The 72,089-nt window shown below is 37.8% G+C and overlaps 4 protein-coding genes and 1 pseudogene across 4 annotated transcripts; 1 reads left to right on the top strand and 4 right to left on the bottom strand.

The window, feature by feature from the left end:
- Window positions 1-20,449: 20,449 nt before the first annotated feature.
- LOC100395509 (olfactory receptor 10D1B-like) lies at window positions 20,450-21,571 on the bottom strand (annotated as a pseudogene).
- An 11,256-nt stretch (window positions 21,572-32,827) lies between these two features.
- Window positions 32,828-33,976, bottom strand: LOC100395139 (putative olfactory receptor 10D4). The gene has a single exon (XM_002754605.8). The coding sequence runs from the start codon at window positions 33,939-33,941 to the stop codon at window positions 33,006-33,008; it is 936 nt and encodes a 311-aa protein (XP_002754651.2). The 5' UTR covers window positions 33,942-33,976; the 3' UTR covers window positions 32,828-33,005.
- Window positions 33,977-46,735: 12,759 nt separating this feature from the next.
- On the top strand, window positions 46,736-48,009 carry OR10G7 (olfactory receptor family 10 subfamily G member 7). The gene has a single exon (XM_002754537.6). The coding sequence runs from the start codon at window positions 46,751-46,753 to the stop codon at window positions 47,684-47,686; it is 936 nt and encodes a 311-aa protein (XP_002754583.4). The 5' UTR covers window positions 46,736-46,750; the 3' UTR covers window positions 47,687-48,009.
- A 14,048-nt stretch (window positions 48,010-62,057) lies between these two features.
- Window positions 62,058-64,679, bottom strand: LOC100394776 (olfactory receptor 10G9-like). The gene has a single exon (XM_002754604.5). It carries the CDS (start codon window positions 64,443-64,445, stop codon window positions 63,507-63,509), a length of 939 nt encoding a protein of 312 aa, XP_002754650.3. The 5' UTR covers window positions 64,446-64,679; the 3' UTR covers window positions 62,058-63,506.
- A 3,701-nt stretch (window positions 64,680-68,380) lies between these two features.
- On the bottom strand, window positions 68,381-71,465 carry OR10G4 (olfactory receptor, family 10, subfamily G, member 4). Its single transcript, XM_017977626.5, has one exon. It carries the CDS (start codon window positions 71,352-71,354, stop codon window positions 70,416-70,418), a length of 939 nt encoding a protein of 312 aa, XP_017833115.4. The 5' UTR covers window positions 71,355-71,465; the 3' UTR covers window positions 68,381-70,415.
- Window positions 71,466-72,089: the final 624 nt, after the last annotated feature.

Raw genomic sequence — 72,089 nt, 5'->3', positions numbered from 1 at the left:
GATTTCTTTCTCTAAACACAGAGAAATTATAGTGAAAATGGAATAAATACTAACTACAATTGAAAACAAGAAAAAAAGAATTCTCTATTGTCATAATTTTTTTTTGAGATGGAGTCCCGCTCTGTCATCCACGCTGGAGTGCAGTAGCATGAGCTCAGGTAACTGCAACCTCTGCCTTTCAGGCTCAAGTGATTCTCCTGCCTAAGCCTCCCAAGTAGCTGGGATCACAGGCATCCACCACCATGCCTGATTAATTTTTGTGTTTTTGGTAGAGACAGGGTTTCACCATGTTGGCCAGGCTGGTCTTGAACTCTTGACCTCTGGTAATCCACCCACCCTGGCCTCCCAAAGTGCTGAGATTATAAGCATGAGTTACTGCACCCAGCCTGTGATATCTTACATATTAAAAATATGTAAATTTTCATTCATGGTTCCTGGCTCATAACTCCCATAGCTCCAGTTATTGCCTTTTGTTATAATGTAGGGGCATTTAGACCTCGGAAAACAGAATCTCTCTGACCTTTTTTTGCATTTTTTCACCAGCCCAAGCGGGACTCTAATTTTCCCCTGCCTTTCTGATCTGGGGCCATAAAATTCTCATTCCAGAGAGGGTCCTGCCCTGTACCCAAGAGGATGAAATGCTGCACAGAGGCCAAAAAGAATCTGAACAGACAGGCCTTGCTAGGTTTCACCACTCAGTCTGTTAGTGTTAGATCACACTCTTGTTTTCCAGTCATAGTTCTATATGGTTGCCCATGCTTCGATCCTGCCTATACAATGAAGCCTCTATAAAAAGCTCCAGAAGACAGGGTTCAGAGAGCTTCTGGATAGCCGAGCATGTGGAGTTTACTGGAGGGTGGTGCATCTGGGAAGGGCAGGGAAGCTCCTCACCCCTTCCCTCATATCTCACCCTACAGATCTCTTCATCTGTATCCTTTGTAGAATCTTAGAATAAACTGGTAAATATAAAAAGTGTTTTTCTGAGTTCTATGAGCCACTAGCAAAATAATCGAGCCCAAAAAGGGGGTTGCAGGAACCCCAACCCTAAGCCAGAGTTTCCAAAGGCCCTGACTTGTGACTGGAGCCTAAGTAGCAGCGGCATTGGGAAAGCAATCTTTCTTGGGGATTGAGCCCTCAGCCTGTGGGATATGATGCTACCTCTAGGCTGACAATGCCAGAATTGAATTGGAGGACACTCAACTAGTGTCTGCAGCAGAATTGATTGGTTGCTTAGTGTGTGGGGAACCCTCTACCCACAACATTTGATCATAGAAGTCTTCTGTGTGGATTGTTGCTGTTGAGCAAGACAATAGGAAATAAGCACATTGAGTATGGTTTATGCCACTCTCAGACTGTGGAAAAAAAACCCCGGAAGATCCTGAATCAGGGCACCAACACCACCCATTTGAGGGTGAAGACCAAAGCTGCTCCAGCAAGAGTGGAGCCAGAAATCTGCCAGCCCAGCAGGCTGTTAGGCCAGTGCTACACCTCACCAGGGCCAGGGGTTAGTGCTGCTGAATAATCCAGGAGGGACTCGCAAATGAGAACTGTACCGGAGTTATTATCAGAAGATTTATGGCAACCAACACTCCTAAAACACACACAACAAACTAAAACCAGAACAGTTTATAGCTTAAGAGATAGAAATACTCTGGGAGGCCAGGTCAGGTGGATTGCCTGAGCCAGAAGTTTGAGACCAGATTGTACAACATGGCAAAAGCCCATCTCTACAAAAAATACAAAAATTAACTGTGTGGTTGAGATGCCTGTAGTCCCAGCTACTGGTGAGACTGAGGTGAGAGAATCACTTGATCCCAGGGAGGCTGAAGCTTCAGTGAGCTGTGATTGTGCCACCGTGCAGCCTGACAGCAGAGTGGGATTCTGTCTCAAAAAAGAAGAAAGAGAGAGAAAAAGAAAGAAAGAGAAAAAGAGAAAGAAATAAAGAAGGAAATTTGACTACAGCATCTAAAAGAATTTAAAATATAAGCGTTAAAGAGGTAATAAAAGGAAAAACAATATTTTGAAAGAAGAATAGATAATGCTGAAACAGGGAGAGAGATCCAAGATGGCCAATTACTAGCAGCTCAGGATTGTAGCTCCCAGTGAAAGCGCAGAGAAGGAGAGGACACCACACTTTCAGACAAACTTTTGTTGCTCATGAACCAGGAGATTCCCAGCGGAGGAGCCCCATGGGTTGCCAGTGTGACTCTTGTGGCCGGCATGCTGGTTCTCAATGCAGAGTAAACGGGACTGGGTCCCCTTTTGGTCAACGTTTGGAGCTCTGGGAAGGCAGAGTCGCCCATTCAGCTGATTGAAAAAGGGACTCAAGAAGGAAGCCAGACCGGAGATTCCTGGGCAGAAAAGCACCATGAATCTTAACACCGCTGTTTTAGCTGGCGCAGTGGGTTGCTCAGATTCTGGTACCGGGAATAAACAAGTTGGATGTCTACTCAGAGACCTAATTTGAAAGTCAGTAATTAAAAAGAAGACAGGTGGATAAATTTACAAGGATGGGGAGAAACCAGCGTAAAAAGGCTGAGAATACCCAAAATCAGAATGCCTCTCCCTCTACAGGGGATCACAGTTCCTCATCAATAAGGGAACAAGGCCTGATGGAGAATGAGTGCATTCCATTAACAGAATTAGGCTTCAGAAGGTGGATAATAAGAAACTTCTGTGAGTTAAAAGAACATGTTCTAGCCCAATATAAAGAAACTAAGAACGTTGAAAAAAGGTTTGACGAAATCCTAACGAGAATAGACACTCTAGAGAGGAATATAAGTAAATTAATGGAACTGAAGAATACAATACAAGAATTATGCAAAGTATGCACAGGTTTTAACACTCAAATTGATCAAGCAGAAGAAAGGGTATCAGAGGGCGAAGACCAACTTAATGAAATGAAATGAGAAGACAAGATTAGAGAAGAAAGAGTAAAAACGAATGAGCAAAGTCTCCAAGAAATATGGGACTATGTGAAAAGACCTAATTTACATTTGATAGGTGTACCTGAATGTCATAAAGAGAATAAATCCAAGCTGGAAAATATTCTTCAGGATATTATTCAGGAAAACTTTTGTAACCCAGCAAAGCAGGACAATACTCAACCCCAGGTAATACAGAGAACACCACGAAGATATTCCTCAAGTAGAGCAACCCCAAGACACATAATCGTTAGATTCACCAGGGTTGAAACAAAGGAGAAAATTCTAAGGGCAGCTAGAGAGAAAGGTCAGGTTACCCATAAAGGGAAGCCTATCAGACTTACAGCAGATCTCTTAGCAGAAACCCTACAAACTAGAAGAGAGTAGGGGTCAATATTCAATATCCTCAAAGAAAAGAATTTTCAATCCAGAATCTCATATCCAGCCAAACTAAGCTTCATAAATGAAGGAAAAATAAAATTTTTCATGAACAAGCAAGTACTCAGAGATTTCATCACCACCAGGCCTGCTTTACAAGAGCTTCTGAAAGAAGTGCTATACACAGAAAGGAACAATCAGTATCAGTCATCCCAAAAACTTACCAAAAGGTAAAGAGTATCTTCATAATGAAGAATCTATATCAACTAATGGGCAAAATAGCCAGCTAGCATTAAATGACAATATTAAACTCACAAATATCAATATTAATCCTAAATTTAAATGGATTAAATGCCCCAATCGAAGACACAGACAGGCAAATTGAATAAAAAGTCAAAACTCATCGGTACGCTGTATCCAGACCCATCTCATAAGCAAGGACACACAAAGACTTAAAACAAAGGGTTGGAGGAAGACTCACCAATCAAATGGAGAGAGAGAAAAAAAAAAAACAGGAGTTGTAACTTTTGTATCTGACAAAATAGACTTTAATAGTAACAAAGACTAAAAGAAACAAAGAAGGACATTACATAATGGTAAAAGGATCAATGCAACAACAGAAGTCAATGATCATAAATATATATGCACCCAATATAGGAATGCCCAGATACGTAAGACAAGTTCTTAATGACTTATAAAGAGATTTGGACCCCCACACAATAACAGCGGGAGACTTTGACACCACATTGTTAATATTTGACAGATCAACGACATAGAAAATTAACAGGGACATCTGTGATTAGAACTCAGATCTGGAACAAGTAAACTCAGTGAATATTTATAGAATTCTTCACCCCAGGTCCACAGAACATACATTTTTCTCAGTATCACATTACACCTATTTTGAAAGTGACCACGTAATTGGAAGTAAATCACTCTTCAGCATTTGCATAGCATTTCACAGACTTAAATGAAATATTGGTTGGCTGTTTGTTTGTTATTTTCTTCCCTTATTCCTTCCTGTCTCCACTGTTAAGCACAATTATTGGCATAAAAGAGGTTTCTAATACCTATTTTTAGATTGTATTCCAGCCTGGGCAGTAGAGCAAGACTCCTGTTCTCTCTCCCCCTTTCTGTTTGTTTCTTTCTTTCTTTCAAAAACAAAAAAAGAAAAGAAAATGCTGAAACAAGACAAGCAAAAGTTATGACAAGACACCCATAGAAATCTTATAAAAATAATACATTACAGTAAAAAATTTAACATCATAGCTGAATATCAGACTAACAAAAATAAATTGCTGAACCAGAAGATTTAGTTCTAAAAATCACCCAGAGGCAGCACACAAACATATTTTTAATAAAGAAAATTAAAAATTGATCATTTTCAGCATTTTCTCTAGGTATTATATCCTGGTTTTATGAAATTCAAGAACTAGGTGTGCTGTTGTTTCTCCATCCTCCAATTCCTATTTTATATCACCCCTTGGAAATCTTTTTGTTCTCTAATTTTTATTTTTGAGAGTATTTTGAGAGCTCATAGAGCTTCCATCTCTTTCATCTAGCTCCATCTAGTAAGTTCAGTAGTTTCCAATCACATTAGATGAGAATTATCAGAAAATTCATTCAAGAGGATTATTTTTATTTTTTAAAAACTGTCGGAGGTGACAGAACCAGAGAGACTCCATCCTGAATAGAGGCTGCGTAAAATGAGGAAGCTGCTGGGGCATTCCCAAGAGGTTAGGCATTCTAAGTCACAGGATAGTTACGGTTAAAGTGAACAGGTTAACAATGTTTGCCAAACAGACCGGGAAATAACAGACCTAGAAAATAACCGACCCAGGAAATGTCCTGGTGTCCCAATACCTTAAGAACAAAAGCATTCGTAGTTTAAGAATAAATTTCACTTTAAAAATAATAGTAGAGATTCTTGCGGCAAACAGTAGTTACACAAAGGTTAATAATCCTTTGTCATAATCCCTTGTAGTGATGGCAGCCACTGTCATCCTGCGGCTGCAGCAGGGAGGTGTGGGTGGCGGTGGCAGGGACCACTGTGGGAGGGACAGTGGGCAGTGGCAGTGGTGGGTGTCCTATGTCCTGCATCCCCAAGGCTGCCGACTGTGCCACCCCCATCCTGCCGCAGCCGGAAGAACCGGCTCCCAGGCACCAAGCCTCCATTGCTCTGGACCCTGGTCCCATACCCAATTATCTGCAGCAGCTTCTGGGAGGGTGCAGGGAGGAGGTGAAGCTGGGCCTGGGGCAGTGCCATCCTCCACGGAGCCAGTGGGAGCGAGGGACAAGGACAAACAGGAGCAAAGCCCACCACCCTGGGGGCCACAGCAATGGGGCTGGGCCAAGCCACTCTTCCGCACAATCGGACACTGAGGGGCAGGCAGAGAGGGACCTATCGAGGATCCTGATCCCCTGCCCCAAGCTGTGAGATGGTGTGGCCAGGGCTGCCTGCATGCTATAGGAGGCCACGGGAGCCCCAACTTCCCAGGCACAGGACCTGAGCATCTCTGCAGTCTGCACCCTCGGAGGCCTCAGAAGGCTCTCCCACAAAGGCTCAGGGTTGTCTGCTCCCACTGCCTAGCCTCTTCCCACTCCTGGCACTCACTCTAATCTCAAGCAGGGTTGGGGCTGAACTCTGGAGCTGTCACAGCCTGACTGGTTGTGGCCGGGTGTGTGTGTGCCAGGGGCAACGATGATAAAGCGGCCCCCTGCTGCCTTGGCCCCCTCCAGACTTGGAGCATCTGCGAGCACAAAGCCTGGGTGCAGGGGAAGCTGAGTGGTGGGATCTGAGGGCAGCTTGGTGCTGGCCTGCAGGTACTCCTTGGCGCTAGCAGCCTGCACACAATGGACAGTGGCAGAGGCAGATAGACTCCTGGGTGGAAGGAGGCAGGTTCCTGGTGAGACCCCACCTTCAGGCCAGGGAGGGCCTGAAGGCTGGGGGACAGACTGCTGGTGGAGTGGGGTCTTGTGATGCCTTTTCCAGGCCTGCCCATGGCCACCCATGGAACAATTAGCACACGCTTCCTCTTTTCTGAGGTCTACAAAAGCCCTGGGATCAAACAGAGCAGAGTAGAGCAGAGGATGGAAAGATGACAGGGTGACCAGCAACAGAGAGGAGCCATGCTCTTTGCTCAGAGCTGCAGATATGATGGGATGAACTGCCTGCAGAAAGGAGCCACCGACTCTAGGGCTTCCTCTCTGCTTAGAGCTGCAGACAGTGTGAAGACCAGAGAGAATCTACCCTCAACACTTGTTGAGATGACCTGTGTAGCAGAAAGAAACTACCCTCTGTGCTAGGAGCTGAACACTTGTCAGGATGCTCTGGGTGCAGAAAAAAGCTACTCCCTGCGGGTGCCCTCTAAGCTGTTCTATAGCTCAGTAAAGCTCTTCTTCCTCTTCCTCACCCTCCACTTGTCTGCATAACTCATTTTTCCTAGTCACAGGACAAGAACTCGGGACCCACCGAATGCCAAAGCTAAAAGAACTGTAACACAAACAGGACTAGAGACATACCTCTTGCTTGCTCACATTGCAGGCAAAGAGAAGGACAAAAGGGCTGTGGCCCTTTGGGAAGCCCAGACCTGGGAGCTCCCAGAAGCAGGGCTGAGACTCCCTCTTTGGGGCCCTGCCATTTCTGGAATCTCCAAGCTTCCAGGCACCACCATGTTCTCCAGTGCCAGCTGCAGAAGCTGCTTATGGTGCTCCTGGTCTGGCCACACCTCGTAGAGAGCTGGCACCCACGCTGGCACTTGGAGCTGCCCACCCCATTGAATAGCCAGCGTGTCTGACTGTGTGCAGTGGCCAGACTCCAGGCTCTCTCACATTCCCCCCTCACCGCTCCACACCTTACTTGCCCTTGGCAGGCACGGGATCAAGGCCAGTTGTGTGAGCCAAGCACAGCCTGCCAGGCTGAGTAGGCGGAATAAGCCCAGTGGGCCCCAGCAAATTTCAGGCAAAGGAGCCACTGGCCACAGATGTTTCTGATCAGAAAAACAACACCCGAAAGATTCCATAACAATAGACCTCCCCCATGATTTTTTACTTTTTCTTATATATAAACAAGCGTTGTACCTAAGGTGGGTGCATTCTTCCTTTTGCTTTTGGGAATGCCTTACTTTCCTAGTAAACTTGCTTTTGTTTTACTCTGTGGGTTTGCCCTGAATTCTTTCTTGCACAAGATCCAAGAACCCCCTCTTGGGGTCTGGATCGTGACTGTTTTCTGATAAAATAACTTAATGTTTTATACTGAAATGTGCTAATGTTGAATTTGTAAAGATACAATAAAGAAAAATACAAATAATTTATTTTGTCTACTGAAATCCGTCTAACCAGAAATAACCACTCACAATTCAGTGATCATCTTTCCATCAGACACATGTATATGCTACATACACGCATTTATGCAAGTAAATAATATTATAGCTATAATACTGTACTCTAATTTTCCAATTCTCTAAAGTTTTCTTCCACATCAGTAGCAGATAGCTGTCTGAACTTGAATGACTATAAAAATTCATTTTATGAATATGTCAACATATACTTAACCCATTGACAGAAATATAAGAGTTTACAATAATGAACAATCACTTCGAACTATCATCTCAACTAAGACACTTATTTCATATGCATAGTTCATTCATATGTGTATAATATTGGCTGTTTCCCTGCTTTATAATGGCAAAGAAATATGGTTATATTCATGTCTTTTCCCAGATTATTTTTGCATCACTGTGAAAGGAAAAGCTTTTTTTATTACTTGTGAAAAAAATTTCTGGTGGTCATAAGTTTGGGAGCAAACATTCAAAAATGCAGAGAAGAAAGGAGGCTCAAATTTGAAAATGAAGCAAATAAAATAGAGGTATTTGGAAGGCCAGCCTGAAATAAAGAAAATTACAGATATCCTTTCCCATAGGGGTACACATTTAATAAGACATGGGAGGAAGGCAGTGAATCTTTGCTTACGCAGTTACTCATATTCTTCCAAGAGCAAAAGGAGAAGGGAGTGTGGGGCTCAGGAGACATTATTATAACATGTGTTAAGGCAAAAGGGACAAAGACTTCCAAACCCTACATAGGCTGGTAGATTCATATTAACTTCATAATATGGGACTGGAGTTTATTATTGCTCAATCAGTCTGCCCAAAATTCAGAGACTAGAGTTTTTCAAGTATAGTTTGGCAGCCCAAGGAATCTCCTTCTTGGTGGGACCACAGGACTGGTCAGCAAGGGTAAGCGGGTCCAGGTGGGGCCATTGGTCACCAGATATGCAAAAAACATGAGAAAACATCTCAGCAGGCCAATCTTAGGTTCTACAATGGTGATGTTGTCTGTAGGAGTAATTGGGAAAATTGCATATCTCGTGACCTCTGGAATAATGGCATGTATTCACTTATGTGTACAACTTAGCAGAATTCAGTCTCCTCTCATCCTCCAAGCCTGGCGGTCTCTCATTAGCTTTACAAAGGTGGTTGAGTTTTGAAAAAGGGCTATTATCATATAAACCACAGATTAAATAACTTCCAAAATTAGCTTGGCCCAATCTCAGGAATAATTAGGGCACTTTGAAGGCTAAAGGGAAGACGAGAATGTTAGGTAGGAGGCAGGACTCAACTCTGGAGGCAGTGCCTTCTGCTGCTGCTGCTGCACACTGCTGCTTCCAGAAAAGTTGCTATCGAACACGATGGTTCAAACCCTTGAATTCTTTCCTAGACAAAGCCAAGAACCCTCCCAGACTAAGCCCCAGTTTTGGAGCTCTCCTGCCCTGCATCAGGTTGATTAGCTCAGATGATTTCACTGCCATAATTTTCTCACTGTTATAATCTTTGCAAAGGCAGTTTCGAGAAAAGGAAAATAATTCTGTCTAAAAGAATTCTTTGGAGTATTTATACTTTCAGAAAATTATAAATTTGTGTGTAAAAACTGAAACTAAGGTAACATATAATTAACTAAAGCAACCAGATAGCAAAACATATTTTAGAGATGAAGGATTACGTTTTAGAGGACATAGAACAATTTTTCCAATTAAGGTGAGTGCCCTAAAAGTTTACATGATTAAGGAAAGTTGTATGGGGATAATTTAAAAAATTATTTTAAGAAAGAAGTGCAAAACTGTACATTTTCTCAAGGCTCATAGTTTTGTGAATGTTTTCCTATGTCATTTTATCAAAAAGGGTCTCACAATTCTAAATGCTATTTCTTGCTATAGTTTTATGGGAAGGGAAAATCTTTTCTCTTTTATTTTTCTTAGATCCTGTTTACTAGCAATTGTTAATTTAAAAAGGCAAAACATTTTAAGACTAAGATCTGGAGATTAGTAAAGATATATGTCAGGAATCTTTTAGGAAAAGCAAAATGAAATGAAAATATATATGAGTTATGGGAAAATAGAAGAAAAACAAGAAGGCTGGGCACGGTGGCTCACGCCTGTAGTCCCAGCACTTTGGGAGTCTGAGGCAGGTGGATCATGAGGTCAGGAGATCAAGATCAGCCTGGCAAACATCGTGAAACCCCATCTCTACAAAAAATACACACACACACACACACACACACACACACACACACACAAGAAAATTAGCAGGGCGTAGTGGTGGACATCTGTAGTTTCAGCTACTTGGAGGCTAAGGCAGGAGAATTGTTTGAACCCAGGAGGTGGAGGTTGCAGTGAGTTGAGATCATGCCATTGCACCCCAGCTTGAGTAACAGAGCAAGACTCTATCTCAAAAAAAGAAAAAGAAAAGGAAAAGGTCTGAAAAAGGTAGAAGCAAGTCAGTTTATTCCTGTGGGACTAAATAAGATAAAAAGACAAGCATTTCTCTCTTTCCTTCTCTATCACAAATCTTTCTGTCAGATTTAGTGTAAATTTTATCAAACTTCAGGTCACGGAATAATCCTAATATTCCATAGCTGGGAAATTCCCTTTATTCTGTTTCCTTTTGTTGAAAGTAAAACTTGTATTATTAATGCACAATTTCCTGGGCTAAAATTAATTTTGGGGACTTCCTGCTAAAGGAATTCAAGCCCCTTTCTATGAATGGAAAAAAGAAAAGTCAAATTCCCTTTTCTGCTAGCTCAGAAGAGGAATTATGAGGGTATGTGCTGAAGCTGGTCACATGCTTAGCACCAGGTGGTTCTTGTGAAGTCTGTAAACACAGGCAGGGTCCCGTGACTTTTGCCAGCTGTATTTCCATCAAGACTTTCTCTATTCTTACCTGTAATACCTTGTGAACCTAATGGCTGCTTACACACGAAAAGCCATGCATCTACTGACACCAGCTTGTAAAAATGGTAGCAATTGACTGGTTATTTGACTGGCTCTCTAGAAAGAGTTTAGCACATGGTGGTGCCATCAGAAATCATAAGTATCACAGACCCCTCTCACACAGTTCTAATAATCGTTTCAAACATTCTTTATCCTATTGATTCAGCTCCAGGGTCTTTATTGCGAGCCACTCGTTAGTGAAGTGGTCTATTTGTCCGTGTCCCAATAGTGCCATCTGCCGGCCAATATTAGCTATTTCACCTTAATTCGGACCGTTTCAAGGGTGGGATTTCAAAATCAAGAATATTACTGGAAATGGAAATTATTGCCCTACCAAAATAAGATTAGAAGACCTCTGGATACTTTCCCCCCCAAAAGCCATGAGCATCTTCCTTTAAATGAGAATTCCTATAACAGCACACGATTTTTAGATGTAAAAGAACCCTCTAAAGTGATCTAGTACCTCTTCATTTTACAAATGTTAGAACTAAAGCCATAAAGACAAAATAATTTATTCAGGACCTCAAAGTCTATTATTAGTGGAACCACTGTTTGAACCCCGGTATTTTGCTGATTCCCAAATAAGTGCTTTTTAATATGCTAAACGTGGGAAAGAGATTTCTAGTCTTTCCCACTTCTTCATCTGAGGCCATTATTAATAGAACACATTACTATTACTTTCCTACATCTGCAGCATGGGAACAGTCTGTCTCTCTGTCTCTCTCTCTCTCTTTCACACACACACACACAAACACACAGAGAGAGAGAGACAGAGTCACAAAAGGGTGTTCTACTTACAACCAGAAATCCTCTTGAAACAAGAATATTCTAAAATGTGAAAACTTACAAAAATAAAATTACTAAAAATAATTATAGTCTTTTCTTAAAACTTCATTCTGACAAGAGCATTCTAAAACCTTCAGCAAACAGATATGTCAACAAATAAACTGTTTTAAAAATGGAACTAGACTAGGTGCAGTGGCTCACACCTGTAATCCAAGCACTTTGGGAGGCCAAGGAAGGAGGATCACTTGAGACCAGGAGTTTAAGAGCAGCCTGGGCAATATGGTGAAACGTTGTCTCTACAAAACTATAAAACTTAGCTGGGCATGCTGTCACATGCCTGCAGTTTCAGCTACTGGAAGGCTGAGGTGGGATGATTGATTGAGCCCAGGAGGTTGAGGCTGCAGTGAGCTAGGATTGTATCTGCATTCCAGCCCTCAAGACAGAGAAAAACCCTCAAAAAAAAAAGCAACAACTTTATTTTTGTATAATTAAACAAATTTTGTCAGGGCTCAGTTTTATTCCAAAACATGAAGTAGTGTGTGTGTGAATATGATAACTGTGGTACAAACTAGGCTGGTAGTCTAAGATTTCTGCTCTACAGAAGGTAGCTAAATAGACATCAGCGACCAAGCAGAGTGCATTCTTCACTGGGAGGAAACGTGAACTAGCTAACCTTACCTTTTCACTATAAGTTTTGCAATTGAATTTTTTGCATAGTACTGATATGGGAGGGGGGCAGGGAAATGCTGGGAGGAGGAGGAGTGCGGGTCCCTGGTGTGGGCTTCTTCCCTGGACCTGTGACCATGGAACTAGGTGAGAACAGGCCCTCCTGCCTTCAGGCCCAAATGTTGCATTTTCCAAGACCACCCTGGCCCACTACGCCCCCATCCTGTGCCTTTAAAAACCCCGAGACCCTAGCAGGCACAGACACCAGCTGCTAGACATGAAGACAAACCCATCAGCGGAGGAACACACAAGCGGCTGGACATCAAGAGGACCAGTTTGGCTGAAGAGCACACTGACGGCTACCCGGGTCTGCCAGCAGGCCACATCGACCAGGGGAACGACGTGGAATTTGGCTGGGGCGGTCAGAGGAGAGCCACGCCTCTGAGCGGAAGGACACCATGGGAAAACAACCTCGCCGCTGCCCTTCTGGTTCCCCATCCATCTGTTGAGAGCTACTTCTACCATTCAATAAAACTTTGCACTCATTCTCCAAGCCCGCATGTGATCTGATTCTTCTGGCACACCAAGGCAAGAACCCCGAGACACAGAAGAAATCCCTCTGTCCTTGCTATAAGGTAGAGGGTCTAATTGAGCTAACACAAGCTGCCAGCGAACAGCTAAACTGAAAGAGCACACTGCAATGCCCACTGGGGCTTCAGCTGTAAACATTCATCCTTAGAGGCTGCCATGATGTCGGAGCCCTACAACCTGCCCCTGACACTCCCCCTAGAGGTGTGGGCAGCAAGGCACTGAAGAAGGGAGCCACACCCCCATCGCACAGTTGTAAAGGGGGCTAAGGGAACTTTTCCCACTTCAACACATAATCTACTTTGGATAAAACTTAAATCAGTTCACTAAACAGGAAAGCAGGATCTGAGGAAAGAGTGTCATAGGAAGTTACAATAGATAGAATGAACTTGTTCCATAATGTTGTTATGCCTGGAAATAGTTGATATCATTTCTGTAAGATTTCTATCGGTACGTTCATCCATTTCTCCTTTCCTCTTATTCAGAGCCACAGTGTTATGCTATCCTGTCTCACTGTAGAAATATTCCTTTTCTATGGCTTAACAAAATTGATTCATCACTCAGCTTTCCACTCTTTCTGCCCACCTTTCATTTCATAAGTTTTCCTTATATTTAGTTAAGATTGGAAAGAATGAATCAGAAAGTTAGTTACCTAGAATGGGTTGCTTACACCTCCTTCAAGTCCTTTATCTTCGCCCTTACTGTATGCTAACCACTCATCTCTTTGTCCTCTATGCTAGAGATCCATAGCTCATTTCCTAGGCCATGATTCTTGGTCCACATGTTCCTTCTCTTCTGGAAAAACATCAGATGATTCCCTTCTTCTCTGCTCCCAAATCAAATTAGATAGTATGGCATGTAGCTAGCTCTTTTAGCAGGTAGCCCCACCACCACTCAGGATATCTGAGCCAGGGTCGAGGAACAGGGAAGAGCTCCTCAACATAGCCTCAGATGTTAATGATGACATAGAACTAAATGTGTTTGAGGGAACCTATGACTTCTAGCCCTGGAAATACAATGCTAGAATTGGGAGAATGTGGCTAAACAGGGTTTTGTTTGCTCCCACAATTGCAAGTAAGATCTAAGATCTAAGACCTTAGTCTGTGAAAGGAATGAATTGTGTGAATGTATGTGTTGTGTAAACTTGCTTACTAAGCAATTCAATTTATTAAGTATAACATTGACACTGATTATTGAACCTAAAAAATTTAACATGAAATGACAAAACCAAAGTGGATGGTTATGTACAGACACAATGAATTTCACTTAATTTCAGTCTCTCTCAGTCTCTCTATCTCTCTGTCTTTTTTTTAAGAAAAAAGGAGAGAAGGAGAGGAAGAAAGAGGAAGAAAAAGAGGGAGAGAGAACAGGAATATTGCTTTATTCTAAAAATGGTTATTAATAATGGCCGATCAATATTTTGTGTATTTCAAGTGGAGAATGTTTATTTTGTGTATTTAAAGTGGAGAGCTCTATAATTATTTATTAAGTTTACTTGTTCCGGATCTGAGTTCAAGTTCTGGATATCCTTATTAATTTTCTGTCTCGAATTTCACTTAATTTCAAAGTGTATTTGGCAACCTAGATTCCTGAAATGCAGAGCTAATAATGTAGATTTCTGTCCATCCACAGGAGTTCACAGTGTATGTGAATGTCAGCTGGGGAGGGTTACATGAGCAAATTCCAAATCACTGTTTTAAGCTTAACAATAATTATGTTCTAGACACAGTAACAGGAAACAAGAAGAAACCAGTGCAGTTAGGCTGAATTAGAGAGACTCCCAGAATAGAGGATAACTAAACTATGCTGGTAAGAATGGAATGATACAAAGTTGTCTTTTTCTGAGATCCTATCACAGAATTTATAGCAAGACACTTTGTGTAAATTATCTCATTTAATTCTTACAGCAACAAGAAGTCTCTGCATTGTCATAGATAATACAACTGAGATTCTGAGAGTGATGAGGTCCGAACAGGCACAGACTCTCATCTCCAAAACTCATATGATTGTCCCAACATTATCTCTTAATGAGAGGCTAGAAGAGGAAGTGAAGGATGCTTATGGAAAGATATAGAAACACAAATCATAAAATTGTTATTTTAGTATTTTAGTGTTATGAAATGACTGGAGTTTGACTGTGTGTGAAAGGAGTGATTGTGCACAAGAACAGATAAAAAGACAGGAGGCTGGTCTTTTGAGGGCTTTGAACATGTTGTCTTAGGTCAGAGTTTCCTTTGTGGTAAGTTTTGTGAATAGCCAGCATAGTGCATGCTCTAGAAAAATATAAGGCTGAGGACATGGAAGGGATGGGACTAGGCACTCCTAAACCTATGCTTAATAAATAGAAAGTAGAACCAAGGGTGTTACATATTCAAAGCTGAATAGGGAAGAAGGCAAAGCCAGGGGAAAACAGTGAAAAAATGAATGTGATTTTAATGAGGTCGAAGAGAAAGTCTGGTGAGAAAATGAAATGACAGACTTAGAAGTAAATGTTATATTCAGAGTGAGATACACATATTTGAATTTCCAGAAGTCGGCAGGTAAGGGTGAAGGCAGGATCTAAGGGATGATCCTGGATGGTGAACCTGAAATCAAATGAAGGTAAAGCACATGCATGAGGGCTTTAAGACTCGGGAGATTCACGTTCATCACCGAAGACTTTAAGCTCACCTGAGGTTATAGCAGGCTTGGGTTGCAGGAAGCATGTACTCTTTCTACCAAATATTTCAATGAATATTCATGCATGATTATAAGAATAGATAACTTAAAGGGACTAGGATAAGAGCTGCTTGGACTTCTTCAGGAGAGAAGGTTTTGAAGACTAGAAGTAATGAATCGAAGCTCAAACCTGGCCCTCTATGGGTGGGTTTTGAAAAATAGATTGACTGTTTTTATTAAGTTAATTTCAATATTTTTAAAGTGGTAAACTTTACATAAACATCTGCATTTCTGGATTATTTAAAAAGTTAGAGGCATTATCAACAATTAACTTGACAACTATATGTAATGTCATACCTAGTTTTTTGCTACATACAGAAATTTAAAATGAAACAAATACAAACTCTGAGGAAAGAAAGAAGCTTTATTTTTGGTTAAGTCAGAAAGTAAAAGGAACTTTCTAAAGGAAGGTTGAGTGAGTCTTTATTTACAACAGAATACAGGGAGACTTATATTAGTCAGTATAGAACAGACTGTGCCATGATAAGTGAACCCAAAGCTTCAGAGGATAAACACAACAAAGATTTATTTTTCAGTAATGAAAAGTTTTAGATTGAATGAGAGACTCCCTCCGTGGCCTCCAGAGTCCCCATGTCAGGGGGAGAGAAGACAAGAAGGCACTCGGCTGATTTTGTGAGATGTCCTCCAGAGAGATTTCTGTCACTTCAGTTTATATCCCTTTGGCCAGAACCCTGTAGCGTGATTCCAGAGAAACTATTAAAAAGTCAAAAATACCCTCTCTATTTGTGTCCAGGAAAATAAAATAAAACATAACTTGTTGTGCATATAGCATTGCCCTTGTCCAAGAGTTTTTGCAGAAGACAATAGGAAGAGCTGGGAAGCAGGTCGTGAGAGCATGGGAGAATTGTGGAAACAGCACAGAGCAGTTTGATTATGTGACTATGGAAGGTACAGAATAAGAAGGAGTTAGGGGAGGACTCGCATTCATGGTGATGATTGAGACTAACCAGGATAAGAGCGGTGGTAAAAGTAAATAAAATTAAGGCTTTATGCAGATGCAAACAGGTGATATTGGAGTCTTGGTAAGACTAGGAGAAGATAGCATGATTTGTGAAGTACTAAAATTAATAGAAGCTAAAACATCTGCACTATCTGATCTAGGTGATTCTGAAAGGTAGAAACTTTCTATTTCATGCATAAATACTACGAAGTTTTGAATACTATCAGCTTCAGAATACTTATGTGTTTTTATATCCAGCAACTGTTTTTGCTTATGATTATAAAAAAGGAAGAAAATAAGAAGAAACTTGCTGTACTACTGGTGAAGAGTGACAAACGGTGGAGGATGACACAGATAAAACTACACTTTTAATTTGTATTCTCTAACTCTTCACAGGCCCAAGGCAATTTAATATAACTAAAGTATGAAAATCACTGAGGTAGATAAAATGGACATATTCATTAGAAATGTATTAATCACAAGAATAACCCAAGGAAAATAATAAAATCTGAATAAAGTTCATGAAAAAATTTTTAAAACCTAAGGATATCCCTAAAGAAAAGAAACAGAAGACATAAAATTATCTATATTTGCAGATGACATAATTCTGCATACAGAAAATCCTAAGGAATCCACTCACATAAAAAATTAGAACTAATAAAGGATTTCAGCAAAACAGGATACAAGATCTATATACAAAATTCAATTGATTGAATTTCTATATATGGGCTATTTAAAAATCTTAAAAGGAAATTAAGAATACAATTCCATTTATAGTAGCACCAAAGGAATAAATACCTAGGAATATATTTAAAAAGGAAGTAAAGTACTTGCATCCTAAAAACTATTTAGAAGACTAAATATTGTTGAAATAACAATTCTCCCCAAATAATCTATGGGTTAAATGCAATCCCTATCAGAACCCAGCTGTCTTTTTTATAGTTGATGAGCTGATTCTGAAGTTCATATGGAATTGCAAAACTCATCAAAACAGAAGTAGAAAAAAGTAGAAAGTAGGAGTAATTACACTTTCCAATTTTAAAACTAACTAAAAACCATGGTAATCAAGACTGTGACACTGGCATATTAAACATATATATTAATGGAAAAGAACTAAGACTGTAGAACAAAATCAAACCATGTATCTGTGGTAAACTGATCTTCAACAAAGGAGCTGAGACCATCCAATGGGAAAGAATAGTCTTTCAACAAATGGTCCTGGTACAACTAGATATTCACTGGTAAGAGAACGAATTGGAACCCTTAACTCACACCATTTATAAAAACTAACTCAAAATGAATCATAAACCTAAATGTAAGAACTAAACTGTAAAACTCTTAAAAGAAAACATGGTATCATGACCTTAGATTTGGCAATTATTTCTTAGCTATGACACTAAAAGCACAAATAACAAAAGAAAACATAGAAAAACTTGACATCACTGAAACAAAAAGCTTTTATGCATGAAGGGTACTATCAAAAAGGTAAAAAGACCAGTCACAGCATGAGAGAAGAGATTTGCAAATTATATATTTGATAAGAGTCTGGCATCTAAGAATATATAAAGAGTTATTACAATTCAACAACACAAAGGCAAACAAACTAATCAGAAAATTGACAAATAACATGAATAGACATTTTATTTCCTGACGAGGACATACAAATGTCCGACAAACAAGTGAAACGATGCTCAATTTCATTCATCATCAGGAAAATTCAGATCAAAACCACAATGACATACTATATTACAGCCACTAGAATGGCTATATAAAATTTTTAAAAAGTGTTGGCCAGGATGTAGTAAAAATGGAACACTTCTACTTCTGTAGAAGTGCAACTTCTATAGAAAATAGTTTAGTGATTCCTCAAAAGAGCAAAGATAGGCCGGGTGCAGTGGCTCACGCCTATAATTCCAGCAATTTGGGAGGCCAAGGTGGGTGAATCACAAGGTCAAGAGATCAAGACCATCGTGGTCAACAAGGTGAAACCCTGTCTCTACTAAAAATACAAAAAATTAGCTGGGCATGGTGGTGCATGCCTGTAGTCCCAGCTACTTGGGAGGCTGAGGCAGAAGAATTGCTTGAACCGAGGAGGCGGACATTGTGGTGAGCCGAGATTGAGCTACCACACTCCAGCCTGAATAACAAGAGAAAAACTCTGTCTCAAAAAAAAAGGGAGCAAAGATAAAACTACCCTATGACCTAGCAATTCCACCACTAGGTATATATCCAAAATAATTAAAAACAGGTGTTCAAATAAAACGTGTACAAAAGTGTTAATAGTGAAATAACTCAAATGTTAACCGATGAACGGATAAACAAATTGTGGTGTACCCATACAGTGAAATATTATTTGGCATAAAAATGCTACAACATAGATTAATCTTGAAAATGTTATACTCATTTAAATAAGCCAGTCACAAAAGACTGATTTCGAAGGTTCATATAATGTGATTCAACTTTTATTCAATGTCCAGAATAAGCAAGTCTATCCATATAGAAAGTAGACTAGTATTTTCTGTAATCCCAGCACTTTGGGAGGCCGAGGCGGGTGGATCACGAGGTCAAGAGATCGAGACCATCCTGGTCAACATGGTGAAACCCCGTCTCTACTAAAAATACAAAAACTTAGCTGGGCACGGTGGCGCGTGTCTGTAATCCCAGCTACTTAGGAGGCTGAGGTGGGAAAATTGCCTGAACCCAGAAGGCGGAGGTTGCGGTGAGCTGAGATCGCGCCATTGCACTCCAGCCTGGGTAACAAGAGCCAAACTCCATCTCAAAAAAAAAAAAAAAAGAAAAAGAAAAGAAAAAAGAGAAAGAAAGTAGTGTTTTCTTACTGAGGGTGATGGGGGAATAGGGAGATAATAGTTAAAGGGTATAGGACATTTTCTGTGGTGATGAAAATGTTCTAAAATTGATTGTGGTAAAGGTGGTACATATGCAAATATACAAAGAAACCACTGAATTGTACACTTTAAATTGACAAATTATTTGATGTGTGACTTATATCTCAAAAAAGCTATTATAAAAATTATGGCAATTGAAAATACTTGATACACAATTAAAACAAGAAAATATATATATGACCTAATCATAACTATATACCTCTCCCTAACACACACACACACACACACACACACACACACACACGGAGAGAGTGAGAGACAATATAAATATAGACATAGGTGTAGATAACATAGATAGAAATGAAAAAATATTAAACAAGAAGTCAGAAGCCCTAGTTCCAGTTTAATCACTAATGAGAGAGGTAGGAAAAATGACAAAATGTTAACAGCAGTTATCTTTTGGTGTTAGGATCAGTGAGTAATTTCTACTCATTTTACTTGTTTGCAGTGTCCTAGTTTTCTTTGAAGCTATTTACACAAAGAAACAATGACTATTATTTTTGAAGGTCCATAAATTCTGGAATTCAAATTCAATCCCTGACTGAATGAAAGCAAACCTGTAATCCTCTAATACATCTTGGTGGATATATGGGTACTAAAACTGGCTTCTAAAGAGAATTTCCTTCCTTTTTTTTTTCCTTTTTTGACAGTGTCTCTTGTTCCTTCACCCAGGCTGGGGTGCAGTGATGTGATCTCGGCTCACTGCAACCTCTGCCTCCCAGGTTCAGGCGATTCTCCTGCCTCAGCCTCCTGAGTACCTGGGACTACAGGTGCCAACCATCACGACTGGCTAATTTTGTATTAGTAGAGTTTTGTGTTGTATTATTTTGAATTAGTGATACTAATTTTGTATTAGTTAGAGACCAGCCTGGTCAACATTACACCATGTTGATCGAGCTCAAATGACCTGCCCACCTCAGCCTCCCAAAGTGCTGGGATTAAAGGTGTGAGCCACCATGCCCAGCCAGAGAATTTCTTGATATCAGACTCAGACATATGTCATCCATCAAAATATAGACTCAAAAAAGGTACAGAAACCAATGGAGTAAATTTAATAAGCTCCATTGGTTTCTGTACCGTTTTGTTGGCAAATTGAAGAACATTCTGTGTAAACTGAAAAGAAGTTCCTAAGAGAAGTATTTATGTTGTCATTTAGACACTACAGAGGCAGCATTAGCCCAAGGTTAAGATCCTTTGTTTCACATTTTCACCCAGCAAGTTTCTAACTCCATGACACAGCAAAAAGATCTCAGCCTCTCAGTACCTTATTTTTTTCTCAGTAAATTGGGATAATAATATAATCTACTTCAATATGATTACTATAATCATTACATGTATCAGTATTTGTAAATAGTGCCTGGTACTTAATAATCATACAAAATATAGGAGCTAATAGGCCCCAGATAAATTCAAGACAAAGCTGTAAAGACAGACCATGATATAAAGCTTACCCTTCACAATTAGGTACTCCTTGAATGAGCACATTTCTCAGTGTCAGCTTTACATCTTTGTTTCTCAAAGTATATATCAAAGGATTCAGGGAAGGAGTAACAACGTTCTTAAACACCTGAAGCACAGAGTCCAACCAAGGGCTGGAGGCAGGTCGGAGATGAATGAGGATTATTGATACATAGAAGAGCAGGATGGACATCAGACGGGCACTGCAGGTTGAGAAGGCTCTGTGCCTGCCTTCTGAGGAACTGATTTTCAACATAGAGATGACAATGAGAGTATAAGAGGTGAGGATAAGAAGAAAACACACGAGTGCAACAACACCTACCTTGATGAAACTCACCGTCTGTGCTAGAGAAGTGTCTGCACAGGCCAGGGCCAGCACCACTGGAATATCACAGAAAAAACTGTCCACTTCATAGCGACCACAGAAGAGTAACTTAAAGATGAAGAGTGTGAGGACAGATGCATTCAGACAGCTACCCATACAGGTGCCTGGCATCATGAGGGCACACCCCCTGTGGTTCATGATGACTGTGTATCACAAAGGGTGTCAGATGGCTGCAAAGTGGTCATAGGCCATCACAGAGCACAGGAAACAGTCGGTGCAATCCAGGAAATGGTGAAAGAAGAGCTGGGAGGCACAACCCTGGTAAGAGGTGGTGCAGCTTTGCCCCATTAGGTAAAGCATCATTTTGAGGGATTCACTGAAGGGAAAAATATGTCAAACACAGACAGGTTTCCCAGGAAGAAATACACGGGAGTGTGAAGGTTGGAGGAAGTGAGGACAGCCAGAAGAATGAGTGGGTTCCCCAGCAAGGTGAAGAGGTAGAGGGCCAGAAATAAGACAAAAAGCACATTTGCCAGCCCCTTTGTGTGAGGAATTCCTCAGGAGGAACTCAGTTACTGGAGCATGATTCTTCATCTTCATGTTAAATTTGTCCTGGAACATCAAAGAATGGTCTCACTGAGATGAGATTTTCCTGCAAAAACGATCTTCATAGAACCTACTGCAAGCTGATAAAAACTACATGGAGTAAAGAACTTCTAAATAGGAGTAGCTCAGTTCTGTCATAATTAAGGAGTGACATTTGGGTAAGTTATTATTCTAGTTTTCATCTGTTTCCTCATAAGTAAAATGAAGAGACAACACTAGAGTTGATACAGAAGAGATGGTGTAGAATAAACTTGACAACTGGAAGTATCTGAGTTTAAATGCTACACATGCTGCCCACTCCGACTTCAGATGACTTCAAAAACAACTCTAAATCTTTTCTGTACACATATAAAAAGTAAAATAATATATTATGGTTCTTGTGAACATTAATGCATTGATGTCTGTAAAGTAACTATATAATTTTGGCTTCTACCCATCTTTGTCAAAAAATTTATTCATTCGGCTGGGTGCTCCAGTCTGTAATCCCAACACTCTGGGAGGCCGAAGTGGGCAGATCACTTGAGGTCGGGAGTTTGAGACCAGCCTGACCAACATGGAGAAATTCTGTCTCTACTAAAAATACAAAATTAGCCGGGTGTGGTGGCACTCGCCTGTAATTCCAGCTACTCGGGAGTCTGAAGCAGGAGAATTGCTTGAACCCAGGAGGCGAAGGTTGTGGTGAGCCGAGATCGTGCCATTTCACTCCAGCCTGGGCAACAATAGCGAAACTCCGACTCAAAAAAAAAAGATTTATTCATTCAATAAATTATTTAATGTGTGCCTTATTCCACAGCATTTCTCCACGGTGATTTGGAGCAGTTCTGAGATTACTCATTCACGTGACTGATCCAGGAGGCAGCTTTCTCCATCATTAGCTGGACCAACTGAAAACAGAATTGACTAGTGGGCTTAAAACAGAATGGAAGGCTGGGCATGATGGCTCACACCTGTAATCCCAGTACTTTGAGAGGCCAAGGTGAAAGGATCACTTGAGCCCAGGAATTTGAGGTCAGCCTAGGCAATACAGTGATACCTTGTCTCTCCAAAAATTAAAAAAAAAAAAAAAAAAACTAGCTGAAACTAGCTGAATGTGGTGGGTAGTGGTGTATGCCTGTAGTCCCAGCTACTTGGGAGGCTGAGGTGTGGAGATCCCTTAAGCTGAAAAGGTGTAGGTTGCAGTGAGCCAAAATCATGCCACTGCACACCAGCCTGGGTGACAGAGCATGATGCTGTCCCAAAAATGAATTAAATAAAAATTGACAAAATAGAAAAGATGATATATAGGTAGGAAAAAGCAATAGATAATTACTGATATTAAAAACAGCCATTTATTTTAATAGAGTCTAGTGTCCAACAGCAATTATATCTGTGACCTGGCTGCAAATACGCAATAATCATTTTTTCCTACAATTAGCTTTATAATTACCCATTATCACTTCCATAGCTGGCTGAATTTATATCTTATTCATTTCCTGAAAGTTTCTACGGTGAAGCTTCATTAATCAGGAAACAGTTCAAGAAAATACCATGGAGTCAACTAAGTCAGGTTTAGCCGAATCTCAAGTAGAGCCAGTTCCCACAATCTTTCCACCATCCTCTACTGCATATAACTCATCAGAAGATAAGAAGGGAGCACTCCAGAAAAAAAGGCACTAACAGACTGAAGGGAAATGTGGCTGACTTGGGCTGAAAACCAGGCCCAAAGTCCATACAGCCCTGTTTCCTTTGCCTTCAGATGCTGTAGATCGTCTGTGGCTCTGGAGCTAGAAAAGCTGCATTTCCTCTTTTACAGACTCAGCCACCCAGGCCAGAAAATCTCAGTGCCCCTGGCCCTTGAGTGAAACAGCCACAATCATGCCCTCAAGAATGAATAAATGTCTTCAGTGTCTTTGGGACCCTCTTCCCTGGTGGGCACTAGGGAATTGTGGAGCCAAAGGAGCAGTTAGACTGGAGGCTTTCCTCTCTTCCCACCTTCTTTCTCCCCACTGCCTCTACCTCATTAATTCTTTTTTAAATGCAATTATACAGTGGCATTTAGTTATGTTCAGGTTAAAGCTCTGAAATGAACAATTACAATTCTTGGGCTATTTTGCCTCTAGGAGAGAGCCATCCTTTCAGTTCAGATATTTGAGATTGTCCAGTGATCCTTTACCTGGAGAATCTGGGTTTGAAGAAAGAGCTGGAAATTAGGAAAGCAACCACTTAAAGAGGCATCAATCCCATCTGATGTTAAAACAAAACAGAGCTGCACCCGTTTTTCTATAATTTGCTTTATAATCCCCCATTATGGATTCCACAACTGATTGAATTCATTGTTTATTCATTTTCTTTTTTTTTTTCTCATTTTTTTATTGCATTTTAGGTTTTGGGGTACATATGCAGAGCATGCAATACAGTTGCATAGGTACACACATGGCAGTGTGTTCTGTTTGCTTTCACCCCTTCACCCACATTTGGCGTTTCTCCCCAGGCTATCCTTCCCCACCTCCCCCTCCCACTGGCCCTCCCCTTTTCCCCCCAATAGACCCCAGTGTTTAGTACTCCCCTTTCTGTGTCCATGTGTTCTCATTTTTCATCACCCGCCTATGAGTGAGAATATGCGGTGTTTCATTTTCTGTTCTTGTGTCAGTTTGCTGAGAATGATGCTCTCCAGATTCATCCATGTCCCTACAAACGACACGAACTCATCATTTCTGATTGCTGCATAATATTCCATGGTGTATATGTGCCTCATTTTCTTTTTAAAAATTTCTTCTTTTAAAAAAAAGAACAGGATACATGTACAGAACACGCAGGTTTGTTACATGGGTGTGTGCCATGGTGGTTTGCTGCACCTATTGACCCATACTCTAAGCTCCCTCCCTTCACCCCACACACCCCAAACAGGCCCTGGTGTGTGTCGTTCCCCTCTTTGTGTCCATGTGTTCTCAATGTTCAATTCCCGCTTATGAGTGAGAACATGCGCGTTTTCTCTTTATTTTCCTTTAAGACCACTACGGACATTAATTTTAGCATACTTTAATTACTGTAACTTGGTTCGATGTATATTTTAAGAAATCAGTCTGCTGACTGCTGTGCAGAGAATGGATCAGAGTGGACAAGGGTGAGCATGTTATTTTTTACTGGCTGTCTAACAAAAAAAAGGAAATGGGCTTATTAAAAATGTTATGACTAAAATCCCTTTGAGAAAATATAGAAGGCACAGAAATTACAACTATACTGTTATAAAGTAAGTTTATTGGCATTTTAATAATCATTGTGCTTCTTTATGCCAGAGAAAATACAGAAGAGATGCCCATCTCCATGTTTTAAAATAGTAATTGCCGCTTACTGAGAATCTTTCTTTTTCAGAAACCAGACAGTTCAAGGCCCCTTTGTTTTATTCTTACACTGGTCCCATTAGTTAAATTTTATTTTTTTAAAGACAAAAATAGGGCTCAAATAGTTAAACGAGTTGCCAAAGTTTACTCCAAAGGTCAATCATAGAGCTTGAATTTGAGTTTTAGTCTGACTGCATTTAAAATTGATGCTCAATTCTAAGAAAATAGAATAAACGGTTTGAATACTAATTTAAAAAGTAAATATGTTGAGTCCTCATTTCTACCCATTTTCCTGTTCTTTAGTTTTGTGTTAAATCTGATCAACATAAAATATTAAATTTTTATAACTAGTGATAATTTCTATGCCTTTAAAAGCTTTATTGAGGTTATGTACACACCATAAAAGCTCAGCCATTTTAAATGTACAATTCAGTAAATACATATTTACAAAGAATATATATTTATGGAGTTTTCATCTACCACCAAGCCTAATTTTAGAATTTTTCCCTCACACTAAAAAGAAGCCTCTTGACCATTATAATTATTCTCATTCCTACCCCCAACACTAGGTCACCATGAATCTACTTTCTTTCTTTATATATTTGCCATTTGGCGACATTTCTTTTAAGTGGAATTATATAATATGTGTTTATTTTGATCTTACATCTCTCAGTAAACATAATGTTTTTAAAAGGTGTCTGTTGTTGCATGTACCAACATTTTGTTCCTTTATAATGACAAATAGTTTTCTATTGTGTGGATATTTATATTTCTTCGACCATAGCCTAAGATTCTAAGTTTATTCCTAGTGCATATAAGCCCTTAAAAGAGTATTAGTTTAAACATAGAAACGCTTTGAAGATATCAAGATTATTATCATCATCTAGTCAAAGGTTAATTATTTTGGATTGTATCACATGTTATACAGCTCACCATGTGAATTGCAGAAAAAATAAATATGACTTTGATTATCTAGCTTTAGCTTGTCATTTCAATTTCTTCCTTCTGTATCACTATAAAAACATCATAGAATCGGTGAAAATCAGCCTAGTACTGAAATAATTTATAGTAACAAATGCTCGATCTTCCTTTTTTCGACTGCTTTTATTATGAGTATTTTATATTGCATCTAAGTAATTCCCAGAATTACTTCTTCAAATGACTGATACATCTCATAATTACTATCCCTATGACTCATTAAAACACAACACATGCACACATACACACACACACACAGAAAATATACAAGCAATAATGAGTCCCTAGAAATACCATCTCATTTCAGCTTCTCAGAACTGCTGTTCTTGGCAAAATCTCAAGGGTCATTAAAGTAACAAGTGACACAAAAGCTCAAAATTTTATTATTCTTTATATTTAAAGCATTGTTTCTAAACCTCACAACTTATTTATCCACATTGCAATATAAGAAAAGGAGGAATCTAAACTAAGATATTTGAGGGGCATCCCAGAGACTGGAAAGAAGAAAACCAAATGCATTCACTGGGGAAAAGATTCTAAAGCATATTCTTTGTTTCAACTTTTATTTTAAATTCAGGAGGTACACGAGCAAATTTGTTACCTAGGTATATTTGCATGATGCTGAGGTGAAGGGTATGAACAATCCCCTTACCCAGGTGCTGAGCATAGTACCCAATAGTTGTTCAGCCCTTGCCCTGTCTCTCCTCCAAGCAGTCCCCAGTTGCTATTGCTGCCATCTTTACGTCCATTTGTACTCAGTGTTTAGCTCCCATTTATAAGTGAGAATATGTGGTATTTGGCTTTTTGTTTCTGTGTTAATTCACTTAGGATAATGGCTTACAGCTGCATTTTGTTGTTACAAAGGACAAGATTTTTTTCTTTTTATGACGGCGTAGTATTCCATGGTGTATATATACCACATTTTCTTTATCCAGTCCAATGTTGATGGGCATCTAGGTTGATTCCATGTCTTTGCTACTATGAATAATGCTGCATTAAACATTCAAGTACATGTATCTCTTTGGTAGAAAGATTTGTTTTCTTTCAAATATATACCCAGCAATGGGAATGCTGGGTTGAATGGTAGTTCTAAGTTCTTTGAGAAATCTTCAAACTGCTTTCTGCAGTAGCTGAAACTGATGGACATTTTCACCAACAATGTATTTCCTTTTCTCCACAGCCTCACTACCATCTGTTGTTTTTTACTTTCTAATAACAGCCATTGTGACTGGTGTGAGATAGTATCTCACTGTGGCGTTGACTTGCACTTCTTTGATGATTAGCGATGTGGAGTATTTTTTATATGTTTGTTGGCTGCTTGTATGTCTTCTTTTGAGAGGTGTCTATTCCTCTCTTTTAACTATTTTTAGTGAGTTTATCTGTTTTCTGCTTAATTGTTACATTCCTTAAGATTCTGTATATGAGACATTTGTTGGATGCAGAGTTTGTAAATATTTTTTCCCATTCTGTAGTTTATTTACTCTATTGACAGTTTTTGTGTGTGTGTGCAAAAGCTCTTTAGTTTAATTAGGTACTAATTGTCAATTTTTGTTTTTGTTATTATTGCTTTTGAGGACTTACTCATAAATTCTTTGCCAAAGCCAATGTTCAGAATGTTGTTTCCTGGGTTTTCTTTTAGGATTCCTATAGTTTGAAGTCTTATGTTTAAATCTTTAGTCAATTTTGTTAATTTTTGTATATGGTAAAAATTAGGGGTTTAGTTTTATTATTTTGCATGTGGCTAGTCAGCTATCCCAGCCCCATTTATTGAATAGGGAGTCCTTTCCCCATTGCTTGTTTTTGTTGACATTGTTGATAATAGATGATTGTAGGTATATAGCTTTATTTCTGGGTTCTCTCTTCTGTTCCATTGGTCTGTGTGTCTGCTTTTGTACTAGCACCATACTGTTTTGGTTGCTATAGCCATGTAGTATAGTTTGAAGCTGGGGAATGCAGTACCGCAGCTTATTTTTAGTTGTTGTTCGTTTTTTGCTTAATAGTGCTTTGGCTAGTTGTTATTTTTTGGTTCCATATGATTTTTAGAATAGTTTTTTTTTCTAGCTCTGTTAAAAACAACATTGTTATTTTGATAGGAATCGCTTTGAATCTGTAGATTGCTTTGGATAGAATGGCCATTTTAATGATATTGACTCTTCCAGAACATATGAGCATGGAATGTTTTTCCACTTATTATCTATTTTTTAGTAGTGTTTTCAGTTTTGCTTGTAGATATATTTTACCCCCTTAGTTGGATGTATTCCTAGTTAGTGTGTGTTTGTGTGTGTGTGTGTCTATTATAAATGAGATTGCATTCTTTTTTTTTTTTTTTTGAGACAGAGTCTTGCTCTGTCACCCAGGCTGGAGTGCAGCAGCACAATCTCAGCTCACTGTAACTTCCACCTCCCAGATTCAAGCAATTCTCCTACCTCAGCCTCCTGAGCAGCTGGGATTACAGGCGCCTGCCACCATGCCTGGCTAATTGTTGTATTTTTTTGTAGAGACGGAATTTTACCATGTTGGCCAGGCTTGTCTGGAAGTCCTGACCTCAAGTAATGCACCCCTCTAGGCCTCCCAAAGTGCTGGGATTACAGGCATGAGCCACTGTACTCGGCCAGGGATTGCACTCTTAATTTGGTTTTCAGTTTAAATGTTATGTGATATATAGAAACGCTACTGATTTTTGTACATTAATTTTATAACCTAGAGCATCACTGAAGTCATTTTTCAGTTCCAGGAGACTTTTGGTTGAGTCTTTAAGTAAAGCACATTCTTTAAAGTAGTAATTATATAACTTAGTTATCAGTAATTAAGTTGCTATTTTAATGTAGTCTGACACTTTTATTTTTATCTCAGTTATTTCTGAGACAGAAATATAAGATTTTTGGTTTTTGGTCCTCTCAAACATCAAGTAGGAGATAACGTCACTCATTGGTAGTTACATAATAAACGAATGGAACTGCGTAAAGGTCAGGAAAATTTCAGTGAGAGCATAAAATGTGTTTGTGAATACTTGACAGTGTATTTATGTGAGTGAAAATATTATCAGTTGAGTTGACTTAATGCGTCTCAGAAGGAGTGACTGTGTTGGGCTGACATAAAAGATTATGATTGAGGTGATCAAAATTGAAGGGAGTCCGTAGTTCAACAGAGCAGCTATGACTTATTCATCCTTTCATAGGTTTGATAGAACAAAATTTTCCCAAGGATGAGAGAAATGCTTTTCTCAGTCCTGAACTAGAACAGTCATTGCTAGTTCTTCCACTAGTTTAAATAGAGATAAATGTTTTTAAAAAGGTTAGAGCAAGCTGGGGAAGTACCTACAATGGAAAAGAAACACTGTATGAGGTGCATTAGAGCAACGAAGAGATATTCTGCATAGCCCTTGACATTAGAAAGATTGCTTAGGAAAGGGTAAGCCATTCATTTAGTTGCTTGCTTTTTTTACTTTTTAAAACAATGAGTGCATTATAGTGAAAGTCTCTGTCAACAGAGAACGCGATTTTTCCTAAAAACAGGGACACTCAATATCTGGTCACCTTGCTATATTAAGCACTTTGAAGCATCTTAGAACAATATTTATCAAAATTAATGTCTTATGGTGCCATTCCATTCATTTCAAAAGTGCCATTTCATTCACTTCACAGTGCCAACTAGAAGTAAGTGCTCAAGTTAGTATAAGTGTTAAATTACAGGAGCAGCCATTGAATGATATTTTTAATGACACTTGTCTCTTGTCAAGCATTTTGGGTTTCCTCTTTTGCCTAGTGTTTTAATTTCCTTCCTTACTTGGACTTGGAACTTTTATGGGAACCTAAATTTCACAGCCCCCTTTTCTATTTTTATACAAAGCTTTCATGCCCATGATGTGTTGACCATTTGTTACATGTATGTCTTCTCCAAAATGCTTTATACTCCATAAGGCTGGAGGCCATGTTTACCTTATTCACTACTACATCATCTTTGGCTGGCACTATGTCTTATAACTGGCAAACTGCCAACAAATATTTAATGTTTTCTTAATGGCTGCCCCTATGATTTAATTATGCCATAGGCCAGCAATCAATTAAACCATTGAACAAAATTTATGAGTCACGTAGTAATCCAAAATGATTATATAAGAACTGCCACAGTGTACATTTCTTAGTGACAAAATAATTAAGCAACAAAATCTAACAGCTGGTAGAAGAAGGGGATCATGAAATCGTGGAATGATTTATTCAGAGAAACTGTTATGAAAATAGGAGAGGACAAATAAAGATCTAAAAGATGTGTGGTTCTCACAAAGGCAGGGAGGGCTCTAGACATTCTAAATTGAAAAAACAATGTGAAAAAAATGTTGTATAGGACATGTCTCTAACATATGAAATAATCCTAAATAAAAAGTTCCAATAAGGAAATATTTAAATAAGGTTGAAATATTTCTGTGGTGGTTGGAAATGTGTTGACAAATTTTTACACTCTCACTGAGAAAGGTAAGAGCTCCCACTGAGTGTGGGCTGGACTTAGTGAGTCACTTCTTACAAGAAAAAAATGAAAGCAAGAGGGATGGTATGTGGCTTTGGAAACTAGGTCATAAAGGGCCCTGCTGCTTCCTGCTTAGACTCTTTCCGGGATCCTTCACTCTTAGGTAAGTAGCTCCTGTGTTGTAAGGAATGGAGGTGGCAATAGGAAGAGGCCCATATAGCGAATATAGAACTGAGGCCTTCTGCAACAGCCACGTACTGAGTTTTCTTGCAACAGATCCTGCATCAGATGACCACAGCCCTGGCTGACGGCATGACTGTCACCTAAGAAAGACTAGCCAAGACTGCCCAGCTCAGCTACTCCAGATTCTTGCCCCTCAGAAACTGCATAAGACAATACTTGATTTTGTTTTCAGCTGCTAATGTTTTGGAGTAATTTGTTGCACTACAGTAAATAACTATGACAATACCATAAATTGTGCAGGGGAATCAATAACTTTCTTTCTTTTTCTTTTTTTTTTTTAATCAAAGGCTATATATTGAAATAGAATGTGCATAGAGGGATTTACATTACATTGCAGTGTAGCAGTGACTACTCTGCTCATATAAAGAATTGAAGGGGCAGGGGGAGCAAGAACATCAGGATAAATAGCTAATAAATAGCAGGAAGCATGGCTTAACTCTAAGATGATGGGTTGATAGGTGCAGCAAACCACCACCACACACATTTACCTATGTAACACACCTGTATGTCCTGCACCTGTATCCCGGAACTTAAAATAAAATTAAAGGACTTGCACCATCAGCATAGGAATTGAAAATGAAGCTGTAAGCAAATATTAACAGATAAAGCAGTAACAAATAATATAATTTAAAATAAATCTGAAATGATAGTAATATTTGTATAACCTCTTTTTAGTTGGGCAAAAGACTGAAAATGTTAAGTTTTAAATTTTTAGGTTCTTTTTCTTATTGTACTTTAGGTTCTGGGGTACATGTGCAGATTATGCAGGATTGTTGCATAGGTACATACATGGCAATGTGGTTTGCTGCTTCCATCCCCTCATCACCTATATCTAGTATTTCTCCCCATGTTATGCCTCCCCAACCCCCCACTGTACCTCCCCTAACCCCTCCCTAAGGACCCCAGTGTGTGATGCTCCCCTCCCTGTGTCCATGTGTTCTCACTGTTCAACACCTGCCTGTAAGTGAGAACATGCGGTGTTTGGTTTTCTGTTCTCGTGTCATTTTGCTGAGAATGATGATTCCAGATTCATCCATGTCTCTACAAAGGACACGGTTGCCCTTGAATGACAATATAGTATTATTAGCAACTGCAGAAATAAATCTGATGATTGAACATAAACGTGTGTTTTATATCACAGACAGGTAGATGATGCTCTGCCAAACATGTTTTCCCCTTTTACTCTTTGTATAGGTCATTTAGTGAACACTCTAGTCAGATCTGACACTAGTCAGATAAAGCGTTTTAAGTTAATCGGTTAAATGAATATATATTACTATAGAGTAGAAAAAAGTCAAAGTTATTATTTCCCCACCATCATTTATTTCTATGAATGTTACCCAGAGTGCTTTCCTAGTTGATATGGTTTGGATCTGTGTCCCCACCAAATCTGATGTTGAATTGTAATCCCCAGTGTTGGAGGTGGGGCCCAGTGGGAGATAATTTGGTCATGGGGGCAGAGTTCTCATGAGGGATTTAGCATCATCCCCTCTATGTGCTGTATATTGAGTGACTTCTCAGGAGATCTGGTTGTTTAAAAATGTGTGACAATTCCTCCCCTCCCTCTCTTCCTCCTTCTCCTGCCATGTGAAATGCTGGCTCCCCCTTGGCCTTCCTGGGGAGGCCTCTGGGAGCGTTTGCTCATGAAAGAAGGCCACTCATTCTCTACCATGTGACCATTAAGCCTCTCAAAAGATAAATCGTTCTACTATAAGGACACATGCACACGATTGTTCATTGCAGCACTGTTTACAATAGCAAAGACCTGGAACCAACCCAAATGCCCATTGATGATAGACTAGACAGGGAAAATGTGGCACATATACACCATGGAATATTATGCAGCCATAAAAAACGATGAGTTCATGTCCTTTGTAGGGACATGGATGAACCTGGAGACCATCATTCTCAGCAAACTGACACAAGAACAGAAAATGAAATACTGCATGTTCTCACTCATAGGTGGGTGTTGAACAATGAGAACACATGGACACAGGGAGGGGAGCACTACACACTGGGGTCTGTTGGGGGAATTAGGGGAGGGACAGCGGGGGGTAGGGAGTTAGGGAGAGATAGCATGGGGAGAAATGCAGGATATAGGTGAAGGGGAGGAAGGCAGAAAATCACACTGCCACATGTGTACCTTCACATGTACCCCAAAACCTAAAATGCAATAAAAAAAGAAAGCAGCAATCCCCCACCAAAGTGGAAAAGCACCATATTCTTTTTTATTGCAGTATTACAAACGTAATGATATCTCTAAACATGTAGAATAAAGTAAACTGATGCAAAACAAAAAACAAAAAAGATTCCCCATAGTAACTTTGCCCAGCTCATTATTTGGCAGTAATCTCGTTGTAAGGTTAGTGGATGTGAAGCATCTCCTCAAAGAATTTGAGAGCAATGGCTCCTAAGCCTTATGATACCCCAGAAGTGTGAAATGTTTGAGTTAGCACTTTCCTCAGGGCCAATTTCACATCCTTGTTTCTCAAGGTGTAAATCAAAGGATTAAGGGAAGGCGTGACGATATTATTTAACACCTGAATAACAGAATCCAACCAGCGACTGGAAGCAGGCCGAAGGTAGATGAGCATCACCGGCCCGTAGAACAAGAGGATCGAAAGAAAGTGGGCACTGCAAGTCGAAAAGGCCCGGCGCCTGCCCTCTGAGGAGCTGATTTTCAAAATGGAAAGGACGATATGACTGTAGGATGTCAGGATAAGGAAAAAGCATCCAAGAGTCACAACATCCACGTTAGTAAAACTCACAGTCTGTGCTAGAGAGGTGTCCGCACAGGCCAGAGGCAGCACCACTGGAATATCACAGAAAAAATTGTCCACTTCGTTGGGGCCACAGTAGGGTAACTTAAAGACAAGAAATGTGAGGATACTTCCATGGAGAGAGCCTCCCAGCCAAGTGCCCACTGTCAAGCCAGCACACACCCTGCGGTTCATGATGGCAGTGTATCGTAAAGGGTGACAAATTGCCACAAAGCGGTCATATGCCATCACAGTGTATAGGAAACACTCAGTGCCACCCAGGACATGGTAAAAAAAGAGCTGAGAGGCACAGCCCTCATAAGAGATGGTGTGGCTTTGCCTCATTAAGGAGAGCATAATTTTGGGGGTACTCACTGAAGGGAAAAATATGTCAAACACAGACAGGTTTCCCAGGAAGAAATACATGGGGGTGTGGAGGCTGGAGGAAGTGAGGATGGCCAGAAGAATGAGCAGGTTGCCCAGCAAGGTGAAGAGGTAGAAGGCCAGAAATAAGACAAATAGCACCTTCTCCAGCCCTTCAGTGTCAGGAATTCCCAACAGCATGAACTTTGTCACAAAGGTGTAGTTCCTCATGTTTATGCAGGCAGCCCTGAAAAAGCAAGGCAACAATCATGATGTAAGACCACAGGACACAGAGAATGCCCCCTGAACAAGGCAGTTTCTATCTAAGGCAGGGCTATAAGCAAAAGGCCTAAAGAAGGAAAAGATATCAGTAATAAATCTGATCCTGGTGCTACATAATATGTCATATTTGGCCTTAGTTTTCTCATATGTTAAGCGAAGTAGCAGAATCATTTATCTTTGTGGTGCAAAATTCTGCCAGTAATCAATTCTTATTACCAGTTTTATGTAGGTTCTTTGAATCTGGTTTATCTTCAAAGAAACTGGTGTATTTCAGAATCATCTGCCCCATGGAAAATTTGTCATCAAGTGGCAACCTCACTTTAATTTCAGTCAAGTTGCATTTTTTTGTAGAGATGGGGTTTCACCACGTTGGCCAGGCTGGTAACGACCTCTTGACCTCAAGTGATCCACCTGCCTCAGCCTCCCAGAAAGCTGGGATTACAGCTGTGAGCCACCATGCCCGACCCTAGGTTTTCTTTCTTTGCCACAGATCTTGCAAAAGCTAATTCCAATAGCATTAATATTCTTTGGCTTTATTAATTAGAATCAGTCCTAGATAAACCTGAATTGTATTTTCTGAAGCCCCAACTTCCCCTTATGTTTGCTAGCATCCTGTTTTGTGTTAGCTGTCCATACATTGCCATTAGATATAACTAATTTCCCTCTGCTATGATCAATATTTGTTCACAGGAAATGGTCTGATATTTATGCTACATCATATATTGTGGATTTATTATTTCCTGCATGATTATAATTTTTACAAAGATAAAAATGTCATGCATAAAAACCTTAATAATTAAAATTACTACCAAGAATGTGAAGTGAAGAAAGTAGGGGCTTTTCAGACCATTGTCATAATCAATCTGTATATCCAGGCCACATGTAAAGCTGATCCTGCTCAGAATATTCATATAGTTTGAGTTCCTAGCAAATATATAGACAGGAAGACAAAAAGACTCCCTTCCAGCCTAAACGATTTAAACATTGTCTTTGGGCCATGGCAACCAATTTAATCTCATGAAACATTCATTTTCTCTCTGCCCTCTAGAAATACAAAGACAAATAACACAAAGTACCATCCCTTGAAGAGCTCACTCTACAGTTACAAACTACTGGTTGCTTACACTGATTCGACTCTGCCATTTGCCAATTTTGGGCCCTTGAGTAGCTAACTTAACCTCTCTGTGCCTCATCTCTTTCAAAAGGAAAATGAGTAATAATATATCCTGCCTCATTGGATTGTTGTGAAGAGTAAGTGAGATAATGGATATAAAAGGCTTTGGCACATAGTGGTAAATGTTTAATGAAGTTGGTTTAACAACCAAGGCTTGAGCACGTATGACTAAATTAAGAGTGGTAATGTAGCAATAACAAAAGCATTGCACATATGATTAAGATATAATTAAACATGTACTCAGGAGGCTGAGTGGGGAGTATCCCTTGAGGCCAAGAGTTCAAGGCTACAGTGCACTGTGATTATGCCTGTGAATAGCCACTGTGCTCCTAAGCCTAGACAGCATAGCAATACTTCATCTCTTAAAACATAAAAAAAAAGAAAGATTGGGAGGCTGAGGCGGGTGGATCACGAGGTCAAGAGATCGAGACCATCCTGGTCAACATTGTGAAACCCCGTCTCTACTAAAAACACAAAAAAATTAGCTGAGCATGGTGGCGCGTGTCTGCAATCCCAGCTACTCAGGAGGCTGAGGCAGGAGAATTGCCTGAACCCAGGAGGCGGAGTTTGCAGTGAGCCAAGATCCTGCCGTTGCACTCCAGGTAAATATACTGGTAGAATTAAAACATCATTTTGCAGGCTGAAAATGCACAAACTCTTCCTTTAATCTGAACTATTCTGTTTCTAGCTCAGTAACTTAATTCACACTTCCAAATGGTATGGGTGTCTGGTCCAAACTTGTCCCGGGCAAAAGTGTAAATATTGTAAATAACCTTAGATACACTTTCAAAATCCTTCTCACTTCTCTGCAGTCAGTAGTCAGTGCTGTTAACTCCATCTAAACCCATTCTTAGAAAAGTATCGGACATCACAGTCGAGGTCAAAAAAGTCTAAGATCAGATAGATATCCACGAATCATAAACAGAGTCATTGAGAAAGTACTGATATTGACTACCGAAGATCTCCAACTTGAACATATAGGCTCATATCTCAGGGAAACAGAAAAAAAAAATCATTCTCCTGCAAAGGAAAGCAAACTAGATGTTTTCTTCCAACTTTAAATTTAAAAGTTTTGTGTTATTAGCTTCTTAAGGATTTTGAGTTTCACTATCACCATGCTTACAGATATTTGCAATTTTATCCCTTAGTCTTTAATAACAGAATAAAAATATGCGTGCTTGTTAAAGGAAGTTTTTATATTGATAAGAATAGATACTGAGAGTGGGGGTGATTTCTAATTTTTATATTAACTGCAAAATAAGATTCCTGAACAAAGACTCTCATCTTCATTACCATCCACCTTCTTCCTATAAGCCTTTCTCCTGACACATACACATATCCCCAAGACTTCTCCCTTCCATTTCTTTCTCACTGCTAGCTAACTAATAGATCACTGAACTCAGCAAACTATAAGACCTTTCTTAATGTCCTTGGTTTTCCACCTTCAATTCGTTGAGCAGGTGAAATGACCAGGACACACAGGAAATCTAAATAGGACAACCACTGTAGAAAATGGTGTGGAGATTCCTTAAAGAACTAAAAGTAGATCAACCATTTGATTCAGCACTCCCACTACCAGGCATCGACCAAAAGAAAAAGCAGTCATTATATGAAAAAGATACATGCACATGCATGTTTATAGCAGCACAATTTGCATTTGCAAGAACTTTGAACCAACCTAAGTGCCCATTGTCTAATGAGTGGATAAAGAAAATGTGGTATATGTATATCATGCAATACTACTAACCATAAAAAGGATTGAAATAATGTCTCTTTCAGCAACTTGGGTGGAGCTGGAGACCATTATTCTAAGTGAAGTAACTCAGGAATGGAAAACCAAATACCATATATTGTCACTTATAAGTGGGAGCTAAGCTATGAGGATGCAAAACTCACAGAGTAATATAATGGGCAGTAAGAGACTCAGGGTGGAGGAGGTTGGGCATGGGGTAAGAGATAAAAGATGACATATTAAGGGCAGTGTACACTGCTCAGGTGACAGGTACACTAAAATCTCAGAATTCACCACTGAATCATCCATGTAACCAAAAACTACATATACCACCAAAACTATTAAAATTTAAAAAGTAATTAAAAATTTTAACACTGTAAAAAATAGGAGAGAAGAAGAGAAAAGAGAGAAATACATGTAGAACAAGAGTTGTACATTTAAAAATAACTAAAAGCATAATTGGGTTGTTTGTAACACAAATGATAAATGCTTGAGGGGACAGATACCCCATTTACCCTGATCTGATTATTACTCATTGAATGCTTTTATTAAAACATCTCATGTACCTCTAAATATATACACCTACTAAGTACCCACAAAATTTAAAAATTTTTAAAAGATTTAAACAGAAGCAGGCCAAGTTTTAGGCACATACCAACTGATGGGAAGTAATTCAAATATGAGCAGCAAGAATTTTCTAAAGTTTCTAGGCAAGAAGAATGTGTTCCTAAAGCCAAAGCTCTTATTTCATGGAAGACACCGTGGCATACAGCCAGGTATTGTACCTTCTCCTCCTATCCCAACACACAGAGGTGCCACACAGCTGTGCTATCAGAATGGACCTAAGATTCTGAATTGATACGTTTTCAAACTTGAAAGTAGAAATGGACCTGGTTTCCTTACAGACAATATCCCCAGTGGCCTAATCCCCAGACTTTAAAAGCATGAAAGAGCAAAGGGAATAATTAGAGGCTTTCCTCTCTTTTCTCATGTCCTTTCTATTCCCTACCTCATTATTTCATAATACAAGACATACTATGGAAGTGGCATAGCAAGTTTATAAACTATTTGAATATTCAAAGGGGCCAAAAAACCTAACACACTTCCTCTGCCTTAATATTATCAACGTTTTTATATGGATAATAAATATTTTCAACCAGTTCCAATTATGCTATATATGCAGTTTTGCAGCTTTTTGTTTAAATTTTAGTTTGCAATTTTATCAAAATATTTTCCATATTACTCAATTGCTACAACCATCATTTTGATTTCCTTTTATTTTTAGTTGACATGTAATAATTGTACATATTTATGGGATCCAGAGTGGTTCAATACATGTATACAATGTACAATGATCAAGTATCTATCCATCAAGCACTTACCATTTCTCTGTGTTGTGAGCATTCAAAAATCTTTCTTCTGGCTTTTTAAAAATATACAACAAATAATAGATAACCATGTTCACCCTACAGTGCTGCAGAACACCAGAATTCTTTCCTCCTATTCAGCTGTAATTTTGTATTTGTTGACCAACCTCTTTCCATCCTACCCTTCTTCCCATTTTTTTCCAGCCTCTAAAACCCACCATTCTACTCTTTACTTTCATGAGCTCAAAAATAATGAGCTCCCATGCAGTATTTACATTTCTGTGCCTGACTTATTTCACAGAACATAACATCCTCTAGGTTCATCCATGTTGCTGCGAATGACAGTATTTCATTCTTTTTAATGGCTGAATAGTATTTCACTGTATACATATACCATGGAGGTGCATGTTTACTGCACCTTTGATATAGTGACTTGCTTTCCTTTATATAAATACCAATAATGAAATTGTTGGACTGTATGAAAGTTCTATTTTTAGTTTTTTGAGAAATCCCCACACTGTTTTTCCATAATGTCAATTTACATTCCCTACGCCACTTTACTCAGCAGTATTCATTTTTCTGGATATTTAATTTTTTAAGTTTTAAAAAATATTTTCCTAGGTAAACAAGTACTGATAGTTAGAAAAATAGATAGAGATAAGTGCATCTATAACGCACTATAATAATCTTATTAACTTTAACTCATACAGTTATCTGCATCTGAGACTTTATTAAAGATAAGTAAACCTAAGTAGAAATGCTATACAATTAATGAACATTATGGTTTTGAAGATTATTGTTAAATTGTTTACTTTGTTAGCACCAGTGCTTGCAAGAGCCAATTTTACCAGCATTATTATTTAATTATTTAAACGTTTTAAAGCTTTACCATAAGCAATTGTCAACCAACTATTTTTAATGTTTATTTTTGGTTATTTCTAAAGCTAACCATATTTAAAAATTTGCATTTATTATTTTTCTCTATAATAACTAAAAAAAAGTGGAGTTGGTGTAGGATTAGATTCATTTAAAAATGGAATAGAATAGAGAACATTATAACACACCCCTTGCATATTTGATTTATGTGAAAGCTGGCATGGAAGATTATGGCAAAGGTTTTTTTTCCAATAAATTATGCATGAACAATTGAATCCACATGGAACAAATCAAATTAATCTCTTACAACATACTATATACAAAATCAATTCCAGGGGCATTATAAACTCAAATTTGCATAGCAAATAACACAGCTTTTATAAATTGAATTGGGGAAAAACTTTTTGACCCAGGTATAGAAACTAAGAGAAATAAAAGAAATATCATTAATTTGGGTTACTTTAATATTAAGAATAATATTAAAATTGTAAAAAGTGAAAAGTGAAAAAGATGTTACTTATAACAAATATTACTTTCGAGGAATCATATTCAAAATATATAAAGATCTTTTAAAATTTATATTAAAATCAAACAATCCAATATAAATGTAGGTAAATTACTTGGCCAGACTTCACAAAAGGAGAAATACAGTTGGCCAATAAATGAAAGAAAATCTGTTCTATCACTTTAAGAATTAGGGAAATGCAAATTAAAATGGCAATAAAAATGTGCCTAAAGTAAATGTCAAAATTTTCAATTGCTAGAACTTTCACACATTGCTAAAGGGGGTATAAATTTATAGAATTGCTTTTTAAAAAATGGTTTATTACTTTCAAATAAGCTGGAAGATATCTTCCTCACAATATCAAAATTTCCCTGTAGAAACTCAGGCATATGTGCACTAGGGTAATGTATAAGAGTATTCAAGCCAGGATTTTTGTTATAACCAAAATTTGAACACCCAAATATCTACCAAGTATATTTTCTACAATGGAACAATGCATATGAATTACATGGATAAATTTACAGCTATCAATATGTACATGTTCTCAAAACATAATTTTAAATAGTATTACATTAGAGCAAAAGTGATTGTGGTTTTTTTCATTAAATGCAATCACAAAAACTACAATTAGTTTTACACCACCCTATAAAAATTATATATTAAATATAAATATGATTCCATTTACATAAAATTTTAAAAGGCAAAATTTAACTATATTATTTAAAGATACCCTCAAAATTAATAAGAAGTTGATATTCCCATGATAGTGGAATGGAAGGAAATTGAGTTCAGGAAGAGATGTGAGGGCTCAAAGGTTGCTGGCAATGTTTACTTTTTAAATTTAGGTGGTGGGGACACGAATATTTACTTTAGAATAAATCTGACTTGCGTCTTTAAGTACTTCTATCTATATATATGTCACAACACAAGGCAAATGATAAAAATAAAATTAGTTAAATTGGACATGTTCTATCCTGGCCCATGATACAATAACTAGGATTAGATTTGTTCTCTCACAATAAATAAATAGAACACTGAATCAGAAAACATATATTGAAACAGGTATTTTCAAACATTGGACAATAAGTGGCACAAGACTGCAACCCTAAGAAAGGAGAAGCAAATGAGGTGAGTACCTCTGTTGAGAGGCACATTCTAGAGCATGCATGGGGATCTAAAATAGAGCACAACGGTTTTGCTGATTTGCAAGAACAGATATATGAGTTAAAATAAATAAATAATACCAAATGTACACAAACTCCTCCAGAAAATGGAATAGGTAAAAAAATTCACAACTCATTCAAGGATTTCAGTATTACCTTGATACAAAAAAAGACAAAGACATCACAGGACAAGAGCAACCAATTTATATTCTTTATAAACAAATATATACAATTCTTTAAAAATTCTACCAAATCAAATTTAATATATATGAAAAAATAATTTGCAACATGATCAAGCAAGGTAGATTCCAGGAATTAAGTATAGTTTAACATTCAGTACCCAAGCAATATAATTCGCCTTATTATCAAACTATATGATTGTCTCAATAGATGCAGAAATGCACTGGACAAATTGCAAAAGCTATTTTTGGAAGAAAAAAAAATTTCAGGTCTAGTGCGGTGGTTCATGCCTGTAATCTCAGCACTGTAGGAGGCCGAGGCGGGTAGATCATGAGGTCAGGAGTTTAAGACCAGTCTGTCCAAGATGGTGAAACCCTATCTCTATGAAAATTACAAAAATTAGCCAGCTGTGGTGGCAGGCACCTGTAATCCCAGCTACTCAGGAGTCTGAGGCAGAGAATTGCTTGAACCCAGGAGGTGGAGGTTTCAGTCAGCCAAGATAACACCACTATACTCTAGCCTGGGTGACAGAGTGAGACTTTGTCTCAAAAAAAATCTCAGCTAACTGGGGGATAGAAGAAACCAATCTCATTTATTAAACAGAAAAACAAAGCAAAGCACAACAAAACCCTACAGCTAACATCATACTTAGTAGTTAAAAAAAAAAAAAAAAAACTAGACATTTTCCCCTAAGATCAAGAATCTAGCAACTGTCATTACTTCTATTCAACATTGAACTACAGTTTCTAGACAGGGCAATTCGCTAAGAAAAAGAAGTAAAAGGAATCCAGGTTATAAAGAAAAAGTAAACTGTCTGTGTTAGCACACACCATGGTCACTTATGTAGAAAATCTGATGGAATATCTAAAAAGGCTATGAGAACTAATAAGAGAGTTTAGTTGAGTTGTAGGATATAAGATTGATATGCAATAATCGATCATCTCTATATATTAACAATGAATAATTGGAAGTTGAAATTTCAAAAGTAGTATTTAAAATAGCATCAAAATAAAAAATTCTTGGTGATAAATCTAAAAAATTGTTAGATCTTAAAATGGATCTTAACACTGAAATGATACAACATTGTTGAGAGAAACAAAAGAGATCAACAGTATTTATGATCAAACATAATACAGTATTATTAAGACATGGGTTCTCTCAAATTGATTGATAGATTGAATGCAATTCTAATCAAAATCACCACAGATTTTTTAAAGTGTAAATTAATGATTTTGTGTGTGTAAAATTTATATGGAAATGCAAAGGACTTTGAACAGTCAAAGTAATTGTGAAAAAAAAATAGAGAAATGGCTCAGTGGTAGAGGAGGCACAGTGACAAATATGGACGGTAAATAGGAGTGCCTGGACTTCTACTCTTCTCTAATCTTTGTTAGAGTACCAACAAGTCACCAGACTGTATGCATGGATTCAGCTGTGCCTTTTTTCATGTGCAACAAAATATCAATGTAGAATTCTTGATAATGTTCAAAAATTCTTGCTCACTTATCACACAGAATCCCACTGGGTTTTAGTGAAAGAGCCAAAAATGATGGATATTCCTTTCTTATTCTTGAAGAAGTTAAAACTCAGCAAATGTTACTATTGACCTCTTCTTCCTGGAAAAAGGCACAGTCAAGTTGTGTGGCACTCACAAGATCTAAGTAATTCCTAAACCATAGTTAGGTGGGTGACAATAGCATTTTCTACCAATGCAGCAAAACAGAAAAGAAAGATAATGCATGTTTACTTTTGGAAAGAAAGACAAAAATGTCATTTTATAAAGATCTTATAACTGTTTACCTGTATAATCCAAGAAAATTGATGTTAAACTGAAAACAGAAGTGAATGATATTCATAAAATAAGTACACGAAGTTGGATAAAAGTTTCAATTAACAAAAATTGAAAGCACATATTTGATAAAGAAATTTTGAAATATAACTGGGCTAAATTATAAGTAATTATCGAAAGAGTATTATGGGATGTTCCCTTCCCTCTGTCCATGTGTTCTCATTGTTCAACACCTACTTATGACTGTGAACATGCAGCGTTTGGTTTTCTGTTCTCGTGTCAGTTTTCTGAGAATGATGGCTTTCAGTTTCATCCATATCCCTGCAAAGGACATGAACTCATCCTTTTTCGTGGCCGCATAATATTCCATGGTGTATATGTGCCACATTTTCTTTATCCAGTCTATCATTGATGGGCATTTGGGTTAGTTCCAAGTCTTTGCTGTTGTAAACAGTGTCACAATAACAGTACATGTGTCTTTATAATGAAATGTTTTACAATCCTTTGGATATATATTGCAACCCTGTTAACCCTTTCCCGATTTTGAAAGAAAAAAGTGCAGTTCACTGCCACCACTCATTTAATTTTATATAAACATGCTCTTTGGCCGGGCGCGGTGGCTCCAGCCTGTAATCCCAGCACTTTGGGAGGCCGAGGCGGGTGTATCACGAGGTCAAGAGATCGAGACCATCCTGGTCAACATGGTGAAACCCCGTCTCTACTAAAAATACAAAAAATTAGCTGGGCATGGTGGCGCGTGCCTGTAATCCCAGCTACTCGGGAGGCTGAGGCAGGAGAATTGCCTGAACCCAGGAGGTGGAGGTTGCGGTGAGCCGACATTGTGCCATTGCACTCCAGCCTGGGTAACAAGAGCGAAACTCCGTCTCAAAAGGAAAAAAAAAACAAAAAAAACAAAACATGCTCTTTGAGGCTGAAGCAAATCTGATTTTTAAAGTGAAAATAAAATATTAAAAAACAAAACAAAAAAGAAATAGTATTATGATTTTACATTGATTAAATATGCCTTATGCTAAATGGATAACCAATGTCAGAAAATAGGTTAATTTGATCATTTAATTGGAAAAAAATATTAATTCAGGGAATTTCAGTTCTTCAAATTCCATTCCATAGAGGACTATACTTTCCATACAGAGATGAGAGCATTCCTATTAGCACAAAAGGCTCATGAAACTGCAACGGTCCTCCAAAACTAATAGTGCTTTGGGCATCTACATTAGACCAGTTTTTCTTGTTGTTTTCATGCAAACTTTTCCTAATAACTAAGATATACATATTAATTACGGAAGAAAAGTATACCTTCATTCTCCCTAATTGTATTAATTCAAGCTAAACAATAAAAGCAAGTTTCACAGAAAATTTAAATACGTTTTAAAGCTTTCAAGATATGAAAGCACAAAGGCAAAGTCTCTGAGAAGAACAGAAAGTATCTTAACTAGCATCCATCCTCAGCCAGGAACTTGCTCAAAAAGAGTCTGCCAAGCCCCAGAGGGAGGAAGTTTCATTAGGAAGAAGTTTATCTACAGGGAGTTTACTCTGATCATCCCTGGAGCACAGAAGATCCAGCGTTCCTTTTTGTGACTTACTACAAGGTAAAGATTTATCAGAGAGACGATGTACCTCTTCAGATAATTATCTCCTTTATAACTAAAGCCCATATTTTCTATTTTTAAATTTAAAGAAGAAATAGGAAAAAAATCATTTCCTGCACAAGGAGTTTTCAAATCCAGAGTGTCATAGTTACTTATTTTAGAAATAGATTTTTGGCTAAATAAAAAGGTTTGTGGAATGATGGCCATCAAATGCAGAATCAACTTTAATAGATGCATTTGGGAAAAAATCCAAGTGTTCATCATTATATCAAAACATTATCTTTATTCATGAGGACTCTAGGGCTAAGGGAGTATCTCCTGAGATATCAAACTAATATTAAGTCTTATTTAAAAAGAGTTTCTTCTGTGGTTTCATCTTTGCAAGAAAAGAAAATTATACTACTCATCAAGAACTGACATTTTCTTTTAATCTTGAATTTTGTTTTATGATCCAAAACCTACTTGTAAAATTGGTAAGTAGCAAAAATTGGCAACACTTCAGCATTTTTCATTATTAGACACTTTTTGAGGGGAGGTGATTGCAATGTATATATGGTCATAGTTTTGATTCTCTTCATTGCTCGTCAGATTTGGCGAATGAAGCTAGATTATCTTAGTCATGACTTACAGAGCCAGCTTTTTGTGGTTTTGTAAATGACTAAAAATTTTATGGAACCATAAATCAATGAAGTGCATTCTCTATAAACCTTAGCATTGCAGCTCTGAGTCTCCAACTCAGTTTCAGGTGAATTCCATGATGGAAAAGTCTGCTTCTGGCATAGACCCAAAAATAAAAATGTATTGCTGATGTATGACAGAAGCATTTTAGAAATTGACGGAGAAACACTTCTTTTCTATCAGAGAGGTCCAGGTGTCTAACCACATTTCCCTACGTTTCTTCATAACTTTTAATTTATTTTACCTTAAAAATATGATATCTTGGGCATTGTATCCATACGTTGAAAAAAAAAGAAAAACTTTGAGTCTGGGATTTGAAATAATAGAAATCCTAGATATAATGAAAATAAAATAGCCTTTTTTTAATTTTTGGAAGGGCATTTGTATTTTTATAACTACATTATTATTTTAATTCAGTCCTGAAACTCAAACATCAGAGAAAGTTTAGTCTTTCTTACTACTTAAGCAGGTTCAATTCTTCTTGACCATCTCGAAATATATGGTGAGATTATTTGATCCTACTTTAGAAAGAGAAGTCTTAATTGCCTAAAATTCTGAAGAAATAAATAATTTTAAAAAGTATAAATAGAAAAAGACACAAAATAAGGGAAGTTAAAGAAAATAATGGCACTGTTCATTATTGCATTAGTTTGGGGTCAAACTTTGCATGTGACCAGGGTGAGGCATGATCAAGGGCAGTGGTCCCCAACATTTGTGGCATGAGGGACTGGTTTCTGGTTTTGTAGAAGACAATTTTTGCATGGACCAGGGTGGGGCTGGGTTGGGGAGGAGGAGGATGTTGTTTAGATTCTCTTAAGGAGCACACAACCTAAATTCCCGGCATGTGCAGTTCACAATGGGGTTCCCACTCCTGTGACAATCGAATGCCCTGCTGATGTGACAGGAGGTGGAGCTCAGGTGGTAATGTTGGCTTGCTGGCTGCTCACCTCCTGCTGTGAGGACTGGTTCCTAACAGGACATGGACCAATACCAGTCCCTGACCTGGGGTGTGAGGATCCCGATCTAGTGTAAAACAAAGGAACAGAAGACTGGCTCCACACAATGCTAGACCATTGCTGGAATCCTGCTTTAGTTCTGTAGCTGGCCAGAAAGCTCTGAGAAGGCAGTTCTCCCAGCCATCCAGAAGCTATAGAAATTTGTATTTGTAATGGAAATTCTCTAATGATAGAAGAGACTAAATCTGTATGTGTGACAGTGTGTGTGTGTGTATGTGTGTGTGTGTGTGTGTGAGAGAGAGAGAGAATATGTGTGTACGTGTATATCTATACATGTGTATGTGTTTGAGAGAAAAGAGAGACACTTGAACAAAGGCTTATCCCCGGGAAAAGCTTGCCAGCACTGAAGTGTTGCTAATTTGAGTATATCTTTTCCAATACTACAGAAAATAGAATACAAATTTGTTCTTCTTTTTAAAATTTGGCTGATTTTATATAAATTTCCTCTTCTTTTGTATTTGGTTCATGCTGGTGCTGGGAAAAGAGTGTGCTATTTCTCCTCAAAGACCCATAGTGAAGCAAAAGGAATTTATAAGATACAAAACATAATTTAACCCTAGTGTTCTCCGTCAGAAAAATGTAGTTGCCATATTTCATGTAAAACATGCTCCCAGTAAATGCTGTCTCCCTTCTCTTCTATAAGAACAGAGTCCCATATATAAGAAGAAATGTCAAACGCCAGCCTCGTGACGCCGTTCATCCTTACGGGCCTTTCCCATTCTCCAGTGCTGGATGCCCCCTTCTTTGGAATCTTCCTGGTGGTTTATGTGCTCACTGTGCTGGGGAACCTCCTCATCCTGCTGGTGATCAGGGTGGATCCTCAACTCCACACCCCCATGTACTACTTCCTCTCCAACCTGTCCTTCATTGACATGTGGTTCTCTACTGTCACGGTGCCCAAAATGTTGATGACCTTGGTGTCCCCAAGTGGCAGGGCTATCTCCTTCCACAGCTGCGTGGCTCAGCTCTATTTCTTTCACTTCCTGGGGAGCACCGAGTGTTTCCTCTACACGGTCATGTCCTATGATCGCTACCTGGCCATCAGTTACCCGCTCAGATACACCAGCATGATGAGTGGGAGCACATGTGCCCTCCTGGCCACTGGCACTTGGCTCAGTGGCTCTCTGCACTCTGCTGTCCAGACCACATTGACTTTCCATTTACCCTACTGTGGACCCAGCCAGATCCAGCACTACTTCTGTGATGCACCGCCCATCCTGAAACTGGCCTGTGCAGACACATCAGCCAATGAGATGGTCATCTTTGTGAACATTGGGGTAGTGGCCTCCGGCTGCTTCCTCCTAATAGTGCTGTCCTACATGTTCATTGCCTGTTCCATCCTGCGGATCCGCACCCCAGAGGGGAGGCACAGAGCCTTTCAGACCTGTGCCTCCCACTGTACTGTGGTCCTTTGCTTCTTTGGCCCTGGTCTTTTCATTTACCTGAGGCCAGGCTCCAGGGATGCCGTAGATGGGGTTGTGGCCATTTTCTACACTGTGCTGACGCCACTTCTCAACCCTGTTGTGTACACCCCGAGAAACAAGGAGGTAAAGAAAGCTCTGTTGAAGTTCAAAAATGGGTCAGTATTCACTCAGGGTAAATAATCAAGAAAGGCCAGATATACCTAACCTTTCTTTTTTTATTTGTAATTAAACCTTAGACATGAACATTATACTCGAATGGAGCATTTCAATCATACAATCTTAATTTTTAATCAGTTAATCTTTAATTTTTCTGCAGTGTTTTTTAGCATCCTAGTTAAAGCTGCCATTTCATGGTGATAATCTAAAAGAAAGAATAATAGTCCATTCTTCTCTCATTCTATTCAGTAAATAATTAGAAAGTAGTTTTTCAAAATTTATATGAATATTTTCCAGAATTTGCTATTCAGTATAATGTTCTTACAGTTTATTTTGTATAATTTAAGTCAAAGCCTTATAAAAATCTCTCTTTTCATGTTTTAAACTTTATATGTTGAAAAATGCATTATAACATTCAGAAATGACTACATAATTTAGTATCCATATTACAAAATTTTCACTTTAGAAAATACTAGACAAAAATGCTTGGTTCTTAAGGAGAATGGCTTTATTCATATTCATGAGCCAATAAAAACTATATAACTCTTTAATATTTTTTCTTTACTTTGGCCTGGAAGATTTTTGAGTGTAAATATTTGTCCATTTATGCACTGTATACACTGCACACATTGTAGTGGTCACTGATAACAACTCTCTAGACTTCCCTTCCGTATTTGTGGAGCTGCCAATCTCTTATCCTCAATGCAAAGTTTCCACTTTCAGCAATTTTAAAATTATTTTTGTAAGTTACCAGTGGGTAAATAATAAATATATGAAAATAATCAAATAATCTTAGAGACAAAAATATGCAGTAAAAAAATTGAGAGTATCCCCCAACTTAGAACAAAGTACTAGATAATACTTCCCATGTAATTAGACTACGTCTGTAAGTCACGTTTGTTTGACTTAAAGTATATGAAATGGACTCTGGACACTCTCTGGGTAGGTAAAGCTCAGACCATATACCTTATAATCTGTCATCCATATATATACATATTTTAAATATATGTATATATGTTTTAAATATATATCCACATATATATTTTAAATATATGTATATATATAATTTTACACTTTAAATGTGTAAATATTCTCAAAATAAATGCTTAATTTAAATACCACATGTATCCTGGTCATGCCAACTCTGCCTAGCATACTAAGAAGAGAAAAAGAGAAACTAGAAGGCAGCTGCTAGCACTGAAAGGCATTTCTCAGACTCCTCAAATTTGTGGCAGCTGCATGTCAGAGATGCTTTAGCAAGCACATTCCTTCAGTGCTAACTTGCCACATCTTGATCTAAGTAAGCTGTGCAGATGTATTGAGAAGAAAAATATACTAACTTGGTAAGCATGACCTATAGAAACCATGACACAATGATCTACGTAAGAGGTAAATTTTTGGTTTCCACACCAACAAATCAGATTGGTATGGGCCAATTGTATAAGTCAGCTCATTTCTCAAAGGAAAAACTGAGGTACAGAGAAACTAAAATTACTTGGTCATTGGTTTCACTTTGATTCTCACAATTCTCTGTAACATCACACTGTTATATCTAACTTACCATTACCTAAAAGGTTATGGGATATTTATTGGGTGTTAAGTCACATGCTAAACAATAGGTACATAAAAACAACAGAGAAGGTCTCTGCATTCACCGAAGTCATTGCCTGTCAAGGGGAACATATCTTGCATTGTCCAGGTTACATTGTTCTAAGTGCAATAGATGCCTAAGGAGAGATCCATTATTAGTTTAGACTTGGAAAGATGCTAAAGGATTCAAAATACTATAATAAGATGTACTAAACACAAACATATTGAAAGTAAATTATTGATAACGATATATAAGATGAATGTCAGTGTCTATTGAATTGAAAATGTTACTGAAATAATTTTAGAATCTCAAGAAGTGCTAAGAAACAAGACAGTGAGAATCCTTGTTATACCTTGCCCTGTTCCCCCCAATGGTAACAGCTAGAAAACTGTAGTGTAATATCACAACTAGGATGTTGCCATTATTATAATACACAAATCTTATTCATATTTTTTTAGTTTTACTCACATGCATGTGTGTATATGTGTTAAATACTTTACAGTTTTAACACCAGTCTATGTTAATTAATTTTAATCTGGCTTAATCTACTTATTTATCCATTCAATAAATAAATATACACTGAATGGCTATCATGTCCTATGTACAATGAGTACAAAAAAAAAAAAAAACAGGCACAGAGCTCTTTTTAAGAAGTTTGTAGTCCCAGTATACAAGATGTATAGCATTCATAAATGACAAGTCATGAAAATCAGACAAATCATGAAGGAACTTGAATACAATACTAGGAAGAAGGATTTTTATCTTGCAAGTTCTGGAGAGTTATTGAAATACAGCATGATGTAACGGTAATATGATAGTATTTTTATTTAGAGATGTAACTGATAGTAGCATGGAAGACATAGAAGGAAGGTGAATTTTAGGGCAGCAAGATCAACTAAAGAGCTTTCTTGACTGTATAACAAGAAAGAAAAATACCAAAATCTAAGTTGAGACAACAGCAATGGGAATTGGGAGTGAGGAAAGGAATAGCAAGCAGGAGCCCATTGTGTGAGGAGGCAAAGCTGATGGAAAAGCTCATAAGCTTTGGCCATTGTGATATAACTTATCAAAGTAGAGAAAGTAACAGGGATATGTTCTTAGGGTAGAATGAAAATGTCTGACTTTGGAAATGTTTGAGTTGAGTGCCTGTGGAAGTTTCAGGTAAAATTATCTGGTTGAAGGTGTAGCTTGGGAGATGGAGCAGCAGAAAACTACAGAGTTAAGTGAACAAGCAGACTGGTCGCTATTTTCTTGTTTTGTGCTGGCTGCTAAACATCTGTTTCCTAACATGGAGAAGGACACATCTCTTATTCAATAGTAGCATAAAGAGGGGTTAGCTCAGGAAAAAGTAACTACCACCTCTCCTACGTTTCTTGAGTAAGTCCAAGAGAGGACACCTTCAGGAGATTTACAAGAATCTCTTATTGGACCTTTCCTTACAGAATTATTTCTCACAATAACACTCAAAGACCCTTTCAGAGGTTGTAAATTTAAAGAAGTCCAGAGACAGTACTTATAAAAGCAGCTCCTTCTTGATGGCATGGTCATGAAAGACAGCAAGGGATGAAAGGGCCACACTGTTACCCTTCAGTTCCCAGATGCTATTAAACTTCTTCACTTCAGAGGTTAGATCTTAATAGCATTGAGGGGATTCTGGAAGGAAATTAAAAGAAAATCAAGTGTCAAAAGCATTAATTTAAACAATAAAAGGGCAGCTTGAGGATTTGGGGAATAAAGGTGCACATTGAAAGCACGTGGACACACAGTAAGCACCGACATAAAACCTGTATGTTTAAAGACGGAGATAATACGTGGATGAGTGGAACAGAATATAGAGTCCAGAAAGAGACATACGCATATCAGTCTGTTGACTTTCAGCCAAAGTGCTAAGGCATTTTGAAGAGAAAAAGTATGATACTTTCAATAAATGATGCCTAAAAGTCTGGCTATCCCTAAGCAAAAGCTAAACTTTGACTATTACTTCACTTTATATACAAAAATTAACTTGAATGGAATTATTGACCAAGATGTAAAAGGTAAAACTATTATATTTCTAGGACAAAAAAGTAGGAGGGAAATTTTCATAAACTTGGGGTAGATACAGATTTCTTAAGGAGGACAGAAAACATGAACCATATAAATAAGTCAAAAGTTGAACTTTATCAAAATTAGAAACTTGTGCTCTTCAATGATATTAATAAGTAAATGAGTAAGCAAAATACACACTAGATGTAAATATTTGTAATTCATATACCAAGTAAAGAACTGAATAAAAAATTTTAAAATTATACTTTAATTTAATAATTAAAAACAACCCAATGAGAAATAGGCAGACAATCTGAACACATACTTCTCAAAGAAGGATATTTGAATGGCCACCAGAAAGATAAAAAATTGTTTAACATTATTAAACATTAGTGAAATGTAAATTCGGCCATAATAAGACCACAAACACATAATGAAATGACCAAAATTTAAAAACCTAATGTCAATATTTTTGAGAATGTAGATCAATAAGAACTTCTATGCATTTCTGGTAGATACATAAAATGATACAGTCAGTTTGGAGAAAACTCAACTTTTTAAATTATTCAATATACATTTGTCATTCAACTTATCATTCGACTGGACAAAGGTATTTTCTAATGTTTACCCAAGAGAGTTTGAATCATATGCCTAACAAATATTTGCAAATGAATCTATGTAGTAGCTTTATTAATAATATCCCCAAACCGGAAGCAATAGGTAATAAATTATGAGATATTTACCCAATAGACTACCTTTCAATGACAAAGGGATTACTGATACACAGAAACACATAAATAAATATCAAAAACATTAGGATAAACAAAATAAGTCAGACAAAAGAGAGTATACATGGTATGATCCCATTCATAGGAAACTCTAAAGAGGACAAATCTAATCCATAGTGAGGGAAAGTAGGTCAGTAGTTATCTGGGGCCTAGGGTGGTGGAGGACTGATGAGAAGGAACATGGCGGGTTATACATCGTACTGTAAAGGTTTTTATCTTGATTGTGGAGGTAGATACACAGATATATTTATTTGTCAAAACATATCAGACTGTGTACCTAAAATGGATACAAATTATACCTCAATAAAGTTTTGCATTTTAAATACAAATTATTTCCCAATGAAGTTTTTAAAAGCAGGCAAAAAGTCAAACTACAAATTAAAAACAAAAAAAGAGAAACTGTTATTTCTAAAGAGCCATGACAAATAGCTGGTACAGACTTAACCTCCCTTTAAAACTGTGTAAAATATAGTCACACCATGAAAATTACTAAAGGATATTCTAAAATAAAATAAAATGATCCTAGACAAAAGGATAGAAGTCCAAAATAGGTAAGTACACAAATAGCGCAGGAAAGGGTGAATACATATATAAACATACAAGAAGACCATTGACTGTTTAAAGCCCCAACAGTAACACCTTGTCAGGTTTATAACATAGTTAGAAATTACATAAATGACAAAAATATTTCTAAAAAATATGTAAATGTGTTCTATGGAACCAAATATAAGCTTCTCAGATCATTCAAGATATGGTAAGGTACGAATGCAAATTGATTATAATGCATTGAAATGATACTGACTTTATAAAAAACAAAGAAAAATAGTTAAAAGTAATGAAAAATGAAATAAAGCAATGAAAATATTTGATTAATACATTAAATATTTTGCAAAACAAAAAACATAGTAAAACATGAATAAAGAAAAAAATTTAAGAGTAGACAATATGAAAATATTAGACTATTACAGATACAGTAACCCACTAAAAATAAAAGATAAATAAATAAAACAGGCAATCTATAGAAAAAGCAACACCTAATTATATCTGGTTTAAAAGAAACTACATTAAATACAAACACACATGGAAATTTAAAGGGTAGAAAATTTATGCCAAGAAAATGCTAGGAAAAAAACTAGTATGAGTATATTATTAGCAAATAAAATGAATTTTCAATTAAGAAGTATTATGAGAGATATAAATGACTTTTTTTAAATGTCTGCTTATAAAAAACTAAAAGCAGACATTAAAAAAAAATTAAGTGGGATCCTATACATTGACGGACTTTACCTTCATGAATCCCACCAGTTCCTCCAGTTTCCTATGGTGAAGAACTAAAAAAAAAACCAAAAGTCCCCTCTTGGCTCTACTAGAGTTAGGGGATAGGTAACCACTGTGAAACATACCCAGAGCTTCCTCTGCAACAAACATCTGTTCTCTGGGGCAAAGGCTGTGTCAGATTATTAACCCAAATGGGGGAAGGGCACTTCTCCTACTCCAGAGTTTGACCCCGCTAGTCCTCCTGTCTTACTTACAGGGGAAAACATATTAAACAAGTCAGTTTTAGAGGAATTAGATTGAGAGTGTTGAATGTAGCTGGAGAACAGAATGGGAGAAACAGGGAACTGAGATGGGAGGTACTTAGGAAAACACTTGTGAAGGCCATAGTTCTAAAGACAGGCCCACTAAAAACACAAGCATTGAATCAGAATCTTACAGGACAATATACTTGCCTCAAATCTTGCAACCACACCAATACGGCTCCAAAAAATAACAATAAATAAAAGAGTTGAAGAGCTGAAAGAGTTACTAGTCACAGACTCTCTATGAGGACTAGTATTTAAGGATATATAAAGTAAATGAGCAAGGCAAAATAGGACAGTAGGGGAATTTGAAGCCTTGAACTCCTATAAACATAAAACACAGCCCAACTTCTAGCCAGATTAGATTACCATAAATCTTCCTTCTACCTGCCTATTTATCTCAATTCCTATTACCTGACTTAACATGTCTAGCTTTCAACAAAAAATTATAAAACAAGCTAAAAGGTAAGAAAAAAAAAGCACAGTCTACTGAAACTATAAAAATACTAGAGAATAACCTCGGGAAAACTCTTTGGACATTGGACTAGGCAAAGAATTTATGACTAAGACCTCAAAAGCAAAGGCAACAAAAATTAAAATCAACAAATAAAACTTCTACTAAAGAGCTTCTGCACAGCAAAAGAAATAATCAACAGAAAGAACAGAATGGGAGAAAATATTTGCAAACTATGCAACCAAAAGAGACTGATATCCAGAATTTACAAAGAACTCAGATTACTCAACAGCAACCAAAAGCAAATAAGCTCATTTAAAAGTTTGTAAAGGAAATGAATAGACATTTTTCAAAAGAAAACATACATGGTTAACCGACACATGAAAAATGCTCAACATCAATAATCATCAAAGAAATGCAAATTAAACCCAAAAAATATCATCTTATCTGAGTCAGAATGACCATTATTAAAAAAATTAAAAATAACAGATGTTGGCAAAGCTATAGAGAAAAGAGAACACTATGCACTGTTGGTTGGAATGTAAATTAGTACAACCTCTATGGAAAGCAATATGGAGATTTCTTAAAGAACTAAAAATCGAACTCTACCATTTGATCTAACAATTCCACTACTGGGTATCTACCCAAAGGAAAAGAAATCATTATATCCGAAAGATAACTGCACCTGTATGTTTTTCAAAGCACTATTCACAAGAGCCAAGATATGTAATCAATCTGTTTCCATCTAATGAATGATTGAATAAAGAAAATGTGTGTATATATACATCATGAAATACTAGTTAGCCATAAAAAGGATAAAATCATGCCTTTTACAGCAACATGGATAGAACTCAAGGCCATTATCTTAAGTGAAACAAATTAGTCACAGAAATACAAATACTACATTTTCTTCCTTATAAGTGGGAGCTAAATATTGTATACACAAGAATGTAGAGGGTAGCATAATAGAAAATTGACATGCAAAAGGGTAGAGAGATGAGGAAGGTAAATGATGATAATTTATTTAATGAGTACAATATACATTATTTAGGTGTTGGATACCCTAGAAGCCCTGTTTTCACTAATATTCAATATATCCATGTAACAAAATTACACTTGAATTCCATAAATTTATATAAATAAAATTCTTAACAACATAAAAAGAAAAACAGCCCAATCTAAAGAGATAAAACAATCATCAGAAACAGTTCCACGTATGACATAAATGTTAGAATTATCAGAGAGGGAGTGTAAAATATAATAGGTTAAAAAAGTCTAATAGAAAAAATAAAAGTCATAAGAGAACAGGTAGGTAATGTGAGCAGAAAGCTGGAAACTCCAAGATAGAATCAAAAGGAAATTCCAAATATAGAAAACACTGTAACAGAAGGGAAAAACTCCTTCATGGTCACAAGTTTTCTCCCATTTGTCAACAGGACTCAGTTACATTTAAATTCATGCCAGCTGGATAGAAATGAACTTGTAATGGCAACAATTTCTTGGAATCTACCATAAACATTTTTGAACACAAGAAAAGTGTATCAGCAATCCCTTTGTGTTGCATTCTAAGTGCTAAACCGAACTTAGGATGATGGCCTCTGTGAAGTGATCACATCCTTGCTCTTCCATGTTGATTTTTGGAGCTTCATGTACCTGTAAATGGCTCAGCACACTTCATTAATGCTTTGAAGTACTCTAAGACTGCATGATCAAACATATGAGCATAGAGCTAGCCGCGAGGCTGCCTTTAGAGGAGTAATAGAAAGTCTCATATGTCTTATCCATTAATATTTCACTTCAGGAGAGTCTCTATTTTCAATTTGTATCTAATGATTCTACATGCTGTCATCAAGACATCTGACTACTCCTGACTTGTGGCTGCACAGATCTCAGTCAAGTATTCAAAATTCCATTATAGTTTTCCACTGCTTCCATTGACTGTTGATGAATTATATGGATAAGGTGATACTGAATCTTTAGGGCTTCACAAATGTCCTTTTTGATTTCGTAGGCATGGTCCCTGGTCATTTTTGATAGTATGGATACCCTAAATCTGAAAATAAATTTCATGAAAATATTTTGCTAATGGTAACTTTGAATAATGTATGATAACAGCCACTTTGGAAATGTCCCCCTATTTTACCTTTGAAGGAGATATCATTTTTATTTTTATTTTTTAAACAATTTTTCCACTGTATGACGAAAATTGAGTCACACTATAAACATCTTTAATGCAGTAAATGTAAAACTCCCTCCTCTTTACCTACAGAGACATGGAGATCCTGGCCAATATGTATGCATTGGATGAACACTGAGATTATGAAGGAATAAAGGAAAATGTATGATGCTTTGGTTTTAGCATCTTCTGCTCAATATTCCTCTCATTAGAATTGAAAGATTTAAATGCATAAAAATTTGGCATGAAAAATGAAAGCTCTGTGAATCCGGGGTATACTTCAAAACACATGAACTGCAATAAAGTTTATATTATTTATATTGTAGATATTATTAGAAATTATTTAATTAGGGAAGGCCTCTGTTATTTGTATGTGTAATTCTCTTAACCTTCAGATGGTGGTTCACTCCATTACTTAACCTGTGTTGGATGACGTGGTTTACTATGGTGCCTCACATATACTTTACAATGCTTTAAAGTCCATTGTTCACTTATGTGCTTCCCACTGGACTCTAGAGTTCTGGAACATAAATAATGTCTTGAAGTTCTGTATCTTCCATGCCAGAAATATAGGAGTCATCTAACTGAAATTGTTGAAGGAATGATTGCATTGATTGAGTAATTGAGAAAGAAGGACTGAACTGATAAACAAGTGTTGGCATTGGGATCATTATGAAAGTTACCCTATTCATTTAGAATTTGAACCAGATTCTTTTTAGCTATTAGCTATTTACATTTTATAATTTAAAACTCTTTTCGACTACTAGTTAACTCAGAAAAATATAGCTCCAGGGAATCAATCAGATACATCATTTTCACATTTATACAATATTTTTAGAAATACAAGTTAACAGAGAAATGACAACACTAAATATGAACCTCTGTGGACAACCTCTCAGTTCAGAGCTGCTGTTTTGAGGAGAAACCCAAGAGAATACATCAAAATATGGTATAATGTGCTGAAAATACTGCTGAGCTTTTTCATGCCCTATATGAAATGCAAATATCAATTTTTATTCCTTGTTTTCCTCTTTTCAAAATAATACGAATGAATCTTAAAGCATAATAATACTATAAAGTATTTATAAAATGATATTGATATAATTATTATTTGATGATGTAAAGGATTAATTATTGAAGCATTAAAATTAGCTCTTATTTTCAAGAGCTCTTGTTTCAATACTTTTACTGAGAGAGATCCAAGATGGCCAACTAGCAGCAGCTTGGGATTGTAGCTCCCAGTGAAAGTGTAGAGAGTGAGTGGACGCCACACTTCCAGACAAATTTTTGTTGCCCACAGACCAAGGGATTCCCAGCAGAGGAGCCCCATGAGTTGCCAGCGTGACTCTTTTGGCTGGCACAGCTGTTTTGCTGGCCCCCAGGTGTGGTGGTTCTCAGTGCGGAGTATACGGGACTGGGGGCCCTTTTGGTTGGTGTTTGGAGCTCCAGGAAGGCAGAGTAGCCCATTCAGCTGATTGAAAAGGGGACTGAAGCAGGGAGCCAGACCGAGAGATTGCCGGGCAGAGAAGCACCACGAATCTCAATGACACTGTTTCAGCCAGCCCAGTGGGTCACCACAGGGGAAATTCCTCCACAAAAAAAGCAGCAATTGGAAGCTCTGAGGATTGAGAGTTTCACAGCAAGCACAGCTGAACCTGGGAAGGTCCAGCTCTGTGGGCAAGGGGTGTCCCCCAAAGGAAAACTAAGAAACAGAGAAAACATCATCACCAACAAGCTGGACATCCACTCAGAGGCCCAATCTGAAAGCCAGCAATTACAATTACAAAGACGACAGGTGGATAAATCCACAAAGATGGGGAAAAAAAACAGTGCAAAAAGGCTGAAAACACCTGAAATCAGAATGTCTCTCCTCCTGCAGGGGATCCAGCTCCTCATCAGCAATGGAACAAGGCCTGATGGAGAGTAAGTGTGATGAATTGACAGAATCAGGCTACATAAGGTGGATAATAAGAAACTTCTGTGAGCTAAAAGAATATGTTCTAACCTAATGCATTTATTTCTTGGATAATTTTATCTAAATTATTAAATTCATGCACACAAATCTGTCCATATGTTTCCCTTGTTATTTTTGTTGTTGTTGTTTTTTTAAAAATTTTTTTTAGTGTACTTTAGGTTCTGGGGTACATGTGCAGATAATGCAGGATTGTTGCAAATGTACATACATGGCAAGGTGGCTTGCTGCCTTCATCCCCCCATCACCTATATCTGGTATTTTCCCCCTCTTTATCCCTCCCCACCCTCCCCAACTATACTACTCTGGAAGAGCAACCCCAAGGCACATAATCGTCAGGTTCACCAGGGTTGAAATGAAGGAAAAAATACTAATGGCAGCCAGAGAGAAAGGTCAGGTCATCCAAACTGGGAAGCGCATTGGACTCACAGTGGATCTCTTGGCAGAAACCCTACAAGCCAGAAGAGAGTGGGGAGCCAATATTTAACATCCTTAAGGAAAAGAACTTCCAACCTAGAATTTCATATCCGGCCAAACTAAGCTTCATAAGTGAAGGAGAAATGAAATTCTTTATGGACAAGCAATTGTTGAGAGATTTTGTCACTACCAGATCTGCCCTGCAAGAGCTCCTGAAGGAAGCACTAAACACAGAAAGGAAAAGCCAGTACCAGCCACTGCAAAAAAGAACCAAATGGTAAAGACCAACAATGCAATGAAGAAATTGCTCCAACCAAAGGGCAAAACAACCAACCAGTAATAAAATGGCAGGATCAAATTCGTACATAATATTAACATTAAATTTAAATGGACTAAATGCCCCAATCAAAAGACACAGACTAGCAAATTGGATAAAAAGCCAAGAACATTGGTGTGCTATATTTAGGAGACCCAGCTCATGTGCGAAGACACACATAGACTCAAAATAAAGGGATGGATGATGATTAACCAAGCAAATGGAGAGCACAAAAAAGCAGGGGTTGCAATCCTAGTCTCTAATAAAATGGACTTTAAACCAACAAAAATCAAAAGAGACAAAGAAGGGCATTACATAATGGTAAAAGGATTAATACAACAAGAAGAGTTAACGATCCTAAATATATACACACCCATACAGGAGCATCTAGATACATAATGCAAGTCCTTAATGATCTACAAAGAGACTTAGACTCCCACAGAATAATAGTGGGAGACTTTAACACTCCACTGTCAATATTAGACAGATCAATGAGACAGAAAATCAACAAGGAAATCCAGGACTTGAATGCAGATCTGGACCAAATGAATTTAATAGATATTTACAGAACTCTTAACCCCAAATCCACAGAATATACATTCTTCTCAGCACCATATCACACTTACTCTAAAATTGACCACATAATTGGAAGTGAATCACTCCTCAGAAAATGCAAAAGAACAGAAATCATAACAAACAGTCTCTCAGACCACAGTGTAATCAAATTAGAACTCAGGATTAAGAAACTAACTCAAAACAGCACAACTTCATGGAAAATGAATAAGTGGCTCCTGAATGTAGACTGGATAAATAATGAAATGAAGGCAGAAATAAAGATGTTCTTTGAAACCAACAAGAATGAAGACACAGCATACCAGAATCTCTGGGACATATTTAAAGCAGTGTCTACAGGGAAATTCATAGCAATAAATGCCCACATAAGGAGCAAGGGTTTTTTCCTAAGAAATTTGGTTTGATGGATATAGCATTAAATCTATAAATTACTTCCCCATCAAGCTATCATTGACCTTCTTCACAGAACTGGAAAAAAACACCTTAAACTTCATATGGAACCAAAACAGAGCCTGCATACCCAAGACAATCCTAAGCAAAAAGAACAAAGCTGGAGGTGTCATGCTACCTGACTGCAAACTATACTACAAGTATAGTAATCAAACAGCATGGTACTGTTACCAAAAAGAGATATAAACCAATGGAACAGAACAGAGGCCTCGGAAGTAATGCCACACATCTACAACCAACTGATCTTTGACAAACGTGACAACAACAAGCAATGGGGAAAGGATTCCCTGTTTAATAAATGGTGTCAGGAAAACAGGCTAGCCACATGCAGAAAGCTGAAACTGGACCCCGTCCTTACTCCTTATACAAAATTTAACTCCAGTTGGATTAAAGATTTAAACATAAGACCTAACACCATAAAAACCCTAGAAAAAAACCTAGGTAATATCATTCAGGACATAGGTATAGGCAAGGACTTCATGACTAAAACACCAAAAGCAATGGCAACAAAAGCCAAAATTGATAAATGGAATCTAATTAAACTTCAGATCTTCTGCACAGCAAAAGAAACAATCATTAGAGTGAACTGCCAACCAACAGAATGGGAAAAATTTTTGCAAACTAATATTCAGAATTTACAAAGAACTAAAATGAATTTACAAGAAAAAAGCAAACAACCCCATCAAAAAGTGGTCAAAGGATATGAATAGACACTTTTTAAAAGAAGACATTCATGTGGCCAACAAACATATAAAAAAATGCTCATCATCACTGGTCATTAGAGAAATGCAAATCAAAACCACATTGAGATACCACCTCACACCAGTTAGAATAGTGATCATTAAAAAATCTAGAGTCAACAGATGCTGGAGAGGATGTGGAGAAATAGGAATGCTTTTACACTATTGGTGGGAGTGTAAATTAGTTCAATAATTGTGGAAGTGTGGCAGTTCCTCAAGGATATAGAAATAGAAATACCATTTGACCCAGCAATCCCATTACTGGGTATATACCCCAAGGATTATAAATCATTCTATTATAAAGATACATGCACATGCATGTTCATTGTGGCACTGTTAACAATAGCAAAGACCTGGAATCAAGTTAAGTGCCCATCAACGATGGACTGAACAGAGAAAATGTGGCACATATACACCATGGAATACTATGCAGCCATAAAAAAGGATGAGGTCATGTCCTTTGCAGGGACATGGGTGAATCTGGAAACCATCATTCTCAGCAAACTGACACAAGAACAGAAAACCAAACACTGCATATTCTCACTCATAAGCAAGTGTTGAACAATGAGAACACATGGACACAGGGAGGGGAACATCACACACTGAGGTTTGTTGGGGGTTGGGGGCTAGGGGAGGAATAGCAGGGGGTGGGGAGATTGGGGAGGGATAACATCTGGATAAATACCTAATGTCGGTGATGGGCCACCATGACATGTGTATACCTATGTAACAATCCTGCAAGATCTTCACATGTACCCCAGAAAATAAACTATAATTAATATATATATATAATAGTAAAATTAAAAAATTTTTTGGTTTAAGTTTCCAATTATTTTGTATTCTCTCTTATACTTTGTTTATTAACCTCTAGTTTTATTGTATTATCATACAAGAAAATGAGTGGCAAAATTTATATTTAAAAACATAATAACTTTAATCTAACATACTATATTTTGGTTAGCTTCCTCTCTTTGTTTCTTTTCCTTAAAAATATATTTTTAATTAATTTTTTTTCCGAGAGGGTTTTGTGCTTCTATAATCTCTTACCTAAACAAGTTTCATACAGTCCACCACATTCATATCTCCTATCTACTGTGATTGAATTTTTATATGTATACCATGACATAGGGACAAGACTGATTTTTTTTGTTCTGAATACTCAGATACCTTAAAATAATTTCTTGAAGAAGGCAACCTTTGCTTTCCTGCTCTGCAGTGACATCTTTGTCATATAAATAAAGATCGATCTATTTCTTTTGTTTTTGTTTTTTTAAAAAATTTTTTATTTTTTATTGCATTTTAGGTTTGGGGGTACATGTGCAGAACATGTAAGATAGTTGCATAAGATCAATCTATTTCTTTACCCTGCATTGAGTTCCGTTTTTCTTCTTGTCTACCTTCACAAATACGACACCCTCTGAGTTACTATAGCTTTGTAATAAGTTTTGATAACTAGTGTTGTCAATCTATCAGTTAAGTTTTATTTCTTCAAGATAATCTGACCATTTTGGGACCCACTGAGTACACACTTTAGGATCCACATACTACAGCTGCAAAATCAAATGCTGGGGATTTTACTTGGAATAGTACTGAATTTATAGATCAATTTGAATAGAATCAGCATTTTAAAAATATGAGTCTCCCTGTGCACTTTATAATCCAAGATTTGTTCAGTAAATTATATATCCATCTGAAAATATTTTATTTCTATTATTGTGGTCTTATACATGCTACTTAATGTTAAATTCAGCTCTGGGTTTCTCATCCTCAGTACTATTGACATTTTGGCCATGATATGCTTTGTTGTGAGGCTCCCTCCTGTACACTGTGTGATGTTTAACACCCCTGACGTCTAGCCACTAGATGCCAGCACCTGAGACAAGTAACAATATTTCCAAACATTGTCAAGTGAACCAGGAGACAAAATTGCTCCAAGTGATTTAGATATTTAAGAGATTTAATTTTTTATATTGAATCTTCACAAACATAAAAAAATGGGTGCATGTGATAAGTGTATAAACTATTACATATATGTAGCTGTAGATCGTACATTATCATTGCTGGATAGTAATCTATTCTGTGTATATACAATTTCTATTTTATTCATTGATAATATTTTAAATATTAATAGCTTGCTATTTTGCCCAATAAAAAAAGTGTTTCTAAAAATATTTTCAGATACATATAAGTAAATAGATACATATACATACATAAATATATGAAAACTTGTACATTATATATGCTAAATGTGACATGCTTCCTTTTGTATACACATTTAGTTTGTATATACACATGCAAATATACAGATACATTAAAACCAAAAAGAAATTTGAACAGCTACTGCCACAATTAGAAAAATGACCTCAAATATCTGTTGCTATTTTTGAACAATGTCTCCGGATAGTAAAGTCTTAAGTTTGTGTGCAGAAGAAATCAAACAAAACACAAAAGCCTTTTATCAAGTTATAAACACCAATGATGCAACTATCTTTCCCTGAGATTCAGCTAAAATTATTTTGAAAAAAAATATGAACCTATTGATGAAAAATAAATCAATAAATCAGAATATAAGCACATTTCTCATAAATAATAGTCTAGATGTTATTTTAAAACTGTCTTAGAAAATTTGGGAAATAATTATAACTGTGCAGTGTTTTGGAATAGTGTTTAACACTGAGAATTATACGTATAATCAATTTCACATGAATAACTAAATTATATCACTGTTTTTTTTTTAAACTAGTGTACCTACTTCCTAGTATTTATTCTTTCTGAGAAAGAGCTGCTACTTTGTCTATCAGTTTCAACAAGGCTTTCTTCACCTCCTTGTTTCTCAAGGTGTACACAACAGGGTTGAGAAGTGGCGTCAGCACAGTGTAGAAAATGGCCACAACCCCATCCACAGTGTTCCTGGAGCCTGGCCTCAGGTAAACGAAAACACAGGGAATAAAGAAGCAAAGGACCACGGTACAGTGGGAGGCACAGGTCTGAAAGGCTCTGCGCCTCCCCTCTGAGGTGCGGATCTGCAGGACTGAACAGACGATGGACACATAGGACAGCACTATCAGGAGGAAGCAGCCGGAGGCCACTACCCCAATGTCCACAAAGATGACCATCTCATTGGCTGAGGTGTCTGCACAGGCCAGTTTCAGGATGGGTGGTGCATCACAGAAGTAGTGCTGGATCTGGCTGGGTCCACAGTAGGGTAAATGGAAAGTCAATGTGGTCTCAACAGCAGAGTGCAGAGAGCCACTGAGCCAAGTGCCAATGGCCAGGAGGGCACACGTGCTCCCACTCATCATGCTGGTGTACCTGAGCGGGTAACTGATGGCCAGGTAGCGATCATAGGACATGACTGTGTAGAGGAAACACTCGGTGCTCCCCAGGAAGTGAAAGAAATAGAGCTGAGCCACGCAGCTGTGGAAGGAGATAGCCCTGCCACTTGGGGACACCAAGGTCATCAGCATTTTGGGCACCGTGACAGTAGAGAACCACATGTCAATGAAGGACAGGTTGGAGAGGAAGTAGTACATGGGGGTGTGGAGTTGAGAATCCACCCTGATCACCAGCAGGATGAGGAGGTTCCCCAGCACAGTGAGCACATAAACAACCAGGAAGATTCCAAAGAGGGGAGCGTCCAGCGCTGGGGTAAGGGGAAGGCCTGTCAGGAAGAACACTGTCACAAGGCTAGTGTTCGACATTTCTTCTCACCCTTTGTTTTTCTCCCTCTGAGGATATAAAAAGCATACAGAGTTTAGCAATTAATTGATAGCTGAGAATCTATTCTCTATGTGAAAACCAGGTAGATAATTCTGGAGGTATCCTCGACTTTGCTTGTTATAAAGCTTACTTCATAAAGCTCATGAAGTGATTCCCTAGTGTCTCTCTCTCTCTCTCTCTCACACACGTGCACGTGCACACACACACACACACACACAGAGATACACATGCAGAAGATATTAGGAGAAACACGTTGTCTTAGATTTCAGTGAGTGTATAAATTACTGCAAACATACTGTCATAAAACATGTAGATTTATTGTCTCACCCTCTCTGTGGATCAGGTCAGCTGGGTCCTCTGCTCCGGGACTCACCAGGTTTTAATCAACATATCACCAGGGGCTGCAATCCTGCAATCTCATCTGAGGCTGGGGATCATCTTCCAAGCTTACGGGGGTTGTGGGCATGATTCAGTTCCTTCTAGTTTTAGGACTGAGGTACTAGTTTTTTTCCTGTTTGTTGGCAGGATGTATCATTCTTAGCTTATAGAGGTCACCCTAGGTCCTAGAAAGTCCTATCTACTTGGCTTTCTTAAAACATGACACGACTAGGTGTCATGGCTCACACCTGTAATCCCAGCACTTTAGGAGGCCAAGGTGAGTGGATCATGAGGTCAAGAGATTGAGACCATCCTGGCCAATGTGGTGAAACTCTGTCTCCACTAAAAATAGAAAAATTAGCTAGGCCTGGTGGCACACACCTGTAGTGCCAGCTACTTAGGAGACTGAGGCAGGAAAATCGCTTGAATCCGGGAGGCAGAGTTGCAGTGAGCCGAGATCACGCCACTGCACTCCAGTCTGGCGGCAGAGCGAGACTTTGCCTCAAAACAAACAAACAAACAAAAAACATGACAGGTTACTTCTTTGAAACCAATGAGATAAACTCTCTCCAGTTGGCTATGACAAAGTGTCATATAATGTTATGGAACGCAGTCAAGGGGGTGATATCCCATCATCTTAACAGGTTCCAGGCATACTCAAAGAAGGATATTAAATAGAAAGTATATAGCCGCGGGCAGGAATCTTGAAGGCTACTCAAAATTCCACCTACCACATTCTATTTTTGCTGCCTTGTTTGTTAAACAAACAAACAAACAAACAAACAAAAAACAAGAACTTAACTATCAGTAGCAAGAATATTTGAAAACTGAACCATACAAGTAAATCATTCTCTAGTTTCTCTTAAACTATTTGGCATTACTAATATCACCTACCTCACTGAGAAATTATAAGCATTAAATAAGACAATACATTTAAAGCACTAAGTACTGTGACTGGCAGGTCATAACTGCCTAATAAATGACAGTGACTCTTACCACGTTTGTGCCTTGCAGCATTATTACAGAATTGCCATTTTTGATCTTAGGTAGAAAGAGAGTACATATATTCTCTTAATGTTTTCAGAGAGTCCTTCTGAATCTAAGAGCTAGCTCTTTGCGTACTTTGTCATGCCTTTTACTGTTACTGATGTCCCCCTACTGCCTGCTTTTAAAGGGCTTCTCTCAGGTCTTGCAGAGCAGGTAAGAATCTCAGCATAACTCTATAGTGGGATACCCAGACCCTCCCAAATGATCCAGAGAGCACCAGTCTTCATACATCACTGCTTCCTTCCCCCATTTCTGTTACCCTAGAACACTTCCTATGTGGTTCTGAGAACATGGCATTCATATGTAGTCTCCCAAACACAATCTGCTGGGTAGGGGTCAGCTGTCTCTCTCACTCCTTCTACCCTAGGTTTCTAAATATATTCTAATATTAACTTTGTTAGATATCATGTGTTGCCTCCATCATCTTCCTCTACTCCTCATTCTCATAAGCCCAGGTCATGAATATCTCACAAAAGAAGATAATTCCATCAAGTCTGTGTTTCTTATTTAAGACCTAGAACCTAAGAGAGAAAAAATAGGACCAATGCAAGAAGAGAGGCCTCTGTCACCTTGATGTCAAGAGAAGCTGGAATTATGTGTAATGGAAATTGAGTCAGAAGCAAGATTTTTTACTTAATACAAAATATTGACTTAGTTCAGGATTCTTAACTAATTGTTCAGTGGGATGATACTATGAAACTTGTTAATTAATATGAGAGAAACCATAGAGTCTACTCTTCTCAAAGCCCAGATAAGATACCCAGGGAATGTGGCTTAAGCTATATTAAAGTAAGGTTTGTTAAATAAGTAAATAAATAGCAGAAAGGAGGCTACTGTATCACCAACATGCATATCAGAATTTTTAAAATGGAACCAGTATAACTCTGAAATTTCTACTGTACCAGCAGGACCAATCCCCAGCAGAACCTTGTGATCAGTTCTGATGGAATTTGAAAATGTTTATCCAGTGAAGTCTAAGGTAATCTGAGATCTAAAGCAAGAGTCTGAATCTGCAGGGTGAATGTTTGGCTTAAATATTAGTATTTAGTAGTATACGTAGCAACTTTGTCTCTATCTATCTAATTGATTTTATAACAGTCTTAACAATTCTTGAATTGTCTGAATGGAAGTTTGAGGTAAAGAAAAGAAGGAAAGCAGGAGAAAATAAGTTAAATCTGCATTTCTAAGAACTCACCTTACAGTATGTGATTCATTCAATAGTAAAACTCATCTAAGTTTTGCCACAACTTTTCACCTTCCACATGCTGTGTACAGGTGCTAAGTTTGCAAGTTACCACTCAAAGAACAGATACATGGTGTTAGGAAAGAGTGGTCCCTTTCTATTCAAGGACCAAATTAGCAGAGAATGGAAATGAACATGGGTAGGAACTTAACTTGATTTGTATCTCAGAAGATGGGACTGCTTTTGGGATTTTGGGTTCCCTCGATGAGCACAAAACAACTGGAAGAGACCAGTCAAAGGTTCTTCAGAAGCATGCACGCATTTCCTTGGTGTTCTTATTTGAACCCTCTGAGAAGAGCCCATGTCTGCCTAGAACCAATATTTAGACCTAAGAAGAAAGAATGAGGACAGACTTACCCTTTTGCCTCACCAGTAATTGAGAGACACTCACAACTTTTTGCTGTCAACTCAAAATTTTCCATGATTCATAAGCGTCCTGGAAAATTTGCTGACCCTCTCCAGCTTGGCCTCACCCTCTCATTCACCATCTTTGTATGGTGGTTCAAAAGATCCAAACCCCCAACCTTTTGTGTCGTTTACAGTTTCAGGTTGGCTTTTCCCCAGAGATCTATCTACCTAACCTAATTATATCCCAGTTGTATAAGTAATCATTAGTTATTATTGCTGTCATAATTTTCAAGCCTAAATACCTTTGAAATTTCATGTGTACATCTCCTTTCGAAGACTAACTTTTAGAATCTTTATTCATTGCTTTCTTTTATGCTAAGAGTCTTTATCTTATTGATTTATCTGAAGTTTTACAAACTGAAAACATTAATTTGGTTTTCATTGTAAGGTAAAATGTACTTTCAAATTTATCAACATTTAAATATATTTAAATTTGTGTAGATATGTTTATTGTTCTAGAAAATTTTATAAATTGATTCTACTATGTTTTCTGAAGTTGGTATTTTGCTTCAAAAGGATTTTCTTGGCCAAGCTTGGTGGCTCACGCCTGTAATCCCAGCACTTTGGGAGGCCAATGCGGGCGGATCACTTGAGCCCAGGAGTTGGAGACCACCCTGGGCAACATGGTGAAAACCCATCACTACAAAAAATACAAAACTTAGCTGGGCATGGTGGTAAGTGCCCTGTGTAGATTCAACTACTCAGAAGGCTGAAGTGGGAGTATCACCTGAGCCGAAGGTCAGGCCTAGAAGGTTGCAGTGAACTGAGATGGTGCTTCAGTGCTCCAGCTTGAGCAACAGAGCCAGACCCTGTTTCAAAAAAAAAAAAAAATGTCTTGCACACAAGTTTATCAGTTTTCACTTAGGTAATTTTAATGCTTTAAGGTTTTTTTCCTTCATTTAAATGTTTACTTCATCTGAAATTAATTTTACTTTATGTGAGACAATAGGATGTTTTCATTTTCTATATAATTTGAGATTATAGCTGTAATTACCTCATTAACTAAAGTGGGCTTTTTTTAGCAAATTTGGTTTAAGCTCCCAATTTTTTGTATTCTCTCTTATACTTTGCTTATTAGCCTCTAGTTTTATTAGATTATTATCAGAGAAAATGTGTGTCAAAATTTCTATTTCAAAATGTGATGACTTTAGTTTCATGTATTATTTTTATGGTTAGCTTTCTCTGTTTATTTTCTTTAAAAATATATTTTTAAAAAATCAATATTTTTCCAAGAGGGTTTTGCGCTCCTGTAAAGCGTCTTACCTAAATAAGGGTCATACAGTCCACCACATTCATACCTCCTATCTACTATAATTGAGTGTTTTATGGCTATAGTATGACATAGGCTCAAGACTGAGTTTTTTTATTCTGAATGCCCCAGATACCCCAAAATAATTTCTTGAAGAAGGCAATCTTACTTTACTACTCTGCAGTGTCTTCTTTGTCTTATGAATATGAATCAGTCTATTTTTTTACCCTGTATTCAGTTCTATTTTTCTATTTGTCTCGCCTCATACAAACACGACACTCTTTGAGTGACTATAGCTTTGTAATAAGTTTTGGTAACTAGTGTTGTCGATTTTTCAGTTGTCTTTTATTTCTTCAAGAGTGTCTTAACCATTTTGGGACTCATTCCATTTCAATCCACACTGTAGGATCTACATGTCCATAGTGGCAAAATCAAATGCTGGGATATTACTTGGAATAGTGTCGAATCTATAGATCAGTTAATAGAATTGGCATTTTTCATATATGAATCTCCATGTGCACTTTATATTGCAAGATTTGTTCAGCAAGTTTTATGTTCTTCTGAAAATATTTTATTTCTATTGTTATGGTCTTACACATGTTACTTCAAATTAAATTTAGTTCAGGCTTTCTCATCCTCAGCACTATCGATATTTTGGGCATGATAAGCTTTATTGTGAGGGTCTCTCCTATACATTGTGGGAGGTTTAACACCTCTGACTTCAACCACTTGATGTCAGCACTTCTGACAAGCAACAATATTTCCAGACATTGCCAAGTGAACCAGGGGATAAAATTGCCCCAAGTGATATAGTTATTTAAGAGATTAAATTTTTACATTGAATCTAAACAAACAAAAAATGGGCAAAAATGTATAAAGTGCATAAACTATTACATATGGAGCTGTAGATCACTCATTATCATTGCTGGATAGTAATCTATTCTGTGAATACACAATTTCTATTTGGTTCATTGATAACATTTTAATTATTAATAGCTAACTATTCTTGCCCATTAATAATAGTGTCTAGAAATGTTTTTGTGTATACATATGTAATAGATATATATGTACATACATAAGTATATGAAAACCTATATGTTAAATATGCTAAATGTTATGTACTTTCTTTTGGATATACATTTGGATTAGTATATGCACATACAAATATACAGATACATTAAAACTAAAAAGAAATTTGAACAGCTACAGCCACAATTATAAAAAAAGGACCTCAAACATTTGTTGCCGTTTTTGAACAATGTTTCCATGATGGTAAATTCTTAAGGTTATGTGCACAAGAAATAAAATAAAACACAAAAGCCATTTATCATGTTACAAACATGAAATAATCATCTATCCCTGAAATTCTATTGAAATATTTTTAAACTTAATATGAACCTATTGATGAGAAATGAGTCAATAAATCAGAATGTAATCATGTTCATCATAAATATAAGTCTGGCTGTGACGTTAAAACTGTCTTAGACATTCTGTGAAACAATTATAATTGTGTAGGTGTTTTGGAATAATGTTTAACACTGAGAATTATATGTATAATCACTTTCACATGAATAACTAAATTATATCACTGTTTTTTTTTTAACTAGTGTACCTACTTCCTAGTATTTATTCTCTCTGAGAATGAGCTGCTACTTTGTCTCTCAGTTTCAACACGGCTTTCTTCACCTCCTTGTTTCTCAAGGTGTACACAACAGGGTTGAGAAGGGGAGTCAGCACAGTGTAGAAAACAGCCACAACCCCATCCACAGCGTCCATGGAGCCTGGCCTCAGGTAAATGAAAACACAGGGAATAAAGAAGCAAAGGACCACGGTACAGTGGGAGGCACAGGTCTGAAAGGCTCTGCGCCTCCCCTCTGAGGTGCGGATCTGCAGGACTGAACAGACGATGGACACATAGGACAGCACTATCAGGAGGAAGCAGCCGGAGGCCACTACCCCACTGTTCACAAAGACGACCATCTCGTTGGCTGAGGTGTCTGCACAGGCCAGTTTCAGGATGGGCGGTGCATCACAGAAGTAGTGCTGGATCTGGCTGGGTCCACAGTAGGGTAAATGGAAAGTCAATGTGGTCTCAACAGCAGAGTGCAGAGAGCCACTGAGCCAAGTGCCAATGGCCAGGAGGGCACACGTGCTCCCACTCATCATGCTGGTGTACCTGAGCGGGTAACTGATGGCCAGGTAGCGATCATAGGACATGACTGTGTAGAGGAAACACTCGGTGCTCCCCAGGAAGTGAAAGAAGTAGAGCTGAGCCACGCAGCTGTGGAAGGAGATAGCCCTGCCACTTGGGGACACCAAGGTCATCAGCATTTTGGGCACCGTGACAGTAGAGAACCACATGTCAATGAAGGACAGGTTGGAGAGGAAGTAGTACATGGGGGTGTGGAGGTGAGAATCCACCCTGATCACCAGCAGGATGAGGAGGTTCCCCAGCACAGTGAGCACATAAATCACCAGGAAGATTCCAAAGAGGGGGGCGTCCAGCGCTGGGGCGTGGGGAAAGCCCATGAGGATGAACGCTGTCACAAGGCTGGCATTGGACATTTCTTCTCAACTTTGGTCTCTCTCCCTTTGGAGATATGAAGCATACCCAGCATTTAGCAGTTAATTGATACTACTCTCTATGTTGAAACTGCCTTAATTAGGTAGATAATTCTGGAGTTATTCTGCACTTTGCTTGTTACAAATCTTCCTCCATAAAGGTAATGATAAAATGATTTCAGCCTCTCTCACACACATGCACACAGGTGCACACACACAAAAGACACACAATCAGAAGAAAGTAGGAGAAACACACTGTATCAGACTTCCACTGATGTATTGAAAAATACCACAAACTTAATGGCATAAAACATGTAAAATTTTTATCTCAGTCTCTCGGTAGGTCAGGTCAGCTGGACCCTCTGCTGAGGGTCTCATCAGGTCTCAATCAACGTGTAACCAGAAGCTACAATCTCATTGGAGGCTCACAATTCTCTTCCAAGCCTACTGCAGCTGTTGGCAGGACCCCATTCCTTGCAGTTTTTGGACAGAGGTTTCCTTTTTTTTTGATGGTTCTTGGCAGGACATATCAATCTGAGCTTACAGAGGCCATCCTATGTCCTAAAATCAACCTCACCTTGCTGTCGATGATATGAAAGCTTTCTTCTTCAAAGTCAGAAAATAATCTGTCTCCAGTTTGCTAGAGCAAAATGTTCTGTAACATAATTGTAATCGAGGGTAATATCCCATCATAGTCACGTGTCCCACGTGCACTCAAAGGGAGGTTATTAAATAGGA

The sequence above is a fragment of the Callithrix jacchus genome, chromosome 10 (genome assembly GCF_049354715.1).
Source record: "Callithrix jacchus isolate 240 chromosome 10, calJac240_pri, whole genome shotgun sequence".
NCBI classification, from domain to species: Eukaryota; Metazoa; Chordata; class Mammalia; order Primates; family Cebidae; genus Callithrix; species Callithrix jacchus.
The sequence above is the reverse complement of the archived record's forward strand: the minus strand, read 5'-3'. Positions and strand labels throughout refer to the sequence as shown.

Excerpts from the sequence above, each read along its gene's own strand:
- LOC100394776 (XM_002754604.5), bottom strand. The coding sequence starts at position 64,445 with ATGTCGAACACTAGCCTTGTGACAGTGTTCTTCCTGACAGGCCTTCCC.
- OR10G7 (XM_002754537.6), top strand. The coding sequence starts at position 46,751 with ATGTCAAACGCCAGCCTCGTGACGCCGTTCATCCTTACGGGCCTTTCC.
- LOC100395139 (XM_002754605.8), bottom strand. The coding sequence starts at position 33,941 with ATGAGGAACTACACCTTTGTGACAAAGTTCATGCTGTTGGGAATTCCT.
- OR10G4 (XM_017977626.5), bottom strand. The coding sequence starts at position 71,354 with ATGTCCAATGCCAGCCTTGTGACAGCGTTCATCCTCATGGGCTTTCCC.